Source organism: Abrus precatorius, unplaced genomic scaffold, assembly GCF_003935025.1.
Source record: "Abrus precatorius isolate BTA unplaced genomic scaffold, Abrus_2018 Scaffold9, whole genome shotgun sequence".
NCBI classification, from domain to species: domain Eukaryota; kingdom Viridiplantae; phylum Streptophyta; class Magnoliopsida; order Fabales; family Fabaceae; genus Abrus; species Abrus precatorius.
The window spans coordinates 30,059,671-30,131,759 of NW_020874439.1; the positions used below are offsets into that span (position 1 = coordinate 30,059,671).

General features: G+C 28.6%; 4 protein-coding genes and 1 non-coding gene across 12 annotated transcripts; 4 read left to right on the plus strand and 1 right to left on the minus strand.

Annotated features, from left to right (window-relative positions):
• Positions 1-3,213: 3,213 nt before the first annotated feature.
• On the plus strand, positions 3,214-33,652 carry LOC113851510 (disease resistance protein RPM1-like). 8 transcript variants are annotated; one of them, XM_027482014.1, is made up of 4 exons: positions 17,030-17,093; positions 17,558-17,660; positions 17,764-18,375; positions 18,759-21,025. In XM_027482014.1, the coding sequence occupies exons 3-4, from the start codon at positions 17,778-17,780 to the stop codon at positions 20,777-20,779; spliced, it is 2,619 nt and encodes an 872-aa protein (XP_027337815.1). In that variant the 5' UTR covers positions 17,030-17,093; positions 17,558-17,660; positions 17,764-17,777; the 3' UTR covers positions 20,780-21,025. The 8 variants fall into 8 exon arrangements, 6 of the variants coding, with proteins under 6 accessions (XP_027337816.1, XP_027337813.1, XP_027337812.1 ...); XM_027482015.1 differs by lacking the exon at positions 17,558-17,660 and having other exon boundaries at positions 16,910-17,093; positions 17,831-18,375; XM_027482012.1 differs by having other exon boundaries at positions 16,970-17,093; positions 17,558-18,375.
• A 6,262-nt stretch (positions 33,653-39,914) lies between these two features.
• LOC113851511 (disease resistance protein RPM1-like) lies at positions 39,915-45,857 on the plus strand. The gene is made up of 3 exons (XM_027482018.1): positions 39,915-40,038; positions 42,676-43,279; positions 43,658-45,857. Exons 2-3 carry the CDS (start codon positions 42,676-42,678, stop codon positions 45,670-45,672), a joined length of 2,619 nt encoding a protein of 872 aa, XP_027337819.1. The 5' UTR covers positions 39,915-40,038; the 3' UTR covers positions 45,673-45,857.
• A 6,571-nt stretch (positions 45,858-52,428) lies between these two features.
• Positions 52,429-56,740, minus strand: LOC113851179 (disease resistance protein RPM1-like). Its single transcript, XM_027481656.1, has 3 exons — positions 56,692-56,740; positions 55,421-56,032; positions 52,429-54,440 (listed from the first exon to the last, which is right to left on the minus strand). Exons 2-3 carry the CDS (start codon positions 56,016-56,018, stop codon positions 52,429-52,431), a joined length of 2,610 nt encoding a protein of 869 aa, XP_027337457.1. The 5' UTR covers positions 56,019-56,032; positions 56,692-56,740.
• Positions 56,741-64,338: 7,598 nt separating this feature from the next.
• On the plus strand, positions 64,339-67,248 carry LOC113851181. Its single transcript, XM_027481657.1, has 3 exons — positions 64,339-64,501; positions 65,430-65,628; positions 65,928-67,248. Exons 1-3 carry the CDS (start codon positions 64,339-64,341, stop codon positions 67,246-67,248), a joined length of 1,683 nt encoding a protein of 560 aa, XP_027337458.1.
• Positions 67,249-68,852: 1,604 nt separating this feature from the next.
• On the plus strand, positions 68,853-68,936 carry TRNAL-CAA. Its single transcript has one exon. It is a non-coding gene; the product is annotated as a tRNA-Leu (tRNA).
• Positions 68,937-72,089: the final 3,153 nt, after the last annotated feature.

A 72,089-nucleotide genomic window follows, 5' to 3' on the forward strand; every position in this document is an offset into this window, starting at 1 on the left:
CCTGATAAGCCGACAAAGAAAATAGGGACATCGTCATCTACTTTCGCTAATTCTGTTAATCAATTATCATCTGAACAATATAAAAAATTTCTGACACTTCTAGCCAAGGACGATACTATTGGTCCATCCGTACATTTGGCAGGTACCGTTTTTGCTAATTTCCCTTCTTCATGGATTATAGACTCAGGTGCTTCTAATCATACTTATACATCTCTGTCCTTTTTGTCTTCGTTTTTTCCTCTTCATAAAAACATCTCTGTTCAATTGCCTGATGGTTCTCAAGCGCCTGTGACACACATAGGCACAATTTGTTGTTCTTCATCACTCACACTCACGAATGTTTTCCACATTCCAACTTTCAAATTTAATTTGTTGTTTATTTCACAATTAACACATTCAACAAATTGTGATGCAATTTTTTCATCTACTGAAAGTATATTTTAGGACCGAGCAAAGAAGAAGACGATTGGTCGGGGCAGTGCTTGCAATGGACTCTTTTATCTTAGTGTCGATTTAGCATCAAATTTTACTTTCAAGTCTTCTAATAAGTATGACTGACATCATTCTCGTCTTAGTCATTCATCAAGTTCTTGTTTTAATTTTACGCATCGTAATAAGTTTGATCTATGACATTCACGTCTAGGTCACCCTTCTAAGTCTCGTTTAAATTTTGTTGTTAGAAATTTTCCAAATATTAATACTAATAAAGACTTTATTTGTGATGTACGTTCGCGTGCTAAACAAACACGCCTCCCTTTTCTCACATTTCATCTTCTTACACTCACTGCTTTGAATTAATTCATGTTGACATTTGGGGTCTGTTTTCTGTACCTCTAAAAATGGATCACGTTATTTTCTAACCATTATCGATGATTATTTACGATGTACTTGGCTCTATTTAACGAAGCACAAATCTGAAACTTTCAACATGATAGTTCATTTTTTTAATCAAATTCATCGTCAATTTAACCATTATCGATGATTATTTACGATGTACTTGGCTCTATTTAATAAAGCACAAATTTGAACTTTCAACATGATAGTTCATTTTTTTAATCAAATTCATCGTCAATTTAACACTAAAATTGATCAAATCAACTCTGGTGATGGGGATATTTTTCTTCCCCAACTTCAAACCATTCGTTCTGATAATGGTTCAGAGTTTCTTTCCAAACATGCAGACTTGGTTTCTTGATCATGGAATTATTCACCACAGTAGTTGTGTTGCCACTCCTTAACAAAATGGCATTATGGAACGTAAACATCCACATCTTCTTGATGTCGCAAGAACTTTACGTTTTCAAGCTTGCCTCTTTCTTTTTGGAGTGAATGCATTCTTACTGCTAAGTATCTTATAAACAAACTTCCAACTTCAACTCTTCAATATAAATCTCCTCATCATATTTTACTTGGATCCCTTCCCTCATACTCCTCACTATGTGTTTTTGGTTGTTTATGTTTTGCTAAAAAGATGAACATTCAACATAAATTTGACGAGCGATCCAAACCTAGTATATTCGTTGGTTATCCATTTGGCCAAAAAGGATATCGCATATATGACTTACAATCCCGTTAAACCTATGTTTCTTGCGATGTCCAATTTCATGAAGCTATTTTTCCTTTTCACGATGTTTCATCTTCATCATTTCCTGACGAAATCTGCATTAATACCCTTGTTAATGTAGATGACTTACTTGATCCAGCAACTACAATTCCAATCTGTCCTAATATCTCTTCAGCCAATAATCAAGTTGCAAATTCAAATGATACAACTATGACTATTTCCACATCCAATCCTCAGGATGATAACTCCACTAATTCTTAACTCCTTTCTGTAGATGCTCCATCAAATGATTTTCCTTCTGCAAAAACGAGTCTACTAATCATCTACAACATCCTCGTCGTCCAGCGCAACATCTCCAGGACTATGTTTGTAATCATATTAAATCAACAACAAAATTTCCTTTGGCAAATTATTTATCTTTATCCAATCTCAATAATTTCCATCGAGCCTTCCTCACAAACATCATTGGTAACCAGGAACCAAAATCTTATTCTGAAGCCATGAAATTAGTTGAGTGGCATGAAGCTATGGCCAAAGAAATTCAAGCCTTTGAATCAAATAACATTTGGTCTTTATACCCCTTCCAAAAGGAAAATCGGCAATTGGTTGTAAGTGGATCTACAAAATTAAATATTGATCCGATGGTTCTATTGACCGACATAAGGATCATTTAGTTGCTAAAGGTTACACTCAAATCGAAGGTATTGAATGTCATGATACTTTTACACCTATGGCCAAACTAGTCACAATCACTTCTTCTCTCCATTGCTGCCATTAAAAATTGGTCATTACATCAACTTGATGTTAATAATGCTTTTTTTCAAGGAGATCTCCATGAAGAAGTTTATATGAAGCTCTTACTTCTAAGTTACAATGGTTAACATATCTTCTCTCTGATCTTCGTCTTCCTCACTCACAACCAATTACAGTTCACTGTGATAGTCAGGCTGCCATTTACATTGCTAAAAATCTAGTTTTTCATGAACGCGCCAAGCATATTGAGATTGATTGTCACTTTAGGTCTTATTACTCTTCTTATCTAAGATCTCGTGATCAATTGGCTGATATTTTTACTAAATCACTCGGAGATGACACTTATCAACGATTCCTTTGTAAGTTAGGTGTCATTGACATTTCAATTCCATCTCCAACTTAAAGGGTGGGTGTTGGACACAAATCAAGTAGCAGCAATTTTTCAGTAATGCAACTGTGACGCAAATCAAGAAGCAAATCAATTGTTATTATTAAGATATTAATAGTTTTAAATTATAGATAATATAGCTATAAATTAGTTTCCTAATTTCTCTCTATTTTGAATTTAAACTTTTATAAAACTGTGTATTTAAGTCTCAGCATATCAATGAATGATACATGTTCACAAATCATTTTCTTCCTTTATTCTTTCACATCTTACAAAACTAACATTTTTTTAAAATATAATTTTAAAGAACAATTTAATGTGGCAACTATTTACAAAAATTATTTTACAAAACAGTTTAACGTAGAATCGCTTTCTAAAATATGCTTTTAAGAATGATGATTATATTAATTGTTTTCAGGTATGCTTAAAGAGAGCAATTTTAAAAAAAATTAATTTTGAAGCACATTCGATTTCCGAAGCAAACGAGAGAGAAAGGTTGAGCAATCCAAAATTTAAAAGAAACAGGGAAGAAGAAGAGCAAAATCGCAGGCAAAGAGAAGAAAGCAATTATCGATCTTTTAAAACAAGTAACACTTCTTTCACTCATATTCAAAATTGCTACATTTTATGCATAGTTCTAACTATCTTAAAGGATTTATGCCTTAAATATTGTAATTTGTGTGCTTTGTTTATAACTGAAACAAGTAAAAATCATAATGAAAAGTAGAAGAGTGAGTTAATTTTGTTTTAAAATATAAATATAAAAAGTATTTAACTTTTTTCTATTACCATATCTAAATTTTCTGACTTTTTGAATATTTTTATTTATAAAATCTATTTTACTATCTTATGTGAATTTTCTAATTTTTCATAAATACATATCTTATATTCATAAAATTTATCTTCTTATTCTATGTATATTTACATTGAAAAACTTCACTTGCTTAAAGTAAACTATCTTTGTAATTTTATCGTAAAATATATATTTTCTTCATCTAAAATAGTCTGATTCTGTGACTATAGGTATGGGAAGACTCATCATTTTCTGCTTTAACTTTAATCAATTAATTGGTACTAATTAAAGTTATAGGAAGTCTGACCCACTTTGTTGAGGACCTTCTTTTTCATTCTAAAATGGCAATATTTGTTTTGTTAATGTATGGGATCATGTGCTTAGAAAATGTAAGAGCTCGCAAATGAAATGTTTGAATAAGTGTCTTAGTGGCTCTTTTTTTAGCACCTTGGCAATTTATTGCTATTGGATAAACTTTAAACATACCTCAGCATCATAATCTTCTTTTCTTCCTGCATGATAAATTCATGCCACATTTTAGGGGTGATGAAATCATGATTGAGACTTAAGCTTTAATCCCTTTTGGTTGTAACTCTAAATTTCTTGCAATTGTTAGAAAAATTCAAAAAAAAAATGTGTTGTGTTGTGGTAAAAATTACTGGTTTGAAAGTAAATTTTTAGCAAAATTCAAATGTAACTTGATATGTGGCTTTGCTTTTCAAGATTTACACAGTTTCATAACTAGATATGTGCACTCGAAGGTAGGAGCAGTGGAGATTTGCAAATAGTGCTAGGATAATAGAGAGAAAAAAATGACAAAGAAAGAAGAGAGGAAGGAATAAGTTTGATAACTCTTTGATATTATAGAGAAAGATTACACAAATATGACAAATCTATAATTAAATGATAGTGTAAAATAATATAGTTCAATTAAATTCAACTCATAATATTAAGATGGACTAATATGAATCTTAAAAAACAAGACAAACAATATTTATATATTTTAAAAATATATGCAATAAATATGATTGGATTTTTTCAAAAATAAATATTGATAAAAATTAAAATTTGAAGCTGTAATAGAAGTTTCAACTAGTAATGAAATTTCATATTTTAAGTTTTATATCACAATATATTATGTATGATATATAACATAGGAAAATTATGATCCAATTAAAATTCCTATGTGACAGCATGATTACAAATGAAAACTATAGGGTTGCTTATGTAAAAAAATAATTTAAGCAACTCTCAATCAATATATACATTTTTAATTAATATTAAAAAATTATATTTATAAGACTCAATAAAATATTACTTTTATCAATCAAACAAATTTATAAAATCATCAATTTTTTTAAAATGTATATACCTTTGTATTTTTATTATAAAATATATATTTCTATTATATAAAATAATTTGATTGTGTGGTCATAGGTGTTGGAAGGGTCATGTCATCTTCCACTTTAACTTTTTAACTTTAATTAGTTTGCGCGATTCCGCTTTGCCTTACTTTAATATTTGCATTGGTTTTCTGTTATTATTATTATTATTTGGATGCTCAAATTTAATTATCCTTTAAAAAATATTATTTTTCATTGATAAAAATATTAAATAAATTTTTAAAAAATATTTTTACTTTATACATTAAAAATTAGCAATATATTTTGTTATTATTAATTAAAAATTATTAATTTTTAAAAAAATAATATAAATATTAATTTCAATTTAATAATTTTATAATATTTACTAAAAATATGTTAAAGATTATATTATTGTTCCTCCTCATCTTTTAATTATTTCTTTTTATTCTTGGAAAAGATAATAAAGTAAAAGACATGAAATTATAAAAGCAGCGTGAAAACAGAATGTTTTTAGCTGTCTTTCCTCATAATTGAAAAGCAATATCTGAACGGACTTCTCACTACACATTTCTATGGAAAAGATGTTTTTTTTTGGACAAAAGAATCTCAGGCACTTTGAGCTCTAAAACCTGGTTTTCCTTCACCTATTATCGATGACTATCCTGCAGAGGTTTTGTATACAAAATTGAAGAAGATTTTAAGAGTATCTACTATATATGACTGGTTTTATATTTGATTTTTAAGGTGTGTGTCTATATATCCATGATGGTTGCAAATCTATCAGCAAGCTTAGTTTCGTATCTACGTTACAGGTTTATTTCACCAAATTAAATGGCAGAAATTGCAGTGAACCTTGTGATTGACAAGTTGATCCCATTACTTAGAGATGAAGTTAATCTTCTGAGAGGAGTGCCAAGCAAACTTGAGTCAGTGAAAGGCCAGTTACAAATGATTCGTGCTTACTTAAAGGATGCAGATTGATGAGATCAGAGACTCAATAGAAAGACTCAGCAGAGAAAAGGAAACTTATGGGTTCAATCCATCGGCTTTGGAACCAAGGAGTGATATTGCCACGCTGCATTATCTTCGACAGGGTGCCCTTTTCATTGAGGATGATCAGCTTGTAGGGATTGACCATATCAAGCAAGTACTATCCAGTTGGTTGTCAGGAAAAGGTAGTCGCACTGTGATCTCAGTGGTAGGCGAAGGTGGTCAAGGTAATGTCCCAACTCTTTATTTTAGTATTTTGCGCCGTTGTTATCTACTTAAATGATACATTAATAACAAACATGTGTCAAGTTAAAAAAGTTATAATATATAATTTATTTAAAGTTATATTATTTGTATTATTTATTACATAATTTTATTATATATATATATATATTATTTAATGTGTTATTTTATTTTATTTTATCATTTTTTATAAATTTTTAGTATAATTTTTTAAATAAAATATAATTGATTTTTAAGTAATTTTTATTTATTATAAATAAAAAAATTATAACATATTATTAATAAAATAATTAAATAATTGAATATTAAAAATAATAGAATTAAGAATATAGAAATATATTAATATAATATTATTATTTTTTGAAAATTTTAGTTAATTTAGTTTTGATTGCATCTTATTTAAATATAATAAATATAACAATTTATTATTAAAAAAGTAAATATAAATTATATTTTATTTAAAACTAAAAATTTATAAAAAAATATATAAAAAATAAAATAAAAAATTAAATATACACAATATTATAATAATAATAAATAAAAAAAAATTGTAGTAAATAATATAAATAATATAAATTTAAATAAATTATATATAATATGTTTTTAACTTGACATTTGTCTTTTTTTATTAGTTTAATTTTTTTAATACGATATCCATAAAAAAATTGTAAGGTACCACAGCACACCCTAAACATCAAATATAAATGTCATGAACTCAAGATATAGAAATATTGTATCAATTTAAAGGATTCATTAAACATTGAAACATCAGTATATTGTTTAGTTTAAAACTATATATATTCTAATGAAGAGATTAATTTTTATATTTTCTAGGATATTGTAACATCATATCACATTTTTAACTTTTTCAAATTTTTATTATGTAAATTTTTTTATATCAAGGTAAGACAACGGTTGTGAACAAGGTATTTAATCAAAACAAGAGGGAAGCATCTTTTAATTGCTATGCTCGGATCACTGTGTCCCGATTGCTCAAGGGAGAGAATCTGTTGAAGGATTTGCTAAAGAGGTTTTATGAGGAGGCTGGCTGCAAAGAATCAGTCAAAGTGAAATGGACAGAAACGCTCTGGTAATAAAACTACGAGAATACTTACAAGGAAAGAGCTATTTGATTGTTTTTGATGATGTATGGGAAGAAAGCTTTTGGGGAGATGTAGAACATGCATTACCAAGCGACAGGGGTATGATAATCATCAGCACAAGAGATAGGAGAGTTGCTGAGTTTTGTAGAGGTCATGGACCAATTCACATCTATGACATGCAACCACTGAAACATGAGGATGCTTGGAACCTTTTCTGTCTGAAGGCTTTCCGAGAAGATTGTCCCAAAGATTTGAAAGGATTGTCAGAAGAGTTTGTTAAGAAGTGCAATGGAGTGCCACTTGCAATTGTGGCCATTGCTAGTCTCCTCTCAACCAAAAACAAAAATGTCATAGAATGGCAATTGGCAAAGGGTATATGATAGCCTACGCTCAAAACTTTCAAGTGATCCCCATCTTCGCTGCGTCCATCAGGTTCTGTCTGAAAGTTACCAAGATCTTAGTTACCACCTCAAGTCATGCCTCTTATACTTTGGCCATTTCCCTGAGGATTACTTGATCAGTGGTGTGAGGCTCATTAATTTGTGGATAGCAGAGTTTTGTAGAGAACAAAGAGAATGATGGTCAAACACTAGAGGAAGTAGCGGAAGAATACTTAAATGAGCTTATTGCTAGGAGCTTGGTTAAAGTGGTTAAAGCGTTCCCTTATGGCCGAGTTAGACGTTGTAGGGTCCATGATTTGATGCATGATTTTATTCTCAGAAAGTGTGAGGAGCTTAACTTTTGTCATGTGAAGGAAAGTAAGAGACTCGAGTTGCATGAGTGGACTCGGCGCTTGTCAATTGACGAATGTGTTGACGATGATCCTGTGACGAAAAGTGTTGCAAACTATGGGCTAATACGGTCTTGTTTTCTTTTTGGGATTGATCGACGCACACCACCTTCTGTGTTCGAATCATTGTTCTCAAGTTTTAAGCTCTTGGCAAGATTAGATTGTGAAGGTGCACCTCTTGATTATCTTCCTAAAGCAGTTGGAGATTTATTTCATTTGAAATATTTGAGTTTAAGGTTTACTCATATCAACACGATTCCCAAGTTCATTGGTAAGTTGCAGAATCTTGAGACCCTGGACTTTAAAGATACTGAGGTGCGTGAATTGCCACATGAGATTAACAGACTTGTTAAGTTGCGCCATCTTTTGGCATATCGCTTCGGTGTGGGTGTGAAATTGAAGCCAGGAATTGGACATTTAAGTTCCCTGCAGAAGTTAAGAATGGTTGAAGCAAGTGAGAATGGGGATGTGATTATGAAAGAACTAAAGAATCTGAAGCAGATAAGGGATTTGGGCATTTATAATATAAATAGAAAAGATGGGACATTATTATGCAATGGTATAGAGTGCATGACTTATTTGAGGTCATTATCAATTAAAGCAGCTGAAGAAGAAGTTATTGAGTTGGAGTCATTAAGTGTTTGTCCTGAGAGTCTCCAACGCCTTTACCTAATTGGGCGTTTGGAAAAGTTGCCACATTGGATTCCCAAACTTAAAAGTCTTGTCAAGCTGCGCTTGATGGATTCACACTTAACAGAAGATCCATTGCCTCTTATAAAAGACTTGTCAGCACTGGTAGAGCTCCAACTTATTGAATGGTATGAAGGCAAGCAGTTGTGTTTCGAAGAGGGATGGTTTCTGAATATGAAGTTTTTGAGAGTTCATCTTTCCACTTCGGTAACATTGAAAATAGAAGAAGGAGCAATGCCTTATCTTCAATCATTGCGATTATCTGAACACCCTGAAATGGTGCAGTTGCCAACTCATGTTCAACAAGTTGTCAAATACGGATACCTTTGGGGGTGACGAAATGATGATTTAGAAACATTGAGGAGGCATTGGAGGGGTCAACTAGATACGTTTAGAATTTTAACTTATGTTGATAACTTACATAACAACCGATTTTCATGATTTGTTATGTAATTTGAGGTAGCTATGTATCCTTAGCATTATATCTTTTAATTGCATTTAAAAGTCAATATTATTTGTTATGTAACAATTTGATTCACCCAATTTCATCTTTTAATACATCAACAGTCATATTCAATTATAAAGTAGGGAGAAGAGAAAGTCAAACTGATTTATTTCTATCAATTATAAAACCTGAGTGAGTAAATTGATTATTTGAGCTTATTTTTCTGTTGGGCTTCTTAAGTTATGCAAACTTATTGATATTTTTATATTATATATTTAGTTTCTATAATTAATATTTGTTTATAAATTAATTTTTATATTTAGTAAAAAGTTATATTTTAATTCTTTCACGTAAGTTTTCTTATATTTTACTTCCAATCGTTTACGATTTAATCTTCAATGTTGTGTCACTATTAAAGATGAAAGGAACTAAAATATAATAGTATCTTTGTCCAGATATTAAAATCAATTTTTTTAATATAAAGATTTAGTTTATAAACATGTCAAATATAGAAATTAAATATATATTTTAATAAATTATAATTTGAAAAGAATAAAAGACATCAAATTAATTAAGAAAAAATATATTAAAATTTAATTTTATATTTTTACATTTTATACTACCTTAAAAAAAATATTAACATTAGAATTTTTAATATATAATCGTTTCCATTTAAATAGAATATAAATTTTATACAATATATTAATTTATATAGAGTATTTAAAAAATAATTTTTTATATAAATAAAATAGTTACTAGATTTGATATGTGAAATTATATTGGTACTTAAAATTTTATTAAATTAATTTTATTACATGAGTGAATTTTTAACTTTTTATCATGATATAAATAAGCATATCTTATTATATGGACTCAAAGTTTTATTAATAAAGTTTTACGATACTTTCTTTATTAATTAGATATTTTATTTGTAAAAAATATTTAAATATATTTGTTTTTTTAACTTTAATAAAAAAGTATTTATCATATGTGAATTATTTTTAATATTTTATTAACTATAATTATAGTTATTTTTTGTTAATCTACGTATTCAACAAATAAAAAATTCTATATCAATAAAGTTTTGTATGTAAATTCTTTTATTTAAACACAATCTAAGGTTTATGTTAACTAATAACATAATATATACCAATGGGTTGTCTGAGAATGGTAGTCTCACTATAGTTTCAGTGGTAGGCGAGGAGGATTTGGTAATGTCTTATGTCTATTTTCTTTTTTCTGTTTTTCTTTTTTTGGTATTTTCTACTTTCTTATATCAGCAGAGTTTAATCTAACGTTAAATTGTTAATAAGTCAAGTCAAATTATATTTATTGTAGTTGAGTAGGGCTTTGATCACGCGTTCATTTTCTGGAACCATTAGAATAAGTAATCCGTGATCATGAACTGTCATGCTAGTGTCGAGTTTTTGTTATTGAAGAAAATAAAAATGAAGCAAAGCTTATTATATTATTGATTGAAATGGAATATGAATCATTCACACACGATGTAATTAAATTCAACTATTTTTTAAAATATTATTTACTAGAATTTTGTGTTACTGCAATTTTGAGGGCACTCATATATCTTAGAAGTGATTTCATTTCATATTTACCTTAAATTAAAAAGTGTATATATATATATATATGATATCAAATATAATATTATATGTTTTATGAATTTGAAGGTTTTGAGAGTTCATCTTTCCACTTTGGTTACATTGAAAATAGAAGGAGGAGGAATGCCTTACCTTCAATTGTAAGCATTTTTCTTTCTCACTCTTTAATTTCTTTCCCACTGCATCATCACATTAATAAAACATCAAAATATTAAGATAAAGTAGATTAGAAGAGAAAGTCAAACCGGTTCGTTTTGTGTAGTATTTCTATCACTATGACATGAGTGAGTAAGTTGATTGTTTCAGCTTATTTTTGCGTTGGAGTTTGTCTTCTTAAGTTATGTAAATTAACTGACAGTTTAAATTATATATTTAGTCTATGTAATTAATATTTATTTATAAATTAATCTTTATACTTAATAAAAAGTTGTGTTTTAATTCTTATACTTGTGTTTTGTTATATTTTAATTCCTAACAGTTAGGTTTTACAGTTATGCCGCTATTAAAGATAAAATGGACTAAAATATAACAATGTTTGTAGAGGGATTAAAACCAAAGTTTTTTTGAAATATAAAAATTTAATTTGTAAACATATCAAATATAAGAATTAAATGTGTATTTTAACAAATTATAATTTTAAAAAAATACAAAACGCTAAATTAATTGAAAAAAAATTGTATTAAAACTTAATTTTATTTTCATAAAACTTGATTTTTGACTAATAAATTTTTTTCCTTAATCTTATATCTTCACATTATCCTACATTTAGAGGAATGAATAAAATATCAACATTAAAAATTTTAATATATAACCATCTCCATTTAAATAGACTATAATTTGTGTACGATATATCAATTTCTATTAAATGAAAAACAAAAAGCAGCTATTTGTGTTGTTTTGTTTGGGTTCTTTCATCTCCCCCTTCTGCGTGCGCATACAAAAATTTATTTAACCAAGCGTGCTTATACGACTAATTAAGCTTACCTGTGAAATTTGTCATATAACATTATAAAAAAATATTATTTATTAATTAAGGCATAAAATTGTCACGTGTTAAGATAATATTTATTAACCTTTTTTTAATAAAAATTAAACTGTTAGTAAAATCTTTAAGGTTGTGTTTAAATAGAAAATTTAAAAAAAATTTAGAATTAATATTAACGATGAAGGATAATTAAACCGTGAATTAAGTGTCAGAATAATTATAAAAATTTAAACATAATAAAAGATATTTTAAATTCTCTCTATAATTTTGTTAATTTAATAACATTCAAAAGAGAAAGATTGGTTTGGTTTACCTAATCTTTTGTCTAGTTTTCATTAACTAATTGAAGTACGATCACTTAATGATATAATTAATTAGGATTATAATTATGCGCAATAGGATAAAAATCACAATCGAAAACTGAATATAGATTCAAACTTTAAAGTCCCATAAATACATGAACAATAGTACTCATAATCCTAGTTATGGACTTAGTTATCTTTTGGCATATGCCAAAGATCTTGTACAAGAGAAACAAGATGAGAAGTGTATCAAAAAGTAAAAAATAAGATGTAAACAGTGTATCAACAAGATGTCTGAGCTATCTCTTTTATAAGATTTAAAATTCCTAAAAACTCTTTATAATTGGGCTTTTCGCATATGAGCACGATTGTGCAAGGGCTTGTTGAAAGGGTCTGAGCGTACTGACTGCTGCAAAGCTCTGATTTTTCATCAATTTGGGCCCAAAAAACATCCAAAATCTACTTGTAACCTCTTCATACTAAACTGCACATTTAATTATAAATCAATATAAAACCTAATTAAAATAAAGGCTAAACATAAATATATGAATCGTAGAAGATGGCCTAATTATGGACTTATCAAGCACTAACTTAGATAGCAGTGAGTAGAAACCGCTTTCTGAGCAGATAGCTGTTAATATTGAACTGCTCACTAAGGTATACCTTTGAAAGCAGTTAATAGAGAACCGCTCTTTAATGTACACCTCTAAGAAGTGTTAGCATTGAACCGCTCTCTAATGTGTATTGCTAAGAGCAGTTGACTATGAACCAACCAACCGCTCTCTCTAATGCCTGCTCTCTAATGTATAGATTAGAGAACGGTTCTCTGTTAACAAGTTTCTAAAGTCATAAAATCGCTCTATAATGTATATTTTTTAGAGTTGTTAAATTTTTTTTCTATTTTATAAATGAAGCACACATTATGAATCTCTTTGTTTTGCTAACAAAGTTAGTATCTTTTACGACTATAGGTTCTCTTCATCTTCATTATCTTCTTAGTTTTTTATGTGCTAACAAAATTGGTTTCTTTCACATCTATAAGTTTTCTTCATCTTCATTGCACTAACAAAGTTGGTATCTTTTCTATTTATTAGTCGGTTCTCTTTATTCTGTTTCTTTTTTTTTTTTCTTTATTAATTGTGAACTAGTTGCAGATGTGGATTATTTGGTTAATATAATGTATAAACTCAAGTTTTAATTTTGATTTGCGATAAAAATAAAGAAGTTTTAAACATAATAATAAATTAATTTTAGTTTGAAATAAAAACTCATAAACAAAGAAATTTAAAATATTAGATTCATGATTTATACTTATACTTTGAAAAACATTTATTCTAAGTGATATTCACCTTATGAGAGCAGTTTCATATGAAATTGCTCTCCAATATTTATATTTAGGAACAGTTATTTAACTATTCTGTAATATATTAGATAGCACAAAATTTTAAAAATATTTTAAATATTTTCTAAATTAAAATAAAATCGCTCTCACATCTCTTTCTGACAAATTAAATGTATTTCACTATTCAAGTTGCTAGCTAGCTAAATTTATTCAAGATTAGAATGAATTTTATATAATGATTTCAATAAATACATTGATTTTAAAGATAAAGTTTTCAGATTTCAATAAACACATGCAACGAACGAGCAATAGCTGGCCACGAGTAGTGTGTTTGGGGGCAGATTCATGTCATTTTCTACATTTAATTTTTACTTTAATTCCGTACGTAGACCTTGACTTACAAATTTATTTTATGGAACTATCAATAAATTATTGTCTGCATTTTTTTTTTCAAATTTTCAATTAGATTAGACTAAAAGAATAAGCTTTTTACCATTTGAAAAACTAATTACTAAATAATACTAAAATTATTTTTCTATTTATATTTTTTTTTCCGCTTCAATATTAAGCATCACATTCAAAGTGCAATACTAATTTCTTCTATCATTTAGGTAATAAAATGTGGGTTTATTGTTTTTTCTTCTTTAGAAGGCTATAGAAGCGGTGAATTCGAGGGAAATTCTCACATTTTCATTGTTAGTATTTTAATAATTAATTAGTTTTAGTAATAAATTAAATATTTTTTATTTAATTAATTATGTTGTTGGAATTAGTAATTTAATTTTAAAATATTAATATTTTTATGTTTTTGACTTTAGTAATATAATTTATATAAATATATTAATTATAAAAATAATTATTTGTTATTAAGTTTGTATTTTTTCCTTAATTTATATATAATTATCTTCGATATAAAATTTATAAGTTGCTATGAAATTATTTATATTCGTGGATTTAGTAATTTAATTTATATTAGTTTATTCATTTAACAATTAGTCAGTTGTTATTAATTTTGTTATGCTTTTTTAACTCTCGTAATTTAAGTTATAGAATCATTTTCATTAAAAATAAAATTATTTGTTATTACATTAATTAGTTTTATTGTTGTATATAGTAATATAATTTATATATTACTTAATTTAATTTTATATATGTATTACTACGTTTTAAAATATTTCAAACAATTTCACCAAAGTATTTTTTTAATTAATTTTATTTACTAATTATTAAACTTTTATAAATGTAGGGGTGAATGAAATTATGATTATCATCTATTGGAAGGGTAGAATCTACGGAAAGAATGAAAGTATTACTTTTGAAGGTGACAAAAAAGTAATTTTCATAAAATATGTGATAACTTTGAGTATGTTAAATAGAAAAATTTATGCAAAACTTATCTACTACTCATGTTATTTCTAGATTGATGTTACAATTTTTAGTTGATGCAAATATTCAATAGTACATAATTTTAAATATATGTAATAATAAAAATATTAATTACATGATAAATGTGTGTCAACAATACTCAAAAAATTATAATTGAGTTATATATAGATGTTATTTTTAGTGAAATTTCTTTTGTTATGTCACAATTAATTGACATAAATTTATCACTTTCATGTGGTGATGTTATTGATGACAATTAATATACAATTGAAGTAGGTATACTTACTGTTTGATTGATTAATATTCTTTTATAATTGTATAATGAAAGATTTGAAAGAAAGATTTGAAAATAAAGATGATGATGGGATTGATATTAATGATGACCAAAATGAAAGAAAAATTTTATTAGACAATTCCTTTTATACTTATAGACAATGGTTTTGATTTTATTTTGAATATATTACACAATCAACAAGAACCAAGAAGTATAAATGTATTTTTAATAATTTATGAAATTTATTTATTAACATTATAATAAATAATACCAATTATACTTTCATATGATAATTCAATGTCAAAAATTACAAAACTAATAACCACATGTATGTGGAAGTTTGCTAGAAGCTGTGCAATGAGCCTTATATATAAGCTTTAACCAATTGAGTCAATTGAAGGTCATTCTGGTTATGCTTAGCAATGTGTGTCCAACCAATTAAATTGACAAATAAATCTGGTGGTGGGTTGACACCAGGACTGTCCTCTATAATTTATGGCCAAATGAGACATGATTTCTAGTAGAAATGCCCTTCATATTAGCTGAAATGAACTCTCTTTTTGGGATTGATCGAGACACACCAACTTTTTTGTTCAAATCATTGTTCTCAAGATTTAAGCTCTTGGCAAGATTAGATTGTGAAGGTGCACCTCTTGCTTATCTTCCAAAAGCAGTTGGAGACCTATTTCATTTGAAATATTTGAGTTTAAGGTCAACCGCATCCGCTCGATTCCCAAGTTCATTGGTAAGTTGCAGAATCTTGAGACCCTGGACTTCAAATATGCTCTTGTGCTGGAATTGCCATATGAGATTAACAAACTTGTTAAGTTCCGTCATCTTTTGGCACATCGCTTCGGTGTCGGTGTGAAATTCAAGAGAGGAATTAGACATTTAAATTCACTGCAGAAGTTAGGAATGGTTGATGGAAGTGATAATGGGGATGTGATTATGAAAGAACTAAAGAATCTGAAGCAGATAAGGGATTTGGGCCTCTTAAATGTAAATAGAGAAGATGGGACATTATTATGCAGTGCTATAGACTGCATGGCTTATCTGAGGTCATTATCTATTAAAGCAGCTGAAGAAGAAGTTATTGAGTTGGAGTCATTACGTGTTTGTCCTGAGTTTTTTCTCATTACACGTATAAGTTATGCTTTTTTGCTTTAAATCAAATTAATCTTAAAGCAGGTCATTCTGAACTGACAAAAATGAGTTTTATTTGTTGTAGATTAAGTTAATCTTTTGAAAAAATAGATTTTATCAAGATAAAATATGATTTTTCGAATTAAAACATATTTATTTATTAATTCACTAATTAAATTTTGTTGGCCTAAAGGAGCTCAGTACTCTAATTTAATTAATCAGGAAGCTAAGATTAATGGGATTTAGACTTAATTTATAGACCTCACTTCTTGATTGTGTGGTTACAGTTGTGAGCAGATTCGTCTCATTTTCTTCGTTAATTGGTTTGCTCAATTCCGCGTTCACCTCTGTACCGTAGACCTTTACTTCCGAACTATCAATCAATTATTGCCTCCATTTTTTTTTTCATTTTTTTATGCTTAAATTTTATGTCAATTTTCCTAAAAATTTAATTTTTCTCTTTTCAAAATATTGTTCTCATTAATAAAAAAAAATATTGAATAATTTTTTAAAATAGTTTTATTTTATTCATTGAAAAAGTTAGTAACATATTTTTAACATTTTTTATTATTAGATAAAATTTATTTAAAATTATAAAAAATAATGTAAATACTACTTTTAATTAATAATTTGGATTTCTACTTTTACAATTTTGACTAATAAAATAACAATATATTTGAAAAATATGTTAAAGATTATATTTTTGTTCCTCCTCATCTTCTAATTATTTTTTTTTATTCTTGGGAAAGATAATAAAGTAAAAGACATGAAATTCTAAAAGCAGCGTGAAGAAAGAATGTTTTTAGCTGTCTTTCCTCATAATTGAAAAGCAACATCTGAACGGACGTCTCACTACACACACAGTTTCTATGCAAAAGAAGTTGTGTTTTAGGAATCTCAGGCACTTTGAGCTCTAAACCTGGTTTTCCTCTCCCTATTCACAAGCTCAATTTCTCCATTCTATAATTTACTTTGTCTTTTTTGTTTAATCTTATATTTTTATTCAGATTGGTTTCAATTTTGTTTATGTCTGGAAATTTAACCATTATTGATACTTCAAACTTTTCTATTTTGATTTATATCAGAATAAGTAATGTTGCTATGAGTCATTTGTGACTCACTTATGTACTCTGTATTTGTTGTAATTTTCTGATTTATCAGAGTTTCACTTTGCCACATGTAGCCGAGTAGTTTCAATATTTTAGTTTCTATTATTTAGTGCGTTTGGAGCTGAGTTAGTTGAAGTGGATATTTTGTGTGATGCTTAATGAGCCAAAGATTAAGATAAGATTTTTGAAACTACTATTTTGCTCTACTTGAAGAACTATACAGATGAGAAATTATTGATTGTAAAATGATTTATGATTTGGGAAATTCTATTGGCAGTTACTGTGTTAAAACTTTGAAGTGTTAATCTCAACGCTTGTTTTACCGACTTAAAGATTATGCTGTAGAGGTTTTGTATACAAAATTGAAGAAGATTTTAAGAGTATCTACTATGACTGGTTCTATATTGGATTTTTAAGATGTGTGTCTATATATCCATGATGGTTGCAAACCTATCAGCAAGCATAGTTTTGTATGTGTTACAGGTTTATTTCATCAAATGGCAGAAATTGCAGTGAACCTTGTGATTGACAAGTTGATCCCTTTACTCAGAGATGAAGTCGATCTTCAGAGAGGAGTGTCAAACCAACTTGAGTCAGTGAAAGACCAATTACAAATGATTCGTGCTTACTTAAAGGATGCAGATGCAAAAGCAGAGACGGGAAAAACCAACCACTTAGTGAAAATGTGGGTCATGCGAATGAGACGAGTTTCATATCGTATTGAAGATGTGATTGATGAGTACTTGTTGCAAGTGCACAATAAGTTTCAAGACAATGGTGGGGTTGCTTGCTTCATATGTGAAATTTGTGACTTGCTCAGATCTGTCATGCTCAGCCATAAGATTGCATCACAGATTGATGAGATAAGAGAATCAATAGCTTTACTCAGCAGAGAAAAAGAAACTTTTGGGTTCAATCCATCTGCTTTGGAACCAAGGAGTGATACTGCCACGGTGCATTATCTTCGACAAGGTGCCCGTTTCATTGAGGATGATCAGCTTGTAGGGATTGACCATATCAAGCAAGTACTATCCAGTTGGTTGTCAGAACAAGGTAGTCGCACTGTGATCTCAGTGGTAGGCGAAGGTGGTCATGGTAATGTTCCAACTCTTTAGTATTTTGAGCCGTTGTTATCTACTTAAATGATACATCAACATTAAAAACAAAAAACAGTAGCTCACGATGTTAATATAAACTAGGGTTTGTCTAAGTTATCTCATGAGAAAAATAATGCAATCCTAGGTACATTAATGAATTTTTGTTTATAAACTTCAAATATAGATGTGATGAACTCAAGATATAGAAATGTATCTATTTAAAGGATTCATAAAACATTGAAACATCAGTATACTGTTTTATTTTACAACTTCATATATTCCTTTGATGGGATTAATTTTTATATTTTCTAGGATATTGTAACATCATATCACATTTTTAACTTTTCCAAATTTTTATTTTGTAAACTTTTTTATATCAAGGTAAAACAACTGTTGTGAACAAGGTATTTAATCAAAAGAAGAGGGAAGCATCTTTTAATTGCTATGCTTGGATCACTGTATCCCGATTGCTCAAGGGAGAGGATCTATTGAAGGATTTGCTAAAGAGGCTTTATGAGGAGGCTGGGGACAAAGAATCCGTCAAAGAAATTAGTGAAATGTACGGAAACGCTCTGGTAATAAAACTGAGAGAATACTTACAAGGAAAGAGCTATTTTATTGTTTTTGATGATGTATGGGAAGAAAGCTTTTGGGGAGACGTAGAACATGCATTACCAAGAGACAGGGGTATGATAATCATCACGACAAGAGATAGGAGAGTTGCTGAGTTTTGTGGAGCTCATGGACCAATTCACAACTATGACATGCAACCACTAAATCGTAAGGATGCTTGGAACCTTTTTTGTCTGAAGGCTTTCCGAGAAGATTGTCCCAAAGATTTGAAAGGATTGTCAGAAGAGTTTGTTAAGAAGTGCAATGGAGTGCCACTTGCGATTGTGGCTATTGCAAGTCTCCTCTCAACCAAAAACAAAAATGTCTTAGAATGGAAAAGGGTATATGATAGCCTACGCTCAAAACTTTCAAGTGATCCCCATCTTAGCTGCGTCCATCAGGTTCTGTCTGAAAGTTACCAAGATCTTAGTTACCACCTCAAGTCATGCCTCTTATACTTTGGCCTTTTCCCTGAGGATTACTCGATCAGTGGTGTGAGGCTCATTAATTTGTGGATAGCAGAGGGTTTTGTAGAGAACAAAGGGAATGATGGTCAAATTCTCGAGGAAGTAGCAGAAGAATACTTAAACGAGCTTATTGCTAGGAGCTTGGTTAAAGTGGTTGAATTGTTCCCGTATGGCCGGGTTAGACGTTGTAGGGTCCATGACTTGATGCATGATTTTATTCTCAGAAAGTGTGAGGAGCTGAACTTTTGTCAAGTGAAGAAAAGTAAGAGACTCGTGTTGCATGAGTGGACTCGGCGCTTGTCAATTGACGAATGTGTTGACGATGATCCTGTGAAGAAAAGTGTTGCAAACTATGGGCTAATAAGGTCCTGTTTTCTTTTTGGGATTAATGAAGACGCAACAACTTCTGTGTTGGAATCATTGTTCTCAAGATTTAAGCTCTTGGCAATATTAGACTGTGAAGGTGCACCTCTTGATTATCTTCCAAAAGCAGTTGGAGACTTGTTTCATTTGAAATATTTGAGTTTAAGGAATACTGGTATCTCCACGATTCCCAAGTTCATTGGTAAGTTGCAGAATCTTGAGACCCTGGACTTAAAATATACTCGTGTGCTGGAATTGCCATGTGAGATTAACAGACTTGTTAAGTTGCGTCATCTTTTGGCATACGAGTCTTTCGGTGTGGGTGTGAAATTGAAGGCAGGAATTAGACATCTAAGTTCACTGCAGAAGTTAAGAATGGTTGATGCACGTGATAATGGGGATGTGATTATGAAAGAACTGAAGAATCTGAAGCAGATAAGGGATTTGGGCATTTTTAATATAAATAGAAAAGATGGGATATTATTATGCAATGCTATAGAGTGCATGACTTATTTGAGGTCATTAGCAATTAAAGCAGCTGAAGAAGAAGTTATTGAGTTGGAGTCATTAAGTGTTTGTCCTGAGCGTCTCCAACGCCTTTACTTAGAGGGGCGTTTGGAAAGGTTGCCACATTGGCTTCCCGAACTTAAAAGTCTTTGGAAGCTGCGGTTGTCTGGATCACACTTAACAGAAGATCCGTTGCCTCTTATCAAAGACTTGTCAGCACTGGTAGAGCTCCAACTTTATGAGTCATATGAAGGCAAGGAGTTGTGTTTCGAAGAGGGATGGTTTCAGAATCTGAAGGTTTTAAGAGTTCTGCTTTCCACTTTGGTAACATTAAAAATAGAAGAAGGAGCAATGCCTTACCTTCAATCGTTCTATTTAAATGAACCCCCTCGAACGGTGGATGTGCCAACTCATGTTCAACAAGTTATCAAATACGGATACATTTGGTGGTGACGAAACGATGATTCAGAAGATTGAGGAGGCATTGGAGGGGTCAACTAGATAACTATGTTGATAACTTAATAACAACTCATTTTCATTATTTGTTATGTAATTTGAGGTAGCTATGTATCCTTAGCATTATATACTTTTAATTGCATTTAAAAGTCAATATTATTTGTTATGTAACAATTTGATTCACCCAATTTCATCTTTTAATATATCCCAACAGTCATATTTCTATAAATTGATTGTTTGAGCTTATTTTTTTGTTGGACTTTTTAAGTTATGCAAATTAATTGATATTTTAAATTATATATTTAGTTTCTATAATTAATATTTGTTTATAAATTAATTTTTGCACTTAATTAAAAGTTATATTTTAATTCTTACAAGTAAGTTTTGTTATATTTTGCTTTCTATCGTTTACGTTTTAATCCTCATTGTTTTTTTAAATCAATTTTTTTAATATAAAGATTTAATTTCTAAGTATGTCAAATATATTAAATGTGTATTTTAACAAATTATAATTTGAAAAGAATACAAGACTCTAAATTAATTGAAAAAAATTGTATTAAAATTAATTTTATTATATAAGTAAATTTTTAACTTTTTATCATGATATAAATAAGTCGATCTTATTATATAGACTCAAAGTTTTAATAATTAATTTTATAATACTTTTTCTATTAATTAAAAATTTTATTTATAAAAAATTATTTAAATATTTTTTCAACTTTAATAAAAAATATTTATTATATGTGAATTATTTTTAATATTTTATTAACTATAATTATAATTTTTTTATTAATCTACGTATTTAATAAATAAAAAATTCTATATCAATAAATTTGTCATATGCAAATTATTTTATTTAAACACATTCTTGAGTTTATGCTAATGTATTAATATTTATATATTAATATACCACTGGATTATTGGAGAATAATATATATATATAATGCTGATGCACCTTCACATTTTTAAGGTACCCATGCCATGCGTCATATTGAATTTGCCCAATAAGTTGTGTGTGTGACTTGTGACTAGTGAGTGTTATTTTTACCTGTGGTTCATTGGATGCTTTTCGAGTTATTTCAAGTCAATTAAATCTTTCCTTCAAATAAAGTTATTTTATTTTTACTTAAAATTATTAAATTCTCATTGTTTTACTCAAATTTGACACTTAAATTTCTTAAAACAATCTTTTACTCGCACCCAAAATTTACATCTTATTAAATTATTTAGATTTTATTTTTAATTAGTAACTTAATCTCTAAACCCTTTTAAAAAACTATTACATAAAGAAACTGAATATAATCAAAGCTTAATATCCTGTTTGGCATCAACTTTACAGGATATACAAATTAAAGAATCAAAAGTATAATCAAAGCTTAATATGGTGTTGATACTCCATGTCATGAATCATCATCAAAGTAATCAAATGAATTGAATGTTGTTAATATAGGATACACCTCAAAGGAGAATGTGGGTAACCAAGGTAATTCCTGTGCTTGATTGAATATTCAATGTTTTGTGTGGGAATATTGATACATTTAGGGTGTGTATAAATATATAGATTAATTAAGCACTCTTTTAATAATATTTTTTATATAAGGACTTATGTAATAAATTTAATTATAAAATTTATTGAAATAAGATAAAAGAGTCTGTCTGTTAAAGTTGTCAGTTATTTCTTTAAGTTATGTAGTGCTCTTACCGTAGTTAATACAGGTCTCTCACAAGCACTACCAGTTTAGATAAGTAGCTTCATGTACGTAGCTATATATATCCATTGCATTAGTTTCTTATAATTGCAATTTAACCAAAAAAACTAATCCAAATTATTTTTCAGGTTCTCACTTTTTAATTTTTCCCATTTTATCAATGGAAACATTAATTATATCTGTTGATTATCCTTTATTGGATAACACTAAATGGTACGAAAAAATTTTAGAAAGCAGTTTTCGATTTTTTATGAAAAATATTGTTAATATTTAATTTTATGAAAAAATAGTTATTTTATTTCCTTTTGTTCTCATTTTATATTAAAAATAATTAAAATAAATATTATTTTATAAAGTTGGAGATTAAAAAAAATTTAAATTTCAGCTTTCATTCAATCAACGCAACGGAACTGAGTGGACAATTCCTTTATTTCTCCAATCTAAGTACCATATTTCAATTACTTTTAAATAATCATAAATTTATGTTTATTTTAGTATTATTAATATTGTGTTTGATAACGATTTTGAGAGCAATTGTAAGTTCAACCTAATAAATAGCTTTTTAATTTTAAACGTGTGTATAAAAGTTTTTCAAAATCAGAATGCAAACCTATATTAATTATAACTTGTGCATTATATTAATGATTATAAAAATTTTAACATATTTTTAAGGACACGCTTTACTTATATGTTTTGGAAAGTGTAGTAGAAAAATATAATTAATAAAAAATTTCTTGTATTTTCATTCAAATGGATGACAGAAGGGTCATGTCTTTGTTAACTAATTTATCCTAATTGCTGATATTATTTGGGCAGCTACTGCTTGCGGTAGAAACATGGCAGGGCAGTTTCTCGGGAATTTTTTATTTTTTTTTTTCTATTAGAGAAGGCTAAAAAGTCCAAAAAACAGAATTACACATTAAAACAAGAATTACATATTCCAACGGAATCGAGACTCAAAAAAGGGATTAAAGAGGGGGGATTTTTCCAAAAATAAATGGTGTGCTCAGGGAAATCTAATCCCATCTTAGCAAAAAAATCAGTACACTTATTCCCCTCTCTAAAAATATGTCTAAACCTGATAAATGGAATATTTTTTAACAAACTCCTAATTTCAGAAATGACATTAAACATCGGGTGATTACAACAATGGATATTCAAAACTAATTGTAAAACTTCCTTGGAGTCAGTTTCTATCCAAACAAGCTGGACATTCTTCTGGACCACTAATTGCAGTCCAAATAAAAGACCCCACAATTCAGCAGCTAGGGGGGAGCATAAGCTTAAACTCCTATAAAACCCAGCTATCAATTGACCATGGCAATTTCTAATTAAACCGCCACATCTAGCAATTTTGTGAGCCTGGGAGACAGCACCATCCACGTTTAGCTTTAGGTGACCAAAAGGGGGAGGAGACCATATATCTTGAGAATGAATATCTATCCTATCAGCATTTGTTTTGAATTTATCCCTATAAAAGGAAATCAAATACTTAAAGTCATGGCGAATTTTTTGATTAAGAGCACTTGGAGTAGCAACAGAAGAGTTAAAGATAGCATTATTCCTTTCATTCCAAAGGTACCAAATAATAATACCAAAAATTTTGCTCCAACATGGAAAATTATTAAACTTGGGATTAGATACATTATTAAACAACCAATCAGACAAACCCATGCTAAAAAAAGATGCCCAATTATTAGGTAAAATGTAATAATCCCAAACTTTTTTTGCAAACCAACAATCTCTAAGAACATGCATAACTGGCTCAAGAGCAGTATTACATCTAGAGCAAAAGGGAGAATTATTCATACCTCTTTTGCATCTTTCCTCATTTGTTAATAACCTGCCATGAGACACTTTCCATAAAAAGAAGACAATTCTGGGAGGACCACCCCATTTCCAAATTAAATTGAAAATGTTCTTACTCAATACAGAATACTTATTAGTATTATAAAAAAGGGAATAAGCAGTTTTTATAGAAAATAAACCATCACTCAATATGTTCCAAAACACAAGATTCTGACCTCTACTAACATCTGGGGGCTTGACCTGAGCTATAGCATCATGAATGTGAGGAGGAAGCATATTCTTGATTCTGGACCAATCCCAACTACCTTGGGCAGAGAAGAAGGCCACAGGTATATCATGGTCCTCCTCCAGAATATAATACAAGGCATACAAAGGTAGGTTCTGAATATGTGGTATCCAGTTGTCCCCCCAAAACTTGGTAGATAAGCCATCACCAACCACCCAACCCAGCCTTTTAGAAAAAATATCTCAGTCATCAATTAAATTTTTCCACAGATAGGAGGGCTTACTGCCTAAACTAGGTTTCTTTCCTATACAAAATCTATATTTGTGATACATTACCTGGGCCTATAACTCATGACGGGACTTAATCAATCTCCAAAGTAATTTCATCATGTAAGCTCTATTAAGCAGAGAAAGATCCCTGAAGCCCAAACTCGCATCACTTTTGGGCTTACAAATTTTATCTCATTTAATTAAGTGACATTTCCTCTTACTTAAAGATCCCCATATAAAATTCTTACATATACTATTAATTTCCTTACAAACAGTGTTAGGGATAATCATAATTTGCATAAGATAGGAAGGGATACTCATTAGGCAAGATTGAGCAAGAGTGACCCTCCCATCTAAGGATAAAGTATTCATTTTCCATAAAGTAAGCTTCTTTCTAAGTTTATCAATAATGAAAGCAAAATCTTTTCTACCTAGTTTTTTATTACTAATAGGGATACCTAGGTATTTACCAAAGCTGAGAGAACTTCTAATACCTAAACAATTACTAATATTCTGTATAAGAGCAGAGTTAGTGTTATTAGAACAAATTATGGAGGACTTCCCTTTATTAACTGAAAGGCCAGAAGCTATAGAAAACTCAGTGAGGACCTTATGGATAATATTAGCTTGGTTTAGGTCAGCCTTTACTACTAAAATTATGTCATCAGCAAAAAATAAGTGAGAAATTTTTGGGCCATGATTACTAAAAGAAAAGGGAACCCATTCTTGATTAGCAATCTTATCTTGGATTAAATGGCTCAACCTTTCTAAACAGAGCACAAAAATATAAGGGGAAATGGGGTCCCCCTGCCTAATACCTCTTTCAGGACTGAATGTATAAGTACTACTGTTATTCCAGTTAATGAACATAGAAGAAGTGGATATACATTGATAAATCAGATTGACAAAATCAGCCCTTAGGCCAATTTTATGGAGAGTATTGACAATAAAATTCCATCTAAGTCTATCATAGGCTTTCTCTAAATCAATTTTAATAATCATATAACCACTCCTGCTTTTTAATTTAGCAGTTGAATGCAAGAGTTCATGAAGTATTAGGACATTATCTATGTCTTGTCTCTCTGGAATAAAGCTAGTTTGATTGGCAGACACCAGATTGGTTAGGGTTCCCCTAATTCTATTAGCCATTAATTTTGTAATTATTTTATAACTCACATTGCACAGGGATATAGGTCTGAAATTTTTAATATATTCAGTGTTATCTATTTTCGAAATAAGAGTAATAGCAGTATCATTCACTGTAGCTATATTTTTTGGATTATTAAAAATATCTTAAACAAAATTAAAGATGAAGGGTGCCAATAAATTTCATTGACTTTTAAAAAAAATTGCATGCAGCCCATCTGGACCAGGCGATTTGTAGTTCCCTATGCTAAATAAGGAAGCTTTTACTTCTTCCATGGACACACTAGAGTACAGCTTATCTTTATCGCACTCCCTAAGAGGTGGAAAGGATAAAGTACAACTTAGGTTAGCAAAGTGAGATTTAGGAACAGAGTATAAATTTCTAAAAAAACTCCAGGGCTATAGATTGTAATTTAAAGGGATCAAACTCTCAATCACCCTTGTCATTTTTAAGGGCTTCTATCAAATTCTTATGTCTCCTAATGACAGCAGCCTTATGAAAAAAATTGTTATTTCTATCTCCTAACCTAATCCAATTAGCTCTAAAATGATGATACCAATATATTTCTTCATGGTCCAATATTTGTTGATACTCTTTCCAAAGAGAGGTGATTGGAGAGGAAAGTGTTCCTTCCTGAATCTAATTTTTTGGAAATTCCATTAAATTTATTGAAAATACGCTTTTTCCTATGAAAAATATTCCCAAACATAGACTTATTCTATTCAATAATATTAGTTTTAAATCTAGCTAAATTTTCATTCCAAGAATTTGAGGGAATCCAGGAAACCCTGACTTAATTATAAAAATCTTTATAGACAATCTAGGGAGCAAGGAATTTAAAAGGTCTACCACCCTTATGGCTATTATCTTTCTCTCTAACTTTAAGCCAAAGGCTATGGTGGTCAGACTTCAGTAGAGGAATATTAATAAGAAAGCTAGAATAAAAGGAGCAACGCCAAGATTCATTAGCTACAACCTTATCTATCCTTTCTTTCAAGTTACCTTTCTGCCAAGTATAAGGGCTACCCTTAAACCCTATGTCCTAGAGACCACAGATATTTAGGCAGTTTGTAAAACCTTGAATTTGGATAAGGTTAGCAATATTGCCACCCACTTTCTCTGTTTCAAACAGAATAGAGTTGAAATCCCCTACAACACACCAAGGGATATTTATATTTGAGCTAAAATCCATTAGCTCATCATAACAGTTCACTCTTTGCTTCTCATGAGGACTAACATAGGCAGAGGACAGAATCCAATCCTCCTTGCCTTGACAACTAATTTTTAGATGAATGAAATATCTAGTTTTTTTAATAACAGTTGCCTTAATTTTCCTAGAGTTCCAGCAACACCAAATGCCACCAGAAAATTCAATTGAATCCACCTTTACTGATTCATCTAAGTTTATTTTTTTAATAACTCTATCAACTTTCTCTAAAATGATCCTAGGTTCAAATAAAGTTATGAAGTCTAAATTGTAAATACCAATTAAGTCATCTATCAACCTCAGAAATGTCTTTCCTCCAGCGTCCCTGCAATTTCAAAATAGACAGTCTAAATTTTTGTGTTATATTAGTTTATAAAATTTTATTATAATTATATTTTATTATTTTTTTATTGATCTTAATTTTTATAATTAAAATTAAATATTTAAAATAATTAAAATATAATAAATATTTTTAAATTAATTGTTACTATTATTTTTATATTTATGTTTATTTTTTAATTTTTAAAATATTATAATATATTAATTTAATTATTATTTATATTATTAATTTTTATTTTTATAGATTTTAATTTAAATTTTTATTATAAATTATATTTATTAAAAAAAGTGAAAAATAATAATTATTATTTTATACACTTCTATAAAATATAATATATTAATAAATATTATTAAAATCTTTTAAAACGTACTAATTTAATATAACATTTTGTACAATAAATTAGTTTTACCTTAAAAATAAAATTCACAGATGTATTGAAAATTAGTTTTGCGTTAAAAATTAGATTTAAAACTAATTCAACATAAAACTAAATTTAAAACTAGTTTTAACAAAAATTAAATTTAAAACTGATTTTAAACTGTATTTAAAATTCAAAAATATTATTGAACTGATTAAAAAAATAAAATAAAATAATTTAAAATTTAATTCATATAATTAATTTGTGTGATAGATAGATGATAAAAATTAGAATATATCTAAATATTTATTACTTTAATAAAATATAAAAAAATATTAATAATAAATTAAAATATACGCATATATTCTCTTATGTATTATTAATTCCCTTTAGAGATATAATGAGTTAGAGTACTTGTATTCATAGTTTATCTTTAGTAAATGGTGTTACTTAAAAACTTTTACACTAAATCTGAGTCTTTCATTTAACTTAAATTTAAAGGGTTATAATTTATTATTTCACTAGCTGTTAGATTTAAGTTAAATGAAATGTTCAGATTGAGTGTAAGAGTTTTTAAACTTACACTAATGTAAGAAGATCTTTCCTCTATATATATGGAATAGTATCCATTGACATCAGACTTATACCAAATCTCAACCATACAAATTAATAATCTAATGGTTAAAAAATTACCTCTTTTTATGCCTTTGTACTTTATTACTTTAGTTAAACAACAGATAACTTTTCAACAGTTAGATTATTGATTTGTATGGTTAAGATTTGGTGTAAGTCTAAAAAGACTTACATCTGGTGTCAATGAATCCTAACCTTATATATATAAATTTAAACTGATTTTTAGAAAATTAAAATGAATTATAATCATATCCATATAATTAGATTTTAAATAGATTTAGATTGATTTTTTAAAAATTTAATCCACGAACATCCCTAATTATATGGAGCTCCTATTGATGGTGCCAACTCATGTTCAACAAGTTTATAGGTTCTTTCCTATGTGACCAAATGATTTACAAACATTGAGAAGGAGGCAGATAATTAATGGCCCAACAAAATATGATTAGAATTTTAAAATTTCACCTCATCAATCCTTTTTCGTTCCTTTGTAACAGAGATTATTTATCTATTAAATAGTGGTATAAAGTTATTGAGCTCGATTATTTTTGAAGTTAATTAATAGGTCTCATCTCTACTTAAACGTAATATGTACTAATTTTTACATCATTACCTCGTTTGTTATTTTCTTTTTTATCTCCTGAGAAATATAGTTAAGGTGTGTTTAGATACACAATTTAATTAAGCATTTGTTTAATAATATTTTTTAAAATAATAATTTATATTATAATTTTAATCATAATATATATTAGAATAAATTAGAAATAAGCTTTTTAGATTATATTTAGTAAAAGTAACTTATAGTTTATTTAAGAATTTATAACTTATTGACTTGTTTAATAAGCTTATTAATTTTTTAAAAATTGATTATTAAAATAAAATAAAACTAAAACAACTTTTCAGGATTTTTTGCCACTCACGTAATCGTCAATTTTACTCACGTAAAAAAAGATTTTATTTTAAAATTAAATTTCATCAGTAAAAAGAAATTAGAAGATTAAGACACGTCGAGTTAAATTTTGCGAATACCAAAGATGAAATAGTATATAAAAAAAAATCAAATCTAAATAAGTGTGATACATGACATAATCTTAATAAATGTTATTTCTAACATAAATAAAACTTAATTTTATATTTGTTCACTAGGAAGGTCGTTGACCAAAAAATATTAAAAGCCTAAAAAAAATAAAATATCAAAATATTAAGATAAAGTAAGGAAAAGAGAAAGGCAAATTAATTTGTTTTGGTTTATTATTACAATCACAATAATCTGTATATTAATCCTTAAAGATAACTTGAAATATGTCAAATTAATTTTCAGAATTTAATTAATCATTTATTTAATAAGATTTTTTAAGTGATAATTTATATTATAATTTTAATCATAAAATGTATTAGAATAAGTTAGAAATAATTTATTTTAATAAGTCATTAAAAAGTTTATTGAAATAAGTTAAAAAGAGTTTATTGAAGTCATAAGTTATTTTTGTAAGTTGTTCATAAATTTTTTAGACTATATTTAGTAAAAGTAATTTGTAGTTTATTTAAGAATTTATAATTTATTGACTTGCTTAATAAGCTTATTAATTTTTTAAAAATTAATTATTAAAATAAAACTAAAACAAATTTTTAGGGTTTTTTTTTGCCACCCACGTCAATTTTTTGCCACCCCTGTTATCGTCCATTTTATCCACGTAAGGAAAGAATTTTTTAAAATAAATAAATAAATTTCACAAGTAGAAGAGAAGAAATTAAAATATTAAAACATGTGTCGAGTTAAATTTTGTCCATGCCAAAGACAAAGCAGTATTTTAAAAAAAAATCAAATCTAAACAAGTGTAACACATATCGTAATCTTAATAACTTTCGTCTCTAACATAAATAAAACTTAATTTCATATTTTTTTTCACTTGGAAGGTCTTTGAACCAACAAAAAAAATTTGAAAACCTAAAAAAAGTAAAACATCAAAAAATTAAGATAAAGTAGGGAAAAGAGAAAGACAATCGATTTGTTTTGGTTTAGTATTACAATCACAATGACATACATATATATATATATATATATATATATATATATATAATAACTAAAGTGGCAGAATCAATCAATCTTAATTTGAAGAAAATCCTTAGCTGATGAGTTATGTTTTGAGGAATATTGTCATGATAGCTGATAATTTTGCTTTTAAAATTAGGATTTTGTTAATTTTAGTATTTAAAATTCAGAATAGGCAGTTAATAATTAGTAAAATTTTATTAAAAAATATTTATTATATTTTTATAACTTCAATATAATAACTATATACTTTTTTAATAAAAAATTTTTATTTATGGATACTTAAACTTAACTTTAAAGACTGAGCTTAACAAAATCTTTAAAATTATTATACATTCATCAATTTTAAGGTGCTCTATCCTGACTTAGAGATGTAACTTGAATGTTGATGGAAGTTGGAAAAAAATTAAAAAGTGAGAAAGTAAATACTTCTATTGAAGAAGTTGTCTTACAAATTAATTAGGATTAATTTTCAATTTACAAGTTTTTTTGAACATGATTATTAGATATATTCAAGGAGGAAATTAGGTCAGTCAAATTTTTAGACAATAAATAATCTTGACATTTGAACTTCAGAATTTATTATTATTATTTAATTGCAACTAAAAAGATATAATACGATGAGTATATAACTACCTCATACTATTTACTTAAATTGGTAGTACTCGTGAGAGACTTGTATTGCTTACCTTTCACAGTTAGTTTCATGAGTATTTGCTTGGTAAACGGGTTCAAAGATGAAAGTTTGTAATTTTTAGTTGTAAAATTAGTTGAAAATAGTTTATGAAAATAAAATTGTTTGGCAAGTTAATTATGCAACTAATTGATTTAATTTGAGTTAAATAATTTTAAAATACATGTAATATTAAAATTAAATATCACTTATTTTATTTATTTACTATCAATCAATTAATCTTATAATTACATATACATTTTTTCTCTTCATATATATTTTGAACATGAAATATTCTAAGTTATATCTTTTTTAATATAAAATATATTGGATAAAAAAATGAGAAAACAAGTGAAAAAATAAGAAAAAGAAAAAGAATAAAATTATAATGAAAGTGAAGAGAATAAAAAGACAATGAGATATATGGGGTTTTAATTTTACAAGAGATAATTTATCTTTTTTAAAAAATAAAATAAAATATTGGTAGTTAGCTTTTTAATACTAAATATTTCTTTTGAAAAATTAGTTTTAAAAAGTTACAAGTTCTTCTCATTTTTTTATTTAACTAACACTTATGTCAGCCAAACTTATTGAGTTTTTAATATTTTTTAAAAACTAATTATCAAAATAAACAAAACTAAAACAATTTTTTTGTTTGAGATCTTTTTGTCATCATTGCAAATTATTTTTTTAATTGAATTTCATCTTTGATAAAGATGAAATTAAGTTTTGTTTAGAAACAAAACGTGTTGAGATTACGCCATGTGTCACATCTTTTTGAATTTGATTTTTTTTTTAAAAAAAGTCTTGGATGCATACAAAATTTAACATAATTTGCATGTGTCTTAATTTGCTAGTTTTGTCTCTTCTACGAACTTGAACAAAATTGGCGATGATAAAATTAATAAGTCTATTAACTAAGTCAATAAACCAGAAATTTCTAAACAAGCTAAAGTTACCTTTACTAAACATAAATTATAATTTTAATAAAATCTTTTAAACTTATTTCAATGAACGTTTTAGTATGACTTATTAAAATAAATTATTTCTAGCCTATTCTAATAAATTTTATGATTAAAATTTTAACGTATGTTATTATTTTAAAAAATCTTATTAAATAAATGCTTAATTAAAGACACACTTTAATTATATTTTTCAGAAGACAAAAAAATAACAAATGATACAATGATTTAAAAATTAGTACATTAAGTGGAGATCACACCTACTAATTAACTTCAAAATAATGGAGCTCAATCACTTTATATCACTATTTAATTGAAAAATAATCTCAATTACATGGTTGAATCAGAAACTAGTGCAGCCAATGTTCACATTCTAAAGTTAAGATACAAAGGAATGAAAAAGGATTGATGAGGTGAAAATTTAAAATTCTAATCATATTTTGTTGGGCCATTAATTAAGTGCTTCCTTCTCAAAGTTTGTAAATCATTTGTCACTGCCAAATTTAAAAACGTTGGTTTATTAACTAAGTCAATTTCTCCATTCTATAATTTACTTTGTCTTTTTTGTTTAATCTTATATTTTTATTAAGGTTGGTTTCAATTTTGATTATATCTGGAAATTTAACCATTATTGATACTTCAAACTTTTCTATTTTGATTTATATCAGAATAAGTAATGTTGCTATGAGTCATTTGTGACTGACTTAAGTACTCTGTATTTATTGTAATTTTCTGATTTATCTGAGTTTCACTTTGCCACAAGTAGCCGAGTAATTTCCATATTTTAGTTTCTATTATTTAGTGTGTTTGGAGCTGAGTTAGTTGAAGTGGATATTTTGTGTGATGCTTAATGAGCCAAAGATTAAGATCCGATTTTTGAAACTACTATTTTGCACTACTTGAAGAACTATACAGATGAGAAATTATTGATTGTAAAATGATTTATGATTTGGGAAATTCTATTGGCTGTTACTGTGTTAAAACTTTGAAGTGTTAATCTCAATGCTTGTTTTACCAACTTAATGTTTATCCTGCAGAGGTTTTGTATACAAAATTGAAGAAGATTTTAAGAGTATCTACTATGACTGGTTTTATATTTGATTTTTAAGGTGTGTGCCTATATATCCATGACTGTTGCAAATCTATCAGCAAGCTTAGTTTTGTATCTTTGTTACAGGTTTATCTCATCAAATGGCAGAAATTGCAGTGAACCTTGTGATTGACAAGTTGATCCCTTTACTTAGAGATGAAGTTAATCTTCAGAGAGGAGTGCCAAACAAACTTGAGTCGGTGAAAGGCCAGTTACAAATGATTCGTGCTTATTTAAAGGATGCAGATGCAAAAGCAGAGATGGGAAAAACCAACCACTCAGTGAAAGAGTGGACCATGCAAACGAGACAAGTTTCATATAGTATAGAAGATGTGATTGATGAGTACTTGTTACAATTGCACAATAAGCTTCAAGACACTTGTGGGGTTGCTAGTGTCATATGTAAAATTTGTGACTTGCTCTGATCTGTAACATCTCGCCGTAAGATTGCATCACAGATTGATGAGATCAGAGACTCAATAGAAAGACTCAGCAGAGAAAAGGAAACTTATGGGTTCAATCCATCTGCTTTGGAACCAAGGAGTGATATCACCACGCTGCATTATCTTCGACACGGTGCCCTTTTCATTGCGGATGATCAGCTTGTAGGGATTGACCATACCAAGCAAGTACTATCCAGTTGGTTGTCAGAAAAAGGTTGTCGCACTGTGATCTCAGTGGTAGGCGAAGGTGGTCATGGTAATGTCCCATGAGGAAAGTAATGTTGTTATCTAGTTAAATAATACACTAAAAAGTTAATATAAACGAGGGTTTGTCAAAGTCATCTCATGAGGAAAGTAATGCAATCCTAGGTGGATTTATGAATTTTTGTTTATAAACTTCAAATATAGATGTGATGAACTCAAGATATAGAAATGTTGTATCTATTTAAAGGATTCATAAAACATTGAAACATCAGTATATTGTTTTATTTTACAACTTCATATATTCCTATGAAGAGATTAATTTTTATATTTTCTAGGATATTGTAACATCATATCACCTTTTTAACATTTTCAAATTGTTATTTTGTAAACTTTTTTATATCAAGGTAAAACAACGGTTGTGAACAAGGTATTTAATCAAAAGAAGAAGGAAGCATCTTTTAATTGCTATGCTTGGATCACTGTATCCCGATTGCTCAAGAAAGGATGTTTTTAGCTGTCTTTCCTCCTAATTGAAAAGCAATATATGAACGGACTTCTTACTACGCACAGAGTTTCTATGCAAAAGAAGTTGTTTGTTAGGAGAATAGAATCTCAGGCACTTTCAGCTCTAAAACCTGGTTTTCATCTCCCTATTCACAAGCTCAATTTCTAGCTTCTATAATTTACTTTGCCTTTTTTGTTTAATCTTATATTTTTATTAAGATTGGTTTCAATTTTTGTTTGTGTCTGGAAATTTAACCATTATTGATACTCCAAGCTTTTCTATTTTGATTTATATCAGAATAAGTAATGTTGCTATGAGTCATTTGTGACTCTGACTTATGTACTCTGTATTTGTTGTAATTTTCTGATTTATCGGACTTTCAGTTTGTCTACGCTCCAAACTTGCAATTGTGGCTGTTGCTAGTCTCCTCTCAACCAAAAATAAAAATGTCTTAGAATGGCAAAGGGTATATGATAGCCTACGCTCAAAACTTTCAAGTGATCCCCATCTTAGCTGCGTCCATCAGGTTCTGTCTGAAAGTTACCAAGATCTTAGTTACCACCTCAAGTCATGCCTCTTATACTTTGGCCTTTTCCCTGAGGATTACTCGATCAGTGGTGTGAGGCTCATTAATTTGTGGATAGCAGAGGGTTTTGTAGAGAACAAAGAGAATGATGGTCAAATTCTTGAGGAAGTTGCAGAAGAATACTTAAACGAGCTTATTGCTAGGAGCTTGGTTGAAGTAGTTCATATGTTCCCCTATGGCCGAGTTAGACGTTGCAGGGTCCATGATTTGATGCATGATTTTATTCTCAGAAAGTGTGATGAGCTGAACTTTTGTCAAGTGAAGAAAAGTAAGAGACTGGGGTTGCATGAGTGGACTCGGCGCTTGTCAATTGACGAATGTGTTGACGATGATGCTGTGAAGAAAAGTGTTGCAAGCTATGGGCTAATACGGTCCTGTTTTCTTTTTGGGATTGATCGACGCACACCAACTTCTGTGTTCGAATCATTGTTCTCAAGGTTTAAGCTCTTGGCAAGATTAGACTGTGAAGATGCACCTCTTGATTATCTTCCTAAAGCAGTTGGAGACTTATTCCATTTGAATTATTTGAGTTTAAGGTATACTCGTATCCGCACGATTCCCAAGTTCATTGGTAAGTTGCAGAATCTTGAGACCCTGGGCTTAAAACATACTCTTGTGCGTGAATTGCCAGATGAGATTAACAGACTTGTTAAGTTGCGTCATCTTTTGGCATATGGCATCCTTGGTGGTGTGAAATTGAAGGTAGGAATTGAACATTTAAGTTCACTGCAGAAGTTAAGAATGGTTGAAGCAAGTGAGAATGGGGATGTGATTATGAAAGAACTAAAGAATCTGAAGCAGATAAGGGATTTGGGGATTGTTAATATAAGTAGAAAAGATGGGACATTATTATGCCATGCTATAGAGTGCATGACTTATTTGAGGTCATTAGCAATTAAAGCAGCTGAAGAAGAAGTAATTGAGTTGGAGTCATTTAGTGTTTCGCCTGAGAGTCTCCAACGCCTTTACTTAGATGGGCGTTTGGAAAAGTTGCCACATTGGGTTCCCAATCTTAAAAGTCTTGTGAAGCTGCGCTTGTGGGGATCAGAGTTAACAGAAGATCCATTGCCTCTTATAAAAGACATGTCAGCACTGGTAGAGCTCCAACTTATTGAATGGTATGAAGGCAATGAGTTGTGTTTCCAAGGGGGATGGTTTATGAACATGAAGATACTGAGAGTTCGGTGTTCCACTTTGATAACATTAAAAGTAGAAGAAGGAGCAATGCCTTACCTTCAATCGTTCTATTTAAATGAACGCCCTGAAATGGTGCAGGTGCCAACTCATGTTCAACAAGTTATCATTGAGGATATTACATGAAAACTCATTTTCATGATTTGTTATGTAATTTGAGGTAGCTATGTATCCTTAGTATTATATACTTTTAATTGCATTTAAAAGTCAATATTATTTGTTATGTAACAATTTGATTCACCCAATTTCATCTTTTAATATATCCCAACAGTCATATTTCTATAAATTGATTGTTTGAGCTTATTTTTCTGTTGGACTTTTTAAGTTATGCAAATTAATTGATATTTTGAATTATATATTTAGTTTCTATAATTAATATTTATTTATAAATTAATTTTTGCACTTAATTAAAAGTTATATTTTAATTCTTACAAGTAAGTTTTGTTATATTTTGCTTTCTATCGTTTACGTTTGAATCTTCATTGTTTTTTTTTTAAATATTTTTTTAATATAAAGATTTTATTTGTACATATGTCAAATATATTAAATTTATATTTTAACAAATAATAATTTGAAAAAAATATAAGACACTAAATTAATTGAAAAAAATTGTATTAAAACTTAATTTTATTTTTATAATACTTAATTCCTGTCTAATAAAAAAATTATTTAAATTTATATTTTTATATTTAATATTACTTTTAGAAAAATAAATAAAATATCAACATTAGAATTTTTAATATATAACCATCTCCCTTTAAATAGAATGTAATTTTTATACAATATTAGTTTTATAGAGTATTTGAAAAATAATTTTTATATAAATAAAATATTTACTATATTTGATATGTGAATATATATTGTTATTTAAACTTTTATTAAATCAATTTTATTATATAAGTGAATTTTTAACTTTTTATCATAATATAAATAAGTCGATCTTATTATATTGACTCAAAGTTTTAATAATTAATCTTTATGATACTTTTTCTATTAATTAAATATTTTATTTATAAAAAATTATTTAAATATATTTTTTTCAACTTTAATAAAAATTATTTATTATATATGAATTGTTTTTAATATTTTATTAACTATAATTATAATTTTTTTTATTAATCTACGTATTTAATAAATAAAAAATTCTATATCAATAAATATGTCATATGTAAATTATTTTATTTAAACACATTCTAGAGTTTATGCTAACTAATGACATAATATATTAATAGTATATATTAATATACCAATAGATTATTGGAGAATGATGATATATATAGGTACCCATGCATCATATTTATTCTGTGTGCAAGGTCACCATGTCCCAACACCCTCATTTCAAGTGATGCCTTGCAGCCAAAAAATAATATTGAATTTGCCCAATAAGTTATGTGTATGTGTGTGACTTGTGAGTGTTATTTTTACATGTGGTTCATTGGATAATTTTCCAGTTATTTCAAGTCAATTAATTAAATCTTTCCTTCAAATAAAGTTATTTTTTTTACTTAAAATTATTAAATTCTCATTCTTTTACTCAATTTTTACAACTTGAATTTCTTAGACATTCTTCTACTCACACCCAAAATTTACATCTTATGAAATTATTTAGATTTTAGTTTTAGTAACTTAACCTCTAAATCCTTTTAAAAAATATACCATAAAGAAACTGAATATAATCAAAGCTTAATATCCTGTTTGGCATCAACTTTACAGGATATACAAATTAAAGAATCAAAAGTATAATCAGAGCTTAATATTTTTAATTATATTGTATATCTAAATCGAAGATTTTTTTATTATTAGAAAATTTTCATTTAGTAATTAAAGAAATTAATGTAATTAAACTAATTTATTCATTTATTACTAATTAAATTAAAAATAAAAGAAATTATAGAATTTATTAATTTTAAAAATAAGATATTCAATTTTAATATAATTTTTGTTTTTATTTTATTTCTGGTTATGCACTGTTATATTAATTATAAAAAAAAACTCTTTTGTTAAACTTGATTGAAAAACACTTAATATAAAATATAATTTAAAATTTAGTTTAAATTATTTATTATTTATTATTTAAATTATTTTATTGTATCTCTAATTTGAAGATTTTATTATTATTATAAAATTTTTAAAAAAATTATAGAATATACTATAATAATTCGTAAATATTATTATTATTGTTTAAGATATTTTATATTATAAAATTTTTATTTCTAATTATACACTATTAGAGTAATTACAAAAAAATTAAAAAAAAATATTATCTCGTATCAAACCTAATTAGGAAGTATATAATATAAAATATAATTTAATATTTAGTTTAAATTAATTTTTTTAAATTATTTTATTGTATCTATAATTTAAAATTCTTTTTATCATTAGAATTTTTTTAAAAAAAATACTAAATATTATTCCATAATATCATCATTTTATAATAAAATATATGAATATAGACATCACAAGAATTATAGAATATACGATAATAATAATTTTATATTACTATTCTTGTTTAATATAAAATATAATTTAATATTTTGTTTAAATTATTTTATTTTATCTTAAATTAAAAAAAAAATATCATTAGAAATTTAAAAAGAAAAACTAAATATTAATGCATAATTTCTCTTTAATAATTATTTTAAATCTTATGATATTTCTAATCTAAAGATTTTTTATTATTAAATTTTTTTTAAAAATAATTATAAGATATAATATAATAATTAATTAATACTATTATTAGTCTTGTTTAAAGTACTCTATTTTGATTAAATTTTAGTTTTAATTTTATCTCTGATTATATATTTATAAAAAAAAAATTATTATATTAAATTTTATTAAAAATCATATAATATAAAATATAATTTAATATTTAGATCAAATCATTAATTATTTTTTGTTTAAATTAATTTATTATATATCTATGATAGAGATTTTTTATACTATTAGAAAGTTTTAAAAAAGAAATATTAACTAATATTCAACAATTTCGTTAGATAATTATTTTTAATTTTATTATATATCTAAATCAAATATTTTTTATTATTAAAAAGTTTTTAATTAATAATTAAAGAAATTAATATAATTAAACTAATTTATTTATTTACTATTAATAAAATTAAAAATTAAAAATATTATAAAATTTATTTCTTATATTTAAAAACTCTTAAAAAAAACTTTCTTATATCACGTGTGCAGAAATGGATTAGGTTTAGTATATTATACACATTTCTATAGCTCACTTCTTGATTGTGTGGTCACAGTTGTTGGCAGATTCATCTCATTTTCTTCATTAATTGGTTTGTTCAATTCCGCGTTCACCTCTGTACCGTAGACTTCTACTTACGAACTACCAATCAATTATTGCCTCCATTTTTTTTTTTCATTTTTTTATACTTAAATTTTATGTCAATTTTCCTAAAAATTTAATTTTCTCTTTTAAAAATGTTATTCTCATTAATAAAAAATATTGAATATCTTTTAAAAATATTTTTATTTTATTCATTTAAAATGTTGGTAACATATTTTTAACATTAGATAAAATTTATTTAAAATTATAAAAAATAATGTGAATATTAATTTTAATTAATAATTTTGATTTGTACTTTTACAATTTTGACTAATAAAATAAAAATATATTTGAAAAATTTGTTAAACTTCATCTTTTAATTATTTTTTCTTGGAAAAGATAATAAAGTAAAAGACATGAAATTCTAAAAGCAGCGTCAAGAAAGAATGTTTTTAGCTGTCTCTCCCCATAATTGGAAAGCAATATTTGAACGGACTTCTCACTACGCACAGAGTTTCTATGCAAAAGAATGTTTCTCAGGCACTTTCAGCTCTAAAACCTGGTTTTCATCTCCCTATTCACAAGCTCAATTTCTACCTTCTATAATTTACTTTGCCTTTTTTGTTTAATCTTATATTTTTATTAAGATTGGTTTCAATTTTTGTTTGTGTCTGGAAATTTAACCATTATTGATACTCCAAACTTTTCTATTTTGATTTATATCAGAATAAGTAATGTTGCTATGAGCCATTTGTGAGTCTGACTTATGTACTCTGTATTTGTCGTAATTTTCTGATTTATCAGACTTTCAGTTTGCCACATGTAGCCGAGTAATTTCCGTATTTTAGTTTCTATTATTTAGCGTGTTTGGAGCTGAGTTAGTTGAAGTGGATATTTTGTGTGATGCTTAATGTGCCAAAGATTAAGATCAGATTTTTGAAACTACTATTTTGCTCTACTTGAAGAACTATACAGATGAGAAATTATTGATTGTAAAATGATTTATGATTTGGGAAATTCTATTGGCAGTTACTGTGTTAAAACTTTGAAGTGTTAATCTCAACGCTTGTTTTACCAACATAATGATTATCCTGAAGAGGTTTTGTATACAAAGTTGAAGAAGATTTGAAGAGTATCTACTATGACTGGTTTTATATTTGATTTTTAAGGTCTGTGTCTATAAATCCATGATGGTTGCAAACCTCTCAGCAAGCTTAGCTTTCCACTTTGATAACATTAAAAATAGAAGGAGCAATGTCTTACCTTCAATTGTTGGAATTACGTGAACCCCTGAAATGGTGCAGGTGCCAACTCATGTTCAACAAGTTATCAAATACGGATACATTTGGAAGTGACGAAATGATGATTTTTATTTCGTAGTTCATTTTTATTATATGACTTTAAATTATTTGAGAAAAAATAAGTACAAACCATTTATTTTGTACAAAATAAATTTATAAATTAGTATTTGGTAAAAAACAAGATGATATTTTCTAAACACACACAGATAACAAAACTTGTTTCCCTTGCCATGAACACACTGTAATTATTGTTTAAGTGATTATGTCTCTATGCAAATAACAAGAATGAAGGATAAAAAAAATTAAAAATTGAATGGAAAACAAAACGCAGGTATTTGTGTTCTTTTGTTTGGATTCTTTCATCTTTTCCTTTCGGGCGAGCACACAAAAATTTATTCAACCAAGTGTGTACATACGAGTAATTAAGCTTGCATGTGTAATTTGTCATATAACATTATATGAAAATTATTTTTTATTAATTAACGAATAAATTTGTCAAGTTTAAGATAATATTTATTAACTTTTTGTTTAAGATAACATTTAGTTTGAAGATAAGACTAAATGGCATGAGCTGAGTCCAGATTCATAATTATGGTAAAAATTGAGGATGAAATAACACCAAAAAAAATATGTAGCTTTTGCTTTTGACTTATTATTTTTCTTTTTTTGTGGTTTCTGATTTGTGTCATTGTGGAATTATTTGATAAAGCTGAAATATAAGAATTAGCTTATGCTACAGCTTCCCAAACATTCACAACCTCAAGATAAGTTTCCATACTTACTGTCCAAATCTCATAATTGTTCCCATTCACTAACAAGTAGTAAAAAGAATTTAGTTAATAAAATATTCTTTGACTTATTAAAATTAAAAATAAAATAAATTCTAACAACTTTTGAAAGGCACGTTTCAACAATATAAAATAATAAAATAGTTGAACTAAGCTTCCAATCACTTTCTCTTCTTATAAGCGTTTACTTTGTGAGGCTAGTTGAACAAGTTTATGTGTGATTATGCTGTCATGCTAGTTTGGGGTTTTCTGTATTAAAAAAATAAAAATCAAACAGCTAGCATCGATCACGCTGAATAGTATTCTGACTTTAAGGGTTGCATTTGATCAACTCCAATATTAATTTATAGTTTGCTTGAATATTAGAATCTCATGCAGTTTGAACTTTCAACTCTGGTTTTCCTCTACCTAGTAAGTTTCCCATTTCTGTAAGTATCCCTCCCTTCAATTCAATATCTTTTGATCCAGAATGGTTTAGATTTTGTTTGTGTGGCTGAAAATTGAACTGCTATATATGATTGAAAAGTTCGTTTGTTCTTTTTCATTGAGATTAAAAATCTTCGCATTACAACATTTGGGGACTCTAACGTACGTGTTTTCATAAATTTCGTAAGAATTCAGGGATTTTAATGGTGTTACAAATCCATTTGAGTAAGAATTTACAAATCCATTTTGTTTGTGCTAGCTATTTCCATGAAGTTTTGCCATATAACAAAGAGAAATTATATTTATATAAAAAAATTATAACAAATTATACAATAAAACAAGAAGAAGAGAAAAAAAGTGTGAAATAAAATTATTGATATAATGAAAATTTGTAAGTATGTCTCTCCTTCTTTCTATCTGAGCTGAAAAAAATATATAAATATTTTTAGTTTAATCTAATTAATTAAATTTGAAGTGCGTAAAGACCACCAAAAAAAAAATTGTGGGCCCAATTAACCGAGCTTGGTAGTTCATTTTTCCAGCTCCACTTTCAGTGAGTGCAGCAGTTAATGAGAGCCAATTTTTTTTGTGTATATATTATACTTGATGCTTGCCATAGGCAACTTTAATTCATCATTGCAACCTAAGATTAATGTGCCTTACTTCTTGTATTTATTTCATCAGATGGCAGAAATTGCCGTGAATCTTGTAACTGACAAGTTGATTCCTTTACTGGAAAATGAAGTTAATCTGGCCAATGATGTGTGTAGCCAACTTGTGTTAGTGAAAGTTCAATTACGACTAATAAGAGCATACCTTAAAGATGCAGACTCAAAGGCAGAAATAGTAAAAACCGGTAATGTGGTGAAAGAGTGGGTGACTCAAATGAGAGAAGTTTCTTTTTACATTGAAGATGTCATTGATGAATATTTATACCTAGAGGATAATATGCTTCAAGGCAGGGACTTGTGTGGTGTTGTTGGTATGATTGTATGTAAAATTTATGACTTTCTTAGAAGTGTAATTGCCCATCATGGGATTTCAGCACAACTTGGTGAAATTGAAAAAAGATTAGAGGAACTCAACAAAGCAAAGGAAACTTATGGATTGAGTTCATCAGCTTCAGAATCAAGTAGTGACACTACACTACATTATCTTCGACAGGGTGCCCTTTTTGTTGAGGATGATCAACTTGTGGGGGTTGAACCCACCAAGCAAGTACTAACCAATTGGTTATTGGAGAATGGTAGTCGCACTGTCATCTCAGTGGTGGGCGATGGAGGATTTGGTAATGTCTTTTCTACTTTCTTGCATGTGCTCGTGAGCATCATTAATATAAAAACTTGTATATAGTAAATTTTTATCAAAAATATGATATATTACAAAATTTGATGTATTAATAATATTAAATATTATAGTTTTTAATTAAAAACTTACTATTTGATAATTTCTTAACATGTGTTCTTAGATACACATTAAAAGAAATATATTTTTATGAATTTATTTAAGTTATCTCATGAGATAAATAAGTACATCTTAACTGAACCAAAGAAATTATGACATCATATAAAAAATTATAATTTTTTTATTTAATTTTTTATAGACAAAAATGTAACAGAATAGCATATATATTCTAACTTTTTTTTTTTGTTATTTTTGTATCAAGGAAAAACAACCATTGTGAACAAGGTATTCAACGAGCAAAAGGAAAAACATTTTGATTGCTATGCATGGGTCACTGTGTCTCAATCACTTGGGGGGAAAAATCTCCTGAAGACTTTGAGAAGGAGATTTTATGAGGAGGCCAATGATAAAAATGCAACTAAGGAAATTAGTGACATGGACAATGATACTCTGGTAAGAAAATTACGGGAATACTTACATGAAAAGAGCTATATGATTGTGTTTGATGATGTGTGGGAGGAGAGCTTTTGGGGAGATGTAGAATATGCATTACCAAGAGGCAAGGGTAAGATAATCATCACCACAAGGCACAAGAAAGTTGCTGAGTTTTGTGGACGTTCTGGACCAATTCATGTCCATGACATGAAACCACTAAGTCCAGATGATGCTTGGAAGCTTTTTTGTAGTAAGGCATGTCCCGAAGGTTGTCCTGATGATTTGAAAGGATTGTCTTTGCAGTTTGTTAACAAGTGCAATGGATTGCCACTAGCAATTGTGGCTATTGCTGGTCTCCTCTCAACCAAAAACGTAAGTGTTTTAGAATGGAAAAAGGTATACGATAGCCTACGTTCAAAACTTTCAAGTGATCCCTATCTTAGTAGTTTACACCAAGTTTTATCTGAAAGTTACCAAGATCTTAGTTACAACCTTAAATCTTGCCTCTTATACTTTGGCCTTTTCCCTGAGGACTATTCAATTAGTTGTGTGAGACTTGTTAATTTGTGGATAGCAGAGGGTTTTGTAGAAAACAAAGAGAATGAAGGTCAAACACTAGAAGAAGTAGCAGAAGAATACTTGAGTGAGCTTATTGCAAGGAACTTGGTTAAAGTGGCTAAAAAATATTCGTATGGTAGGGTTAGAAATTGCCGGGTCCACGATTTAATGCATAACTTTATTCTCAAAAAGTGTGAGGAGCTAAAATTTTGTCAAGTGAAGAAAAGTCAGGAGTTTAAGTTACAAGAATGGACTCGGCGCTTATCAATTGACACATACATTGATGATGTTTCTTTGGAAAGAAGCGTTGCAAATTATAGACTAACAAGGTCTTGTTTTCATTTTAACATTACCCACGATATGCCAACTTCCATCTTTGAATCATTGTTCTCTAGCTTTAAGTTGTTGGTTAGATTAGACTGTGAAAATACACCCCTCAGTTATCTTCCTAAAGCAGTTGGTAACTTACTCCATTTGAAATATTTGAACTTAAGGAATACTAGTGTTGAGATGATTCCAAAATTCATTGGCAAGTTGAAGAACCTTGAGACTTTGGATCTTAAAAATACTTATGTGCGTGAATTGCCCTTAGAGATCAATAAACTTACTAAGTTGCGTCTTCTTTTGGTATATCACACTGATTCACATATCTTAGGTGTGAAATTAAAGGAAGGGATTGGTCATCTAAGGGCTTTACAGAAGTTACGCATGGTTGATGCAAGTGATGATGAAGATAGCATTATAAGAGAACTGAAGAATTTGAAGCAAATGAGGCATTTAGGCATATGTATGCTAAATAAAGAAAATGAAGAATTATTATGCAGTGCCATAGAGAGCATGACTAATCTATGCACATTGGCAATTAAGTTCATGAGTAAAATTGATCAAGTTCTTCACTTGGAATCATTAAGAGATCCTCCTCAACACCTCCAACGCATTTACTTATATGGGCGTTTAGAAAAATTGCCAAATTGGATTTCAAAGCTTAAAAATCTAGCCAGATTGCGGTTGTATCAATCAGGATTAATAGAAGATCCATTGCCTCTTCTTAAAGACTTGTCAACGTTGTTGGAGTTTGATCTTTGGGAGTCCTATGAAGGTAATGAATTGTACTTTCAAAAGGGATGGTTTATGAATTTGAAAGTATTGAAAGTTGGCTTGTCCACGTTGGTAACATTTAAAATAGATGAAGGAGCAATGCCTCACCTTCAATTGTTGGAATTATCTATACGCCCTCAAACAGTGCAAGTGCCAACTCACATTCAGCAACTCATCAAATCATGATATGGAGGATTTTACCTAGTCTTTGTAGTGGCAAAATGATTTACAATGGTTATGAGGTTTGTGTATATGTAAAAGGACTTGTAAATTTCATTATAGTACGTATGTAACTTTTGTTTTTCATGGCAACAATTTGTAATGATAAAACCAGTGAGATTATTAGTATTAATACAAAGTGAGCTTAATATTTAAAATAAAATCCACGTAAAGTAGAATTTTCTTATACCCGTATAAGTCTAAAAACTCTTACATTTGGTCTAAGTCTTATATTTAACGAGTTATAATTTATTACTTCATTAACCGTTAAATGTAAATTAAATGAAAGGTTCAGATTAAGTATAAATTTTTTTATATTTACACCGGTTATAAGAAGATGCTTCCCTTATCCATATATATATGTTTGTCTGTGTGTTTGTGTATATTTTTTTTACATATGTAAGTATATTGTATTTTATTTATCATTGAATTTATTTCTCCAAATGTATCTCTGTGAAATTTTATCTTTCATTGGATAACTTCTAGAATTTTGGGATAGGTGAATTTATAATCTTTACTAAAAATATGTTAAAGATTATACTATTGTTCCTCCTAATCTTTTAAATATTTTTTCTTGAAAAAGATAATAAAGTAAAAGACATGAAATTCTAAAAGCAGCATGAAGAAATAATGTTTTTAGCTGTCTTTCCTCATAATTGAAAAGCAATATCTGAACGGACTTCTCACTACACACAGATAGTTTCTATGCAAAAGTATGTTTTTTTTTTTGGACAAAGAATCTCAGGCACTTTGAGCTCTAAAACCTGGTTTTCCATCCCCTGTTCACAAACTCAATTTCTCCATTCTATAATTTACCTTGTCTTTCGTTTAATCTTATATTTTTATTAAGATTGGTTTCAATTTTGTTTGTTTGGAAACTTAACTGCTATTACTTCAAACTTTTTCTATATTGATTAATCATCAGCATGAGTAATGCTGCTATGTGTCATTTGTGACTCTGACTTATGTCCTCTGTATTTGTTGTAATTTTCGGATTTATCAGAGTTTCACTTTGCCATAAGTAGCCGAGTATTTTACATATTTTAGTTTCTAAATTTCTATTATTTAGTGTGTTTGGAGCTTAGTTAGTTGAAGTGATATGCTTAATGAGCCAAAAATTAAGATCAGATTTTTGCAGCTGCTATTTTGTTCTATTTGAAGAACTATCCTGAAGAGGTTTTGTATAAAAAATTGAAGAAGATTTTAAGAGTGGCTACCATTACTGATTCTCTATTGGATACTACTATTGGAGTTTTAAGATGTGTGTCTATGCATGATGGTAGCAAATCTATCAGCAAGCTTAGTTTTGTTTCTTTGTTACAGGTTTATTTCATCAAATGGAAGAAATTGCTGTGAACCTTGTGATTGACAAGTTGATCCCTTTACTTAGAGATGAAGTTAATCTTCAGGGAGGAGTGCCAAACAAACTTGAGTCACTAACAACTAGTAAACAGAATCTGACTAACAAGATAATCTTTGACATTCAAATTAATAAAAATAGTAAAAAAAAGTTAACAACTCTCTAAAGACACGTTTTAACACTCCTCCTTGTCTTGAAAGTTGCATACTCCAAGCTTTGTCCTAAAAAAACTCAAACCTGCTAAGTGGAAATGACTTGATAAAGATATCAGCAGCTTAGTCTTCAGTTGTGCAATAAACCAAACTTATATCTTTATTTTCCTACACTTCTCTTAAATAAAACAACTTGACTTTGAAATGATTAGTCTTTCCATTAAACAAAAGATGGTGTGATATTGAAAGTGCTGCTTGATTATCGACAAAAATTTAGCTTTAGTCTTGCTATAAGCTTGAATCTGTTAAAATATTCTTTAATCTTAATTAATAGCTGTTCCTGCAACAATGAATTCAGCATCTGCTGTTGATTGACATACAATCTCTTGCTTTTTGCAACATTAAGAGAAAACACATGAACCCATATTAAAACAATAGCTGAAATACTCTTCATATCATCCAAGCTATCTGCCCAATCACTATAAAAAAGATTGAATAACTTGAAATTTTGTACCTTGTAGTAATCGAGTCCATAGTTGATAGTTCCTTTGACGTATCTTAAAACTATCTTTGCTGCCTTCAAATGTAATTCACTGGCACAGTGAATGAACCTTGATAGCAAGCTAACTTAAAATAAAGTGTCAGGCCTTAAAGCTGTAAGATTTAGACACCCAATCAAACTCACCAAATGAGCTTCATCAACTCTATCAAATCCATCTTCTTTGATTGAATTCTCCTTTTGATTCATAGGAGTGTTCATTGCTTTGGATTCATAGAAGTTATTGAGTTGGAGTCATTAAGTGTTTCTCCTGAGAGTCTCCAACGCCTTTACTTAGATGGGGTTTGGAAAAGTTGCCAGATTGGGTTCCCAAACTTAAAAGTCTTGTGAAGCTGCGCTTGTATGAATCACACTTAACAGAAGATCCATTGCCTCTTATAAAAGACTTGTCAGCACTGATAGAGCTCCAACTTTAGTAATAATACGAAGGCAATGAGTTGTGTTTCGAAAAGGGATGGTTTATGAATATGAAGGTATTGAGTGTTAAGCATTCTACTTTGGTAACATTGAAAATAGAAGGAGGAGGAATGCCTTACCTTCAATTGTTGCAATTACTTGGACGCCCCCCTCAAATGCTGCAGGTGCCAACTCATTGTTTGTTCAACAAGTTATCGTATACAGAAGACTATATTCCTACTTATAAGATCTTTTCATCATCACAATCGACTCTAATTCATACGATTACACTTTTAATTGTTTGAATCATTTTTTGTTCTCCAATTTCACTCTTAACCAACCAGTGTTTTTATTTATTAATTTTTCTCAGTTTGGCGCATGAAAATTATGCTTCCTTGCATTAAACCAAACTGACCTAAAACTTCTATGGACCTTTTAGATTGGGGTCTATTTTAGGCCCTTTGAGCTTTTAAGCCCTCTCAAATGGGTCAGGGTTAATTCATTTGCCAGCTTTAGTTATAGTTAATAAGTAGGTGCTATATTAACAATAACTTATTTTATATAAAAGTTTTAAACACAAAATTTAACTTTAAAAATTTAACATGTTCAAATTTAAAAGAAGCTGCGCTTGTATGGATCACACTTAAAAGAAGATCCATTGCCCCTTATCAAAGACTTGTCAGCACTGATAGAACTTCGACTTTATGAATCATACAAAGGTAATGAGTTGGGTTTCAAAGAGGGATGGTTTATGAATATTAAGGTTTTGAGAGTTCATCATTCCACTTTGGTAACATTAAAAAAAGAAGAAGAAGCAATGCCTTACCTTCAATTGTTGGAATTATATGGAGTCCCCCCTCAAATGTTGATGGTGCCAACTCATGTTCAACAAGTTTATGTGTTCTTTCCTTTGTAACGAAATGATTTACAAAAATTGAGAAGGAGGCACTTAATTAATGGCCCAACAAAATATCATCAATCCTTTTTCGTTCCTTTGTAACTGAGATTGTTTATCAATTAAATAGTGGTGTAAAGTTATTGAGCTCGATTACTTTTGAAGTTAATTAGTAGGTCTCATCTCTACTTAAACGTAATATGTACTAATTTTTAAATCATTACATCATTTGTTATTTTTTTTTATCTCCTGAGAAATATAGTTAAGGTGAGTTTAGATACACCGTTTAATTAAGCGTTTTTTTAATAAGATTTTTTTCGTAATAATTTATATTATAATTTTAATCATAAAATTAATTAGAATAAGTTAGAAATAATTTATTTTAATAAGTCATTAAAAATTTTATTGAAATAAGTTAAAAAGAGTTTATTGAAGTTATAAGTTATTTTGGTAAGTTGTTCATAGATTTTTTAGACTATATTTAGTAAAAGTAATTTGTAGTTTATTTAACAATTTATAATTTATTGACTTGCTTGATAAGCTTATTATTTTTTTAATAATTATTAAAATAAAATAAAACAAAGACAATTTTTTAGGGTTTTTTTTGCCACCCCTGTTATCGTCAATTTTATCCACGTAAGGAAAGAATTTTGTCCATGCCAAAGACGAAACAGTATTTAAAAAAAAAATCAAATCTAAATAAGTGTAACACATAACGTAATCTTAATAACTTTCGTCTCTAACATAAATAAAACTTAATTTCATATTTTTTTTCTCTTGGAAGGGCTTTGAACCAAAAAAAAAATTGAAAACCTAAAAAAAGTAAAACATCAAAATATTAAGATAAAGTAGGGAAAAGAGAAAGGCAATCGATTTGTTTTGGTTTAGTATTACAATCACAATGACATATATATATATATATATATATATATATATATGTATATATATATATATATACATATATATATACATATATAATAACTTGAAATTTGTTCATTATTCAAATTATAATTTCTTGATACAAGTTGAACGTGTTAAAATTATGTATTTTGATTACGTTTTATGTCATTTATTTTTAATAGTTTCACAGTTATTTTAAAAAGAACTTCTATTTTATTGATAGATCCATTAAATATAATTTTTTTTAGTGTATTTATGTGGACATAAACATATGCATTGTGAGTTACAACTTATAAATATATTATTATGTTTAATATTAATCACAAATGAAATATTGAGTGAGTCAAAATTTCAACTTCACGTTATGAATAGCTAAGTAGCTCTAGAAATTAACTACATTTTCCAGTAATGGAATCAACTTGTGAATTACAACTTAAAAGCTTTAATGCCATCAATCATTTAATCTTAATTTGAAGAAAATCCTTAGCCGATGAGTTACGTTTTGAGGAATACTGTCATGATAGCTGTTGATTTTGCTTTTGAAATTAGGATTTTGTTAACTTCATGAAAATAAGTAGTTAATAATAGTAAAATTTTATTAAAAAAATATTTATTTTATTTTTATAACTTCAATATAATAACTATATACTTTTTTTATAAAAAAAAATTATTTATGAATAATTAAACTTAATCTTAAAGACTGAGGATAACAAAATTCTTAGAATTATTATACCTTCATAAATTTCAAAGTGTTCTGGGGATGTGACCAAGTTGAATGTTGATGGAAGTTGAAAAAAAATTAAAAAGTGAGAAAGTAAATGCTTTCATTGAAGAAATTATCTTGCAAATTAATTAGAATTAGTTTTCACCTTAAAAGTTTTTTTGAACATGATTATTGGATATAGGAGGAAATTAGGTCAGTCAAATTGTTAGATAATAAATAATCTTGACATTTGAACTTCAGAATTTATTATTATTATCATTTAATTGCAATTAAAAAGATATAATACGATGAGTATATAACCACCTCAAACTATTTACTTAAATTGGTAGTACTCGTGAGAGACTTGTACTGCTTACCTTTCACAGTTAGTTTCATGAGTATTTGTTTGGTAAACGAGTTCAAAGATGAAAGTTCGTAATTTTTAGTTGTAAAATTAGTTAAAAATGGCTTATGAAAATAAAATTATTTGTAATACTAAAATTAGATATCACTTATTTTATTTATTTACTATGAATCAATTAATCTTATAATTACATATACATTTTTTTTCTCTTCATATATTTTGAATATGAAATATTCTAAGTTATATCTTTTTTAATATAAAATATATTGGATAAAAAAATAAGAAAAAGAAAAAAAGAAAACTATAATGAAAGTGAAGAGAATAAAAAGATAATGAGATACATGGGGTTTTAATTGCACAATAGATAAGTTATCTTTTATAATAAAATATAAAAATAAAATAGAAATATTGATAGTTAATTTTTTAATACTAAATATTTCTTTTGAAGAATTAGTTTTAAAGGTTACAAGTTCTTCTCATTTTTTATTTACCCAACACTTATGTTAGCCAAACTTATTGATTCTTTAATATTTTTAAAAAAACTAATTATCAAAATAAACAAAACTAAAACAATTTTCTTGTTTGAGATCTTTTTTCCATCATTGCAAATTATTTTTTTAATTAAATTTTATTTTTGATAAAGATGAAATTAAGTTTTGTTTAGAAACAAAACTTGTTGAGATTACGCCATGTGTCACATCTTTTTTAATTTGATTTTTTTTTTTAAAAAAGTCTTGGATGCATACAAAATTTAACATAATTTTGCATGTGTCTTAATTTGCTAGTTTTGTCTCTTCTATTAACTTGAACAAAATTGGCGATAATGCGGTAAAAAAAATCTTGTTTTAGTTTTGTTTTATTTTAATAATTAATTTTTAAGAAAATCAATAAGTCTATTAACTAAGTCAATAAACTATAAACTTCTAAACAACTACAAGTTACCTTTACTAAACATAAATTATAATTTTAATAAAAAAAAATTAACTTATTTCAATGAACTTTTTAATATGACTTATTAAAATAAATTATTTCTAGCCTTTTCTAATAAATTTTATGATTAAAATTTTAACGTAAGTTATTATTTTAAGAAAATCTTATTAAATAAATGCTTAATTAAAGACACACCTTAATTATATTTTTCAGAAGGCAAAAAAATAACAAATGATACAATGATTTAAAAATTAGTACATTAAGTAGAGATCACATCTACTAATTAACTTCAAAATAATCGAGCTCAATCATTTTATATCACTATTTAATTGATAAATAATCTCAATAACATGGTTGAATCAGAATCTAATCATATTAAAATTTTAAAATTTTAATCATATTTTGTTGGGTCATTAATTAAGTGCTTCCTTATCAAAGTTTGTAAATCATTTGTCACTGCCAAATTAAAAACGTCTGAATCTCATAACTTGTCGAACATGAGTTGGCACCTGCAGCATTTCAGGGCGACGTCCATATAATTTCAACAGTTGAAGGTAAGGCATTCCTCCTCCTTCTATTTTAAATGTTACCAAAGTGGAAAGCTCAACTACCAATACCTTCATTTTCATAAACCATCCCTCTTGGAAACACAACTCATGGCCTTTATACGATTCATAAAGTTGGAGCTCTACCAGTGATGACAAGTCTTTTATAAGAGGCAGTGGATCTTCTGTTAATTGTGATCCATACAAGCGCAACTTTACAAGACTTTTAAGTTTGGGAACCCAATCTGGCAACTTCCTCAAACGCCCGTCTAGGTAAAGGCGTTGGAGACTCTGAGGAGAAACAATTAATGATTCCAAGTCAATAACTTCTTCTTCAGCTGCTTTAATTGATAATGACCTCAAATAAGCCATGCACTCTATAGCATCGCATAATAATGTCCCATCTTTTCTATGTATATAAATGCCCAAATCCCTTATCTGCTTCAGATTCTTTAGTTCTTTCATAATCACATCCCCATTATCACGTGCATCAACCTTTCTTAACTTCTGCAGTGAACTTAAATGTCTAATTCCTCTCTTGAATTTCACACCGACACCTAAGCGATATGCCAAAAGATGACGCAACTTAACAAGTCTGTTAATCTCATGTGGCAATTCACGCACCTTAGTATGTTTTAAGTCTAGGGTCTCAAGATTATGCAACATACCAATGAACTTGGGAATCTTGCGGATGCGGGTTGACCTTAAACTCAAATATTTCAAATGAAATAAGTCTCCAACTGCTTTAGGAAGATAATAAAGAGGTGCACCTTCACAATCTAATCTTGCCAAGAGCTTAAAACTTGAGAACAATGATTCGAACACAGACGTTTGCGTGTATCGATCAATCCCAAAAAGAAAACAAGACCGAACTAGCCCATAGTTTGCAACACTTTTCTTCACAGGATCATCATCAATACATTCGTCAATCAACAAGCGCCGAGTCCACTCATGCAACTCGAGTCTCTGGCTTTTCTTCACTTGACAAAAGTTCAGCTCCTCACACTTTCTGAGAATAAAATCATGCAACAAATCATGGACCCTACAACGTCTAACTCGGTCATAGGAGAATACTTTAACCACTTTAACCAAGTTCCTAGCAATAAGCTCATTTAAGTATTCTTCTGCTACTTCCTCAAGTTTTTTACCATCATTCTCTTTGTTCTCTACAAAACCCTCTGCTATCCACAAATTAATTAGCCTCACACAACTGATCGAGTAATCCTCAGGGAAAAGGCCAAAGTATAAGAGGCATGACTTGAGGTGGTAACTAAGATCTTGGTAACTTTCAGACAGAACCTGATGGACGCAGCTAAGATGGGGATCACTTGAAAGTTTTGAGCGTAGGCTATCATATACCCTTTGCCATTCGAATACATTTTTATTTTTGGTTGAGAGGAGACTTGCAATAGCCACAATTGCTAGTGGCACTCCATTGCACTTCTTAACAAACTCTTTCGACAATTCTTTCAAATCTTTGGGACAACCTTCTTGGAAAGCCTTCAGACAAAAAAGGTTCCAAGCATCCTCATGTTTCAGTGGTTGCATGTCATAGATGTGAATTGGTCCATGACCTCCACAAAACTCAGCAACTCTCTTATCTCTTGTGGTGATGATTATCATACCTTTATTTCTTGGTAATGCATGTTCTACATCTCCCCAAAAGTTTTCTTCCCATACATCATCAAAAACAATCAAATAGCTCTCTCCTTGTAGGCATTCTCTTAGTTTTATTACCAGAGCGTTTCTGTCCATTTCACTAATTTCATTGACTAATTCTTTGTCGCCAGCCTCCTCATAAAACCTCTTTAGCAAAGTCTTCAATAGATTCTCTCCCCTGAGCAATCGGGATACAGTGATCCAGGCATAGCAATTAAAAGATCCTTCCTTCTTTTGTTGATTGAATACCTTGTTCACAACCGTTGTCTTACCTTGATATAAAAAAGTTTACAACATAAAAGTTTGAAAAAGTTAAAAACGTGATATGATGTTACAATATCCTAGAAACTATAAAAATTAAACCCTTCATAGGAATATATGAACTTCTAAAATAAAACAATATAATGATGTTTCAATGTTTTATGAATCCTCTAAATAGACACAACATTCCTATACCTTTTAATTTCTTAAAAGTTTGCTGAAGACCGTCTGATTTTAAGTTTAGCTTTCACATGGAGTACTGAAATTGTCCTTTCTTGTAAATAGTTTTCGTAGGCTCACGTAGAAACCTTTTAACCACTAAATTTTAACACTTAAGCTTCACGTCATGGATATTTTTATCTTGAGTTCATGGCATCTATATTTGAAGTTTATAAACAAACATTCATTAATCCACCTGAGATTGGATTATTTATCTCATGGGATAACTCAGACAAACCCTCGTTTATATTTACATTGTGAGTTACTATTTTTTTTATTATCATTAAAGTATTATTTAATAAGAGATTGGTCATGTGACCTTTAAAAGTGCTAACAACAAAAATGTACTACCTAATAAAGAAATTAAAGAAAATCAAACCACTTCAGAAAAATTATTTAAAAACACTTTTAATTAACTAAATTTTTAAAGATTTAATCTTTGACCAGTGACCTGACTTAATCAGATAAGGGTTACAAGGGTTAGTTTCCTATATTAAAGTAGAGTTAGATATAATTAACTATCCGTAAAATTTTTTATTAAATTTTAATTGTATAAATCAATAATCTAACGATTAAAAAGTTTGTTCGACTAAAACAATAAAATACAAGTAGATAAAAAAAAGATAATTTTTTAATATTAAATTATTAATTTGTATAATTAAGATTTAGTTTAAATATTTTAAACTTACACGAATAGATTCTATCTCATTAAAATATTACTTAAGTAGATAATAATAGCAGAAAGTAGAAAAGTAAAGAGTTGGAAAATTACCATGACCACCTTCGCCTACCACTGAGATCACAGTGCGACTACCTTTTTCTGACAACCAACTGGATAGTACTTGCTTGATGTGGTCAATCCCTACAAGCTGATCATCCTCAACGAAAAGGGCACCCTGTCGAAGATAATGCAGCGTGGTAATATCACTCCTTGGTTCCAAAGCAGATGGATTGAACCCAAAAGTTTCCTTTTCTCTGCTGAGTCTCTCTATTGACTCTCTGATCTCATCAATCTGTGATGCAATCTTATGGCGGGACATGACAGATCTGAGCAAGTCACAAATTTTACATACGACACTAGCAACCCCACAATTGTCTTGAAGCTTATTGTGAACTTGCAACAAGTACTCATCAATCACATCTTCAATACGATATGAAACTTGTCTCATTTGCATGATCCACTCTTTCACTGAGAGATTGGTTTTTCCCATTTCTGCTTTTGCATCTGCATCCTTTAAGTAAGCACGAATCATTTGTAACTGGCCTTTCACTGACTCAAGTTGGTTTGGCACTCCTCTCAGAAGATTAACCTCATCTCCAAGTAAAGGGATTAACTTGTCAATCACAAGGTTCACTGCAATTTCTGCCATTTGATGAAATAAACCTGTACCAAAGAAACAAAACTAAGCTCGCTGATAGATTTGCAACCATCGTGCATAGACACACGCCTTAAAATTCCAATAGTCCAATAGAAAATCAGTCATGGTAGCCACTCTTAAAATCTCTTCAATTTTGTATATAAAACCTCTTAAGGATAATAATTAACTAGGTAAAACAAGTGTTGAGATTAACACTTCAAAGTTTTAACGTAGTAACTGCCAATAGAATTTCCCAAATCATAAATCATTTTACAATCAATAATTTCTCATCTTTATAGTTCTTCAAGTAGAGCAAAATAGTAGTGGCAAAAATCTGATCTTAATCTTTGGCTCATTAAGCATCACACAAAATAATCACTTCGACTAAATGATAGAAACTACACTATGGAAAATACTCAGCTACTAATAGCAAAGTGAAACTCTGATAAATCAGAAAATTACAACAAATACAGAGGACATAAGTTAGAGTCACAAATGACTCATAGCAACATTACTTATTCTGATGATTAGTAAAAATAGAAAAGGTTTGAAGTATCAATAACGGTTAAATTCTCAGACATAAACAAAATTGAAACCGATCTTAATAAAAATATAAGATTAAACAAAAGACAAGGTAAATTACAGAATGGAGAAATTGAGCTTGAGAATAGGTGGAGGAAAAAACCAGGTTTTAGAGCTCAAAGTGCCTGAGATTCTTCTGTCCAAAAATAGAAGTTAATGTAGAAAATTGCATGAATATGCCGACACCTGTAACCACACAATCATATTATTTTAGATAATGGGAATACATATTTTATACTAAAAATGCAAACTATGAATTAATATTGGAGTTGATCAGTGATCACATGCAACCCTTAAAGTCAGAGAAACTCAGCGTCACCGATGGCAGCTGTTAGATTGTTAAATATGAGATTAAAAAACCCTTTAGTAAATAATATTTAAAAAATTGATTTTTAATTGAATTTAATAACATTGTGCGTGATTCATAGTCGATTTCAATTAATAATATAAGCTTTGCTTGTTATTTTTTTTAATATAAAAATCTCCAAACTAGCATGACAGCTCATAATCACACACAACTGAGTCAACTAACCTCAGAAAGTAAATTGTACATGCAAGCTTAGTTATTTATAAATGGTTTTTGTTTTTCATTCAATTTTTGGTATTTTTTAATTTTTCATCCTTCATTTTTGTTATTTACCTAGACACAATTATTTAAACAACAATTACAGATTTATAGTGTATTCATGGCAAGTGGGACTACAAGCTTTGTTATCTTTATGTGTTTAGAAATTATCATCTCATTTTTATTAAATACTAATTTATAAATTTATTTTGTAAAAATTAAAAATTGTGTTTATATATTCTCAAGAAATTTAAAGTCACATAAGTCTTGAATAAAATTATTTTTTATTGATTGATTTTATGAAAAAAGTAAACATACATTCAAAAATATTTCCATAATATATTAATATCAATAATTAGTTAAATCATATAGTAGGCTAAAATGTAACAAAATACTCATATAAAAATTAAATGTTTTTTAAATATAAAGACTAATTTGTAAATAATGTTAACTATATAGATTAAATGTATATTTTAATTATAAATTAACAAAACAAGATTTTTGATAGACTTGTCTAAAAAAAATTAAAAGTGAAGTATATCAAATAAAAAATTATAAATTTTTAAAAGAATACAAAATTATGTTTTTAAATAAAAAATTAGTATTAATAATTCAAAATTATACATATGTATTGATATAGAATTTTTTATTTTGTAAATATATAGATCAATAAAAAATTATATAAATATTAATAATAATTTATATAACAAAGAATTTTTATCACAGTTGAATAAAAAAATTAGATTTTATTACTACCAAAATAATTAACAGAGAAATTATAAAAAAATCAATTAATATGATTTTAAGTTGATATAACAAAATTTACTTATTTATATCATGAACGAAAGTAACAAATTCACTCATATAATTAAATTGATCTTATATAAAATTTTGAGTAACGATGGATTCTTAAATTTTAAATGTAATAAATATTTTATTTATATAAAAATGTATTTTTTTTTAAATATTCTATTGAGTAATATAACATGTAAAAATATAAAATAAAATAAAATAATTCAAAAATAAAGTATTACGAAAATAAAATAAAATTATAATACCAATTTTTTCTTAATTAAGTTTAGTGTACTTTTTATTCTTTTAGAATGATTTTTAATATATTTATAAATCAATTATTATACTTTAAATATAATTGTTTTTATAAATATAAAGAATAATTCATAAAGTTCATATGTGATGAATTATTAAATTATATTAAATTTTAATATTATAAATTAGAACTTAACTTGAATTTAGTTAAATTTCAATATTTTTAATCCGATCTAAACTAATCTATTAATTTATAATTAAATTGAGTAAAATTTCTTAGATTTCATGATGAACGAAATCCGTGAGTGAACAAGATTGACAAGATTGTTGAACATTATTGCTGCATAGTAAAGAAGAAGGGTATATTGACGTCACTGCATTGTATATTCAATCAAGCACAGGAATTACCCACATTCTCTTTTGAGTTGTAAACAACTTTCAATTCATTTGATTACTTTGATCATGATTCATCGTCTTTTTTAGGTTTACTTTGATGACTGCAGCTTTAGTGTTTTACTTTCTTCTCACCTTAGCTTTATCTATAACGTTTAATGTTTTGCTGCTTCTCTCAATCTTAGCTTTTTTATATATATTAATATAGATTTATGAAAAATCAAATATTTAAATATTAATATTAATAATACATATTATAATTCAATTAATATTAGTTCAATCCTTATTTTCTATATTATTTTGAACTAAAACTTTATATTTTAATCATCTAATTTGTTACGTTTTAGACTAGAAGGTTGAACTACATTATTAATTAAGTTTTTTTAAGATTTTATATTTATTATGATTAGTGAAATAGGTTATTTGATTTCTATTTAAATTATTGTTATTTTTTTTATAGGCAAAACATATATTATTAGAGAGAGTTCAAGGGGAATTCAAAATCCATACACACAGAAAAAAATTACTAACTCAGAGAAATAAAAAGTAAAAATATACTTATACAAAGCTAAAACAGATGCAATTTCGTGGGTTCAAAAATCAATCAGCTAACAAAATAGCTTCTCCTTTACTAACAAGTGATAGTCATTTCTAGGACCTCAGAATAATAGAATCTAGAACTTCCCTCTCATCTAAAACACCATTGGAAAATACAATTTTATTTCTATGTAACCACAAAGATCACACTGTACTTACCCAAACCCAAACAATTAATAAGCATATTCCTTCTCTTTTACTACAGCTAACACCAATCCAAGAAAGCAAGTGAGTCGATATATCTGAAGGCAAAACCAGTGAGAATCCAAGCCAACGCGTAGTAAAGTACCAGATTTGAGATGAAACTGAACACGTTAAAAATAAATGAGTTAGAAGTTCCTCCAAACTATGACAGAAGCAACAAGTTATATCATCAATTTGAATACATCGATCAATCAGCAAACCCTTACAAGGAAGTGCATTCAGCAACAATTGCCAAGAAAATACCAGACACTTAAGAGGGACCTTTCCTCTCCATAGCCTTTGCAAGGCATCTGCCGTACACTGATCTACACTATTAGGACCACCAAAAAGTTCAAATAGTCATGAATACGCAGATTGTACTGAATAACAACCTGAAGAATCTGTCCTCCATACCCATTTATCTTCTTATAGTAACTTAATAGAAACTCCATTCACAAACTCTAACAAAAGATTAAAGCTTGAGATCTCATGTTGAAAGAGTCCTCTTCGCCAACTAACATCCCAAACCCACCTAGTGCCATCATGAAAACCATTCTCCAATACACATGATTCAGCATTCCTTACCACCGCAAACAATCGCGAAAATGCTTCACACAATCGCACCCCGCCTACCCACTTATCTCTCCAAAAAAGAGTGTGTAAACCTGCACCCACACTCCTATCAAACTTCTCATCCAGTCAAGAATTCCCTTAATGAATAACCTCCATCAAATCACGCCACCACAAAGAACATTTGTTGTGGACTGATGGATGCTGAATAGAAGAAGCTAATCTTTCATATCTAGATTTCAACACCTGCACCCACAATGAACTAGAACAATTAACACATCGCCACAACCATTTACCAAGAAGCGCTCAGTTAAACCACTGCACATTCCTAATGCCTAAGCCACCATTCTTCCACGGTCTACATACTGTTTCCCATTTCATTCAGGGGATTTTAGATCCATCCTTAACACCCTTCCATAAAAAATTTCGTTGAATAGTGACAATCTCTTTTATCACCGACTTCGGCACCTTAAAAAAGGATAACGAGTGCAATGACATAGAATTAAGAACTGCATTAATCAAAGTCACCATGCCTCCAATCGATAAATACCTATGCTTCCACAATGCTAGCCTCTTTTTAAGGGCATCTAACACACCCTTTCATGCACTAGGCTTTCTCGAGTTAACACCTAACTGTAACCCGAGATACTTTAATGGAAAACTACCAATCTTACAATGGAGGAACTCCACAGCCATGTTTTCAAAATTATCACCAGTATTAATCTCCAATACACAACTTTTATGAAAGTTAATTTTCATACCTGACATTAATTCAAAGCTACGCAATACTGCTTTCAAAGTCCACAAGTTCTGAACCGAAGCCTCTCCCATAATCAATGTGTCATCCGCAAACTGCAGCAAAGAAATATCTTATCCCTCTATCGAGAACAACCCACAAGTCACTGCCTTTCACATAAGAACTCGTAACCCTTCCGCTGCCACAAGAAAAAGAAAAGGGGCAAAAGGATCCCCCTGTTTTAGGCCTCGCTCAATATGAACCTCCAATGTAGGACAACCATTAATCAAAGCTGATAGGCTATCCCCACACACACAAGCTTCCATCCAACTGACCTATTTTTCTGAAAATCCAAAGCTACGTAACATAAACAAAAGATATCCTCACTCAACCGAATCATAAACCTTCTCATAATCAAGCTTTAACACAAAACATCTATTGTTATACCTCCACACATAATCAACAGCTTCATTAGCCACAAGCACACTATCTAACATGTTCCTTCCTAGAATAAAGGCTGATTGTTCTTCTGAAATTATTGAATCCAAAACTCCTTTCAACCTATTTGCCAAAAGCTTGAAAACAATCTTATAAAGACAACCTAACAATGAGATAGGCCGAAAATCAGATATATGTTGTGGGCAAGACACTTTTGGCACAAGTGCTACAAAGTAGGATAACAAAGACCTAGGTAGTTTTCCATTTCTAAAAAATTCAGTAAGCATACTCATTACTTCTTCCTTGATCACTCCCCAATACCTCTTAAAGAACATAAAATTAAAACCATCAGGCCTTGGACTTTTATCACCTTCACACTCCAAAATCATCCTTCTCACTTCCTTCTCCGAAAAAATATTAACAAGCCCCTCATTCATTTAAATTATTGTTATTATGTTTAATTGTTATTAAAATTATGTTTAATTATTATTAAAATTTTTGAAAGTTTTATTTTTCATTATAAATACTCGTGTAAGATTGATTTTAAAAAATTAGTTTTGAATTACAATTAAGAATTATCTTCGAGAGAGTTTATATGTCTCTTAGGATGGTTTAAAAAAAAAACTATTATTTATATCTTATTAAGGCTTTTTCATACTTTGGTGGTTATTCTATATCAAGTTTATTATTCTATTCTATGTTGAATTGAAATTGTGACACTTTCTTCTCTCTTTTTTTTTTTTTCATCTTCTTAAATTTTCTTATTTGTCTTATTTAAATCTTAATTTTATTCAAATTATCTAATAGTTATATCTCATGAAATAATAATATTTTCTCGATGTTTCTTGATAACATTTTATGTTTTAAAACGTTATCTTTCATCTTATTTTAGTAATATTAAATTTCAAAATTTTTCAAAACAAGAAACACTTTCTATTACGTAAATTTAGAAAGATGTAATTGAACTATCTCAAAAATAGATTCATGAATTTCATATCAATTGTTGGTCTAATCTACTAACCTAAAACATAATAAATCACATAATTAAAACATAAAATTTTAACTCAAAATAATATTAAAAATAAAGATTGAGCTAACAAATTAAATTAGATTTTAACTTTTATAATCTTCTATTAGAACACAAGAAGCTAAATTTAACTATTTCCCTTTCACGTTTTTAGGTGTCTGGAACATAATTATCACTATATGCCATATAGTTTGTTCTTGTCACAGGGTCTCTCAATCTTTGTATAAGAGATTTATCTATTTTTTTTCTTCTTTTTTGTTGCCTTTAATCCTTATATCTAATTATGAATTATTAAGATTAAGTTAATTGATATTTTTAAATAATTGTGTAGCTATTAAAAATATTTTAATCTTAACTATCTAAATATATTTGTATGTTGAAAATTTATTTATCTTATGTCTCATATTAAAAAAGTAATGTATGTCTTTGATGATTTGTTATTCTAGGAAGTTTTTAACGTTTTTTTTTTTCCTTCCTTTTTTGGGGAGATGGGTCTTCATATCTTATATTTTGATTATTTTCAAGATTTTCATATTCTCTATTTATAACATACCGAGAGCTTCGGCTTCAGTTCATTGGCATATTTAACACACATTATGTTGTTTAGCTTGCACCGGGAAAAATATATTTGTCTATTATTATAATTAGAAATTTAGTTAATGGCTATAATAACATTTTACATATTTGATAAATGCACATAATATATAATTGTAATATAATATAAATATAAAAAAAAGTATTTGCCTCACGTCACTTTTTGCTGCTTTGATCATGCCTTGTAAAATATCAAATCACCTTACAAAAAGTAAAAACAAGAGAGGGGACAGCGATGTGGGAAATAGAATAATACGCTAAATTAATCTCTAAAATTATAAAAAATAATAATTGTTAAAATTATAAAAGTACCATTTATTTCTTAAATCATTAAAAAAATTTAAGAATATGAACTCAAATTATTGATATAAGATTATGAGTTTAATTTTAATATTGTTACACCTTCAATTAATTAGAATATACAGAGTTTATGATTTTTATATTAGTTAATACAAAAATTTTAAAAAAATATTGATATGATAATTTATGATTAGATGACAGCATAAAAAATATATACTGTCAGTATATTTCAATTAAAATTTTAAGATTATTTTGAAAATTATAATAGTATTTTTGTAATTTTAAAACTGAATTAATCGATACTTTTAATTTTAAAAAATAAAATGCATTATTGGAATAACAATATTTATTTTTTACATTAATTTAATCGATTAAAAATATTAAAAATAATAATAATAAAATCTCTCTGGATATTAGGTAAAAAAATTAATAAATAAATATTAATTAATGTTTTAAAGGAAATAGTTAAATAATTAAAAATGAAAAAAATTGTTTGAAAATGTTAATACACATTTTTGATAATTTTAGTAAAGTTTAATGTAATTTATAATTAAAAAAATTGCTTGCAATTCCATACTTAGAATATTGGTTAACGAGACTCGTTAATAAATAAATAATTTTTATCATAAATTAAGTTAAAATACATAAAAAGATAAAATAAAATACGTGTTAACGTTTAAAAAATCTTAATGAAAAATCTTAGTACATTTATTAGCACTTTTTATAAGTATTTAATCTCTACATTAATATTTATTTTTCGGGTCAAAAAATAATAATTTCAACTTAACCTTTCAATCTTTTAAAGCTTTTGAGGGGGCCAACAAATCAACAGAGCCCTCTCTCTGCGTCGGTGGACCAACTATTTAATTAAAATCACATTTGCTATAATTTGAAACGATGGCTTCATCTTCAACCTCATCATGCCGTGAAGTACTGCACCATCACCCACCAACAGTAATGTTAGAGTTAATGTTAATAAAATTAACCAATATTATTTTTAGATTAAAACCGTAAGTCTTTTATATTAATGAATAGTTACGTTTTTTAAAATAAATAAATAATTTTTATTATTTGTTATACATATTTATTTTAAAATTAACTGTAATAATTTCATACTACCGTGAAAATTACCATAATTAAAAAGTTAACGATGTTAAAAGTTAATGTTTAAAAAGGAATCAATTTTTAAAATTAATGATATAAATCCTAAAGAAATATTCAGTAAAGGTGAAATGCATGCACTTGCATTCTAAGTAGAAACAAAGAACAAGGAGAGTGAGAATAACCAAGCTAAGTGGAGATGGAACAAGAAGAAGTAGGAGAGGATGCAAAATGGGTAACCCATTATTGTAGTGATCATCAAATATTGTTGGTGGGTGAGGGTGATTTCTCCTTCTCCCTTTGTCTGGCCAAGTCTTTTGCTTCTGCTTCCAACATCGTAGCAACCTCTCTTAACTCATTTGGTCTCTCTCTCTCTCTCTCTCTCTCTCTCTACGACCCTTTTAATGGTGCTTGTGCATTTTGCTTTCTGAAGCACGTTTCAGAGTTGAAGTTTTGACCTTGGATAGATGGGGTGTCAAAAATAAAACATATATAAGAAAGCAGAAGTTGCTTTGCTTCATTAGAATAGAATACTATTGATGGGGAAGAATATATGATACTTTCCCCTTATTTTAATCAAAATTTATATTCATAAAACACCCTTTTCTTTGTTTTTGCTCTTCTTCATGATTTTTTTTTTTCACACAATTTTTTTCAAGCATACCGATCAAACCCAGTTGAAAGTTGTAGCTAATGGAAATACTGTTAATAAGTAAAGCAATGCTGAGTCTAGTATGAGACCAAGGTTATAGCTTTTAAATTTGTAACGTTTATAGTAAAATGAAGATATTTTATTTTGTTATTTGGACTTGTTTTCTCTTGCTATTGTAGCCATTTGCAACTTTGCGTTGGATTAGTTAATGTGACTTAAATACTTTCTTTTGGTATTTTACATTGTTTGAAGCTTTAGGAATGAGCTGCTTCCAAATCTGTGCTTTTTATTTTTTTATTTGGAGTTTCAACCACGTTCTTATTGATTCTTAGTAGTGCTTGTTTATGTTGTTTACTGTGTATATCTATTATGCCCTGGTTTTGATTGAACGCTCTTGTTAGGAGTGAAAATGGGAAGATGAAAAACTGATAAGTGAAAATCAGGATATTTCTAGAGTCATATAACTCATTTGTTCAAAAGCCAAATGCTACGTTACTTGTTGCTCCACCATTTTCTGCCCCTTTAATTTTCTTACCTACATTTGTCAACCACACTCATAATTAGTGTCATTATATTTGTGGCACTGCAAAATGCTTTGGCCTTAACTTTGGTCATCTATACTCTCCCTATTCATGTAGATGAAGTTACAAAGATGTACAAGAATGCAAAGTCAAATTTAGATGACTTACAAAATATGGGAGCATGCTTGTTACATGGAGTGGATGCAACCAAAATGAAGCTCCATTCAGATTTAAAAATGCGAAGGTTTGATCGAGTTATATTCAATTTTCCTCATGCAGGCTTTTATGGGAAGGAACATGACACATCAATTATTAAGTAAGCTTTCTAGTACAATTCAATTTCATAATTGATTAATGTCTTGAATACTTTATATAGAGCAAAATATACGTTTGTAACACTCTTGGATCTGCTATGCTGATCTTAGGCTAAAATATGAAATAGAAACTTTGTGTAGCAAGCTTCTGCACCTTTCTAGTTTTCACAGAATTGCTGGTTTATATATTTTCTTATGTTAAATTTCTATGTTTATCATACTAAGGTTTTTAAGCATGAAATTCTTATCATCCCTTTATGTTATTGTGTGACATTGTGTGTCTTTCCTTGTGAATTTACAGGAAGCATAAAGACCTTGTGCTTGGTTTCTTCAAGAACGCGAGTTGCATGCTTCGAGCTGATGGTGAAATTCATGTTAGTCATAAAACTACAGCTCCTTTTAGCAACTGGAACATAGTGAAACTTGCTACACAAAGTTTTTTAACATTGATTGAGTGTGCTGATTTTAAGAAAGAAGATTACCCGGGTTACGACAATAAGAGAGGGGATGGCAATAGATGTGATGAACCCTTTCCACTTGGTAAGTGCTGCACATTTAAATTTATTTACAATCCTAAAGCTACACGAAACCATACGAAGAGAAGTCAAATGGTGGTTACTAAACAACTGAAAAATCTTCCATTACAAGAGATTAAGGATGCTGTGGAGCTATTGCCTACTTCGGTTCATAACTTTTATCCTCAAATAAGTCACATTCCAAAAATGAATGAAGTAGTAACATCAATATTTGGCTTAACAAATAGACACACTTCAATCACTGGAGGCTACTTAAGTAATGTGGCTGAAGTATATGGAAAAACTGCTCCTTCTGCTCTTCATGGTGTGAACTTAGGACCTCAAAGATCATTGCAACCAATGGAACCATTGCAATCTTTGCAACCATGGCCACAATCAACTAATGTTAGATATTCTGATACAGACCGTGTTAGAACAATAGATACTATTCCCTTATCACTTGGTGCTAGAAATGAAGGCTATCATGTCTGTGGTGGAAGCTCAAATTATTTGCAAGAAGCATTTGGTAGAACAACAGCTCAAACGGCAAGTTATTCTTTTGATGGAGTAAGACCTGACTTTGGGAGATACATTGATGAAATACCAAGAAGGACTTTGAATGGTAACATCTATGGTGGCTGCTCAAACTATTTGAAAGAAGAACTTGATAGAACAGCTCAAAGAGAAAGTTATTATTTTGATAGAGTTAGGTCTGACTTTGGGAGTTACATGGATGAAATACCAAGGAGGACCTTGAATGGTAACATCTATGGTGGCTCCTCAAACTATTTGAAAGAAGAACTTGGTAGAACAGCTCAAAGGGAAAGTTATTATTTTGATAGAGCAAGGTCTGACTTTGGGAGATACATTGATGAAATACCAAGAAGGACTTTGAATGGTAACATCTCAAACTATTTGAAAGAAGCACTTGGTAGAACAGCTCAAAGGGAAAGTCATTATTTTGATAGTGTAAGGTCTGATTTTGAGAGGAACATTTGTGAATTGCCTAAGAGGACTTTTCAGAGTGAGTTTCACCAAATGAGTATTTTGATGCCAGAGACTGATCATATCTTGAATGAAAAGTGTACTAGAGGAATTCTTTATTAGCAGTGAACACTGTTTTCTTGGGTTTCTGGCTTTCTTCTTTGAAGCCCTTTTTGTTATATTCAATGGCTAGCTGGTAATTTTGTCATCAACATTTATGTTGATCGTTTGCTGCATGCATTTCTTGGATCAATTATGAATTCAAGAGGAAATATATTCTAGAAGAAATATGTTAGCAAATCATAAATTTTAATTTATTAAAATACTCTCTCTCAAATCTCAATCATTTCCTGGGGAGTATGATGCTAATATATAACTTTAAATTTATTGAAATGTTTCTAAATGAATAACTTAATAATATATTTTCCTAAATATAAATAGGAATAAATTAGATGTCTCCTAATAAATGAAAATAAATTTAAGCAAATTTATATCATTTTGTAAATTTTATTGCACCTAATTATATAAAAATTTAATATACGGTTTGATCTTTCGAAAGTGAAAATAACTTGTTTTTGGTTTTTTTTTAATGGATAAATTTGTTTATTAATATTTGACAATATAGCGTATGTTTAGATTCACGTTGATATAAAGTAAATGCACTTCAACCTTAATACTACTGAGAGTAACGTCTATTAAAGAAGAAACCTGTGTACGGTTGTTTTTGCTACTGATCCAAACATGCGATTAGTATAATAAATTTGTAGTGAGTTTTCACTTTGTTTAAAGAAGGAGTGAAATAAGAAAGAAAAGAAATAGGAGATATAAATTTTTTTTAAAATGTGCTATTTAGATGGATAAAGATTTTATAAAAAAAAGTGAATAATTTTTTTTACTTATTTAAATGAGTGGAAGAGTAAAAAAATATTATATAAAAATATGTTTTATACTTATTGAAAATCTTAAATTTAATAAAAAAATTGAACTTTGTCCTCTATTTTTATCTAAAGCTTGGTATATTTAATTTTAAATTATTAAATAAAAAATACATATTTAAATTAATATTAAATGTGTTATCTAATACATAAAACTAGTAAATATAATTGCATTAAACATTCAAAAGAAAAATTTTACGGCGTAATCTTACTTGATTCAAACATGGTTGTCTTTAATAAAAAATACATATAATTTACACACAAAAATTATCTTAATTATAAATTTTAAAACTGTTTAAAAATTTTAGAGATAAATAAATTGTTTTTCATGGTTTGTCAAAGAGGCCTTGGGTGTTTTTCCAAAAACCATTTAAGATCAAATCATTTTATGGTGATATACATTTTAATAAAAAAAATTGATAATTAATATTAATTTAGGTATACATTCTAATTATATTTAACAATTTTAAATTAATTTTACTTATTTTTTAAAAACAATCTAATCCTTAATTCCCTAATATGAGCCTAGCAACAGTGCTTCTTCCAAATCGTTGAGCCTAACAAAACAGTCCTTTAAGGCTACATAATCTTATCTTGCCTCTACTAATTTTTATTTTTAATTTAAAAAATAAAAAGAACCATACAAATATAAATATTTTTATTTTAAAGAAGAAAATATGTACCCACGATTCATGAATAGTTGCTTTGTGGCTTAAATTTTTTTGCTTAATGAAAATAGTAGTATATTAATATTAATAACATTTAATTTCATAATAATTATCAAAATCAAATGTCAGGATGGCCGACTCGTCTAAGGCGCCAGACTCAAGTTCTGGTCTTCGAGAGAGGGCGTGGGTTCAAATCCCACTTCTGACATTTTTTTAATTAAAAATTTAATTAATAACAAAATCATTTTATCAAATATTGCAAAATTCAAAACATTTTCTGGTTGATCAGTTTTTACTTTTGAGTAATTTGCTCGCATTAATTTTATTCTATGAATATAATAAGAAAATAACAAATCATTTTTATTAATTAATGAGTTTCGACAAATATCTTAAATTATCCAATTCAATTCATATATATACTTGGCTTTTTTATATAAATAATACATATTTAAAAATAAATTTTTAAAATAAAATTTTTTCCAAACTAATTCCTTATCTAGGACTTTTTTTTGCTAACTCACCATCAATATTGGCAATGCATTGACGATAACCTTTTATTTATTATTTTTTATTACTCTATTGGCCATTTACAACTGATACTATTCCAATATATGACACATGGAACTTTTAAAACGGCAGAAAAAATTAAAAAAATATTAAATATCAAAGAAGTTGGACGAGTCAGAACATATGTCAACAGCGCAGGAGTATCGACTAAATAGGGACGATAGACTTTTGAAATAAATGATCAGGGATGAATGGCGTCACGTGTCGTGATCGTGAGTGTATCGACTCTGACACAGCGACTAGACTATCGTCGCATGCTGGGCGGTACTATCTGGGATCTTGACACGTGGCATATTGGAACTGATGCCGCGCATGGCTTCTTTTCTTCCCTCTTTATCAGTTATCCTCCATTAACGCCAGCCTCCAAGTTTTTCTACGTGAGTTTGTAAAATTTTGGTCAAAAAATCTGTTTTCGTTTGCATTATTCTCTAAAATATTGGAGGGTAAGAATTATTTTGTTGAATTGGTGATATTTTGTTGAGTTCCATTTGAAAAAAAATAACTGATTTCAATCTCTATTTAGGATCTTTAGTGGTGAACTCATTGTTGCCAGCATTCAAGGTTAGAATTCTATCAAACGCAATTTTACGTTTTTTTTCAAATTTTTTTATCAGGTTTTAGTATTATTTTTTATTTATTTATTATGAAGAGTTCCATGGATCAGCCCAAGTCCATCATTCTTAATTCAATAATCAAGCCTATGTTGTTTCAGATTCATCCTTTTTAGTTGCTCCTTCTACAGTTGTTGATCCTCTTTGGTATCCGGATAGTGGAGCATCCCACCACATCACTCATGATGACAACAACATGTCTATGAAATCTGTATATAAAGGTTCAGATTCAGTAAAAATTAGTAATGGTTCAAGTTTGAAAATGAATCATGTTGGACAAACAAAATTTCATGTTTCTAATTCTTCACAACAATTTGTTTTAAATCAGTTGCTCCATGTCCTTCTATTTCTAAAAACTTATTAAGTGTTTCCAAGTTTGCTTTTTATAATAATGTTTATTTTAAATTTTTTTTCTTCACTATTGTAATGTGAAACACTAGGATACCAAGGAGATTATGCTACAAGGCAAGCTTAACAATGGTTTATATGTCTTTCCTCCGTTCGACACTATTAATTCTTGTTCTGCTTTTCATTCTGTTCGAGACACTCAGTCAACACTCTTGAAGCTATGGCATTCAAGAGTTGGACATCCTTCAACTCGAGTAGTCCAGTCTATCTTAAGATCTTGTAATATCCAAAGCAATGGAAATTTTTTACAAGGTCAGTCTTGTCGTTTAGGAAAGTCTCATCAGTTGCCTTTTGTTTCCTCCAATTCTGTCTATACTAATCCATTAGATCTTATTTTTACAGATATTTGGGGTCATTCCCCTATTCCTTCATCTAATGGAAGTAGATATTATATTGTGTTCATTGATGCTTATTCTTGCCATAGTTGGATTTATCTTTTGAAATTTAAATATCAAGCTTTCACTGCTTTGTTATAATTTAAATCCTTGGTAGAAAATCAGTTGGGCACTAAGATAAAGGCTCTTCAGTCTGATAATGCGAAAGAATTCATAAAATTCAATAAACATTTAACTGATAAGGGAATTTAACATAGACTTACATGCTCACATACTCATGAACAAAACGGTACCCCAAAACGCAAACACCGGCATATTACTGAAACTGGACTTACCTTATTAGCTGAGGCTTCCCTTTCTCTTCATTTCTGGGGAGAGGCTTTTCTTACTGCCACAATCTTAATCAATATGTTATCCACTCCTGTGTTGAACGATGTCAGTCCTTCTGAATCTCTTTTCCACAAGAAACCTGATTACAAGTTCCTTAAGGTTTTTGGCTGTGCTTGTTTCCCTCTACTTAGACCATATAACTCCCACAAGTTGGACTTCAAATCACATATGTGTCTTTTCCTAGGTTATAGTTCACAACATAAAGGATATATTTGCCCATCTCCTTCCGGAAGAATCTATATCTCCAGGCATGTCACCTTTTATGAGTCTGTCTTTCCCTACAAACTTAATCCAAATCCTTTCACTCAGTCCCTGTCTCAATTCGTCTCTCCCTCCTATCCTAATCCAAAGCCTCTTACTGTGCTATGTCCCTCTACTACTTCTGTCCAGCATGATAATTCTCAACTTGATATTGTTACTAACACAAATACTATTTCTAATCTTTCTAATAATATCTTTACTAGTTTACCTCTGTGTGATACAGGTTCAGGTGATTCACCACGCCCTTAGTACCAGTTAATAATCATTCAATGATGACTAGATCAAAAGCTAGCCTATTCAAACCAAAGACTTATGTTGCTACTGCCAACTATGATCCTACGGTCGAACCTACATCTGTTAAGGAGGCTTTATCCAAAACTGAATGGGTCAAAGCAATGCAACAAGAATATGATGCTCTTTTGTCCAACAACACATGGTCTCTTACTGATCTTCCCCCTGGCTGTACAACTATTGGATGTTAAATCTAAATATAATGCTGATGGGTCTTTCAAAAGACACAAGGCTAGGTTGGTTGCCAACGGTTTTCATCAAAAACAAGGCCATGATTTCACTGAAACTTTCAGTCCTGTGGTGAAACTTGCTATTGTTAAAATTGTTCTCACCAAAGCAATTTCTTCCAACTGGCAAATTCGACAAATAGACATCTATAATGCTTTCTTGCACGGAGATCTCTTTGAAATGGTCTATATGAAGCAGCCTCCTGGTTTCTCCTTTGACAAGAACAAAGTTTGTGCTTACACAAGGCAATATATGGACTCAAGCAGGCTC

Bases quoted from the DNA above. Each gene is read 5' to 3' on its own strand.
- LOC113851179 (XM_027481656.1), bottom strand. From the start codon at position 56,018: ATGGCAGAAATTGCAGTGAACCTTGTGATTGACAAGTTAATCCCTTTA. The intron at 54,441-55,420 runs GTAATTTTCCAA...TTTTATATCAAG, and splicing joins GGTAGGCGAAGGTGGTCATG to GTAAGACAACGGTTGTGAAC.
- LOC113851510 (XM_027482012.1), top strand. From the start codon at position 17,778: ATGGCAGAAATTGCAGTGAACCTTGTGATTGACAAGTTGATCCCTTTA. The intron at 18,376-18,758 runs GTAATGTTCCAA...TTTTATATCAAG, and splicing joins GGTAGGCGAAGGTGGTCATG to GTAAAACAACTGTTGTGAAC.
- LOC113851511 (XM_027482018.1), top strand. From the start codon at position 42,676: ATGGCAGAAATTGCCGTGAATCTTGTAACTGACAAGTTGATTCCTTTA. The intron at 43,280-43,657 runs GTAATGTCTTTT...TTTTGTATCAAG, and splicing joins GGTGGGCGATGGAGGATTTG to GAAAAACAACCATTGTGAAC.
- LOC113851181 (XM_027481657.1), top strand. From the start codon at position 64,339: ATGGAACAAGAAGAAGTAGGAGAGGATGCAAAATGGGTAACCCATTAT. The intron at 64,502-65,429 runs GTCTCTCTCTCT...CTATTCATGTAG, and splicing joins AACCTCTCTTAACTCATTTG to ATGAAGTTACAAAGATGTAC. The intron at 65,629-65,927 runs GTAAGCTTTCTA...GTGAATTTACAG, and splicing joins CATGACACATCAATTATTAA to GAAGCATAAAGACCTTGTGC.